Source organism: Pinus tabuliformis, chromosome 1_2 (assembly GCF_031772625.1).
Source record: "Pinus tabuliformis cultivar Carrire ecotype Pingquan chromosome 1_2, CPIR1, whole genome shotgun sequence".
In the NCBI taxonomy this organism is placed as follows: Eukaryota; Viridiplantae; Streptophyta; class Pinopsida; order Pinales; family Pinaceae; genus Pinus; species Pinus tabuliformis.
This window is the reverse complement of record NC_142298.1, coordinates 807664516-807736604: the sequence shown is the minus strand read 5'-3', so window position 1 is coordinate 807736604 and position 72089 is coordinate 807664516. Positions and strand designations below refer to the sequence as shown.

The window sequence follows — 72089 nt, the reverse complement described above, 5'->3', positions numbered from 1 at the left end:
TTTATAATATTTATCTTATCGCTTATATCCCTTGGTTTTATAATCTTTTTCCCTTGGGTTTATAATATCAATCCCTTGGGTTTATTAATCTAAGGGTTCATATTCCTAGGGTCTAGTATTATTCTCTTAGGTTTATAGTCCCTTGGTTTTTTAGTATTAATCCCTATGGTTTATTATTCCTTTGGGTTTATAATATCAAGCATGGTCAAGCATGGTCAACCATTATCAACCATGGTCCAATGTTGCATTATGGCAAGGATTTTCTCAATTTGAAAATCAATCATTGTCTGAACTATGGTCCAACGTCACATTATGACAAAGATTGTCTCAATATGATAATATTGGTCAACCATGCCCAATCATGGCCAATCGTGGTCAATCATGGTCAACCTTGGTTAACCATGGTCCAACATCACATTATGAAAAGTATTGTCTCAATATGAAAATCAATCATTGTCTCAACCATGGTCTAACGTTGTATTATGACAAATATTGTCTCAATATGATAATCATGGTCAACCTTGGTCAACCATGGCCATCCATGGTCAAGCATGGTCGAGCATGTTCGAACATCGCATTGACACAAATATTGTCTTGATACGAAAATCAACCATGGTTAAGCATGGTAAAAACATGGCCCAACGTCATTTTGTAACAAGGATTGTCTCAATATGAAAATAAACCATAGCCAACCATGTTCATATTAGTGTTTATAATATTTATCTTAGGGTTTATATACCTTGGGTTTTATATTATTCAACCTTGGTAAACCATGATCAACCATGTTCAATCATGGTAAACCTTGGTCAATCTTGGTCCAATGTCACATTGTGTAAAGATTATCTCAATATGAAAATCAATCATTGTCTCAACCATGGTCCAACGTTTTATTATGAAAATTTTTGTCTCAATAACACAATCATGTTCAACCATGGTCAATCATGGTCACCTTGGTCAACCATGGTTGTTTTTACCATTTTAGCGGTCACCTTGGTCAACCATGGTTGCTTTTACCATTTTAGCGTGGGAACACGTTTTAAATTTCCACACACTTAAACTTTCCTCGATTGGAGGAACGCAAATTAAACAATATATGTCATATTGGGGATTCTGAATAAGTCAATACTTTCAAACTCATTATTTAAATGGTAAGAATTTATTGGTATGGTAAATTTTTGGTTGTATGGGTAAAACTCAAAACATCGTTTATTTTATAGATTCTATTATAAATTATGTTTATTGAGGAATAGAGCTCTCTGGCATTCATGTGAATTTATCTTTTGTTGGGATTTTCTCGTGTATTATTTTTGAAGTAATTGGTAAAACAAAACAAGTCCTTTTTCACTTTAATTATTCTTTAACTTAAAAAAAATTACAATAGAGAAGAGTTCTTACAAAATAATGACCACACTATTAAAAAATAGACAACACCATTTCCAATTGTTGTGTTGATGAGAGCTGCTAAATTCTCACTTAAAATTAAAATGTGAAGCATTGAAAGAGACCTTACTTTTATGCGTTTCTCCTGAAGACGATGAATTTTAAGCTATGAAATACTATGGCCTGATACTGAAATTAGTAGTGGTTAGGATGTCTTACCTACTGAAAAATAGCATATAATTTATAGTATGACCATCAGCAATTTAACACTATTGTGAGATAAAATAATAAAATTTATTAAAAAAAGAAAAACCATAATTTATTAAAATTTACATATTTCAATTTTTTTCAATAAAGCATTAAAATTTTTGAACTACTTAGCACATCCAAAGGTGTAGTAAGTGTCATTGGTAGTTTCAGAAGAGAACTCTCCATTGTTGAAAATATAAAAGTGTTCATATTCCATTTACTAGCAATTTTAATTAATAAATATCTTTTTCATTGGAATTTAACAATATAATTTTTGTGAAATTGTAATTTTTAATTATTTAAAATGTGTTTCCAAATGTATAAATAAATTTACCAGCCTAAAATTTCTTTAAAACACTTAAATTTTGAAATTTCCATAACTTAAATTAGAGAACTCTCCATTGTTGAAGATATAGAAGTGTTCATATTCCATTTACTAGCAATTTTAATTAATAAATATCCTTTTCATTGGAATTTAACAGTATAATTTTTGTGAAATTGTAATTTTTGATTATTTAAAATGTGTTTTCAAATGTATAAATAAATTTACCAGCTTAAAATTTCTTTAAAACACTTAAATTTTGAAATTTCGACAACCTAAATTTACAATTTTAAAAAATATCTGAACAAACTTTAACCAAATCCAAAAAAACCAAATTTCTTTAAAACATTTAAATTTTGAAATTTCCACAACTTAAATTTACAATTTAAAAAAATATCTGAACAAACTTTAACCAAATTCAACAAAACCAAACACTACTTAGAATATGACATTTTACTCAGATTTTCATTGTAAATCTCCCGATCCAATAATGTTTTAAGCATAAAAGTTGTGGCCATAAGGTGTCTTTACGCATTATTACTATTATTTCTGAAAAAATTATTACTATTATTTGTGAAAAATTGTCGCTTTGTTTTAGTGAGTCTTTGCATTTAATTCACATAGAGCACATATTTGAGTAACACATTTGTCGCACATATTTGAGTGACACATTTGTATTTTATGATTGTTCTTAAAAATTTTCCTCTATTTCCCTGACACATTTGTCTTTTATGATTATTGATGCAAATTTTCCTCTATTTCCCTTGCTTTCTTGAATGTTTTAAACATAAAAGTTGTGGCCATAAGTTGTCTTTACACATTATTACAATTATTTGTGAAAAAATTGTCGTTTTGTTTTAGTGAGTCTTTGCATTTAATTCGCATAGAGCACATATTTGAGTAATACATTTGTCTCACATATTTGAGTGACACATTTGTCTTTTATGATTATTGATGCAAATTTTCCTCTATTTCCCTCAAATTAGTGACACATTTGTCTTTTATGATTATTGATGCAAATTTTCCTCTATTTCCCTCACTTTCATGAGTGGGGTCATGCATTTGGGTGATATGAAGTACATATTTTAATGAAAAAAATGTCCATATCCTTCAAGACCTTTCGTGAATGGTGATATGAAGCACATATTTTAATGAAAAATTTGTCCATATTCTTGAAGATTACCTATGCTTCATGATCACTTTCTTTGATGAATGGGGCCTCGCATTTTAAGTGATATAACATTTGGTTGACATAGAGCAAATACTTTAATGAATTTTTTTTTTTTTTTTTTTTTTAAGTTTGAGGAGTATCTTTTAATAATTTGAGATTTGTCTTTTTAAATTTAGAAAAAATTATAATTAGAAGTATATGTATGCTAAGATATCTTTACTATTTGTAAGATTACATTTGGATTCTGTGAGATATTTGTTGGAAATAATATTGGTGGGGTGGGGGGGTGGGGGGGGCGTTGGGGGGGTTGTTGAATTAGTATTAGCAAGTCAATAATTTTTCATTTCCATACTCAGATTCATATATGCTACTTCAGATAATGGAACTCGCGTGTATACGCAACTGTGTTTAAGGCAACTAGCGTATGTCTTGCAGACTTATGATTCAATTAATTTATCATATGTTAATCTTTAATCAGTGCATCAAAACCATATAAACAGTAACCAGTATCAGTAAAAACAGAATAGACAATCACACACAAGAACACAAGATATAAGGTGGAAACCCAAAGTGGGTGAAAACCACCTACTGCAATTGTCTCTATCTTCTTTTATATTAGAAACCTTTTTTTACAATTTTTGTATTGGATCAGACTTATACCAGTATGCAGGCTTCTCCCTGAAGAAGGCTACAACCTTCTCTCATTCTCCAGCTTCTTCTAGAAGGGAGCTACAACCCCCTAGCCCTTGTACTAGCTGATATGTGTCCTAGTACATAGGTGTCGGACTATAAAAGGCTACAACCTTCTCTTTTCTTCCAGGGACCATACTTCATAAATTTTCAAACTGGATCCATCAATAACATCAATTAAACATCAAATATATCTACATCAACCAATCTCCTTTGCACCACCCAAAACTGAATCAATCAATCACTACTCAGAATGTTGTAACTAGAATACAGTAACAGTAACTAGAACCCAAGCTAGAACCCAAAACACTGCAACAGTAACCAGAAGTAGCTAAAACATATTTCAAAAGATATACGCTACTTCGCAATGTTGAACCTACATGTATACGTTGTTATCCCAAGGCGAACCTGCATATACGTTGTTTTGATATGCAGCACTAGCATGTATACACACCTTTGCTAAAGTGAACCTGCATACAGATCTATAAATGATGATTTAAACAATTGCAGACATCAGTTATACCCAGATTATCATATTTATAGATTACAACATGTGCCATTTATTTAGATAAAAGATCACACAAAGATACTTCTCTTCAATCCATAAGATCTTGACCCATCAATAGTACATATCCTTCATCAAGCGCTCAGGTTCATCCTTGATTTAGATTTAGTTGTGCATCATACCCCATTGACCTGTATTCTAGATCTTATTCTTCATTAGATAATCAATACTTAAGTGCCTTTGCCTAATGATCTTCTTCTTTTTTTATAGACTTAGTCCTTACTCAATACCATGGTCCAAAACCACTTAGAATCAATACCTTGGACCAAATACCTGGGGTCAACACTTCGGACCAAATACCATGGGCCAAAATACCATGGACCAAAATACCATGGACCAATACCACGGACCAAAACTTAGTTCTCCAACATGTAAGCGCTTTCTCTTCTGTGAAAGTGCGTGTGTACGTATACGCGACTTTGTATATAGAGTACCTGCAGGTATATGCGACTTGGTATATCATGAACCTACGTATATCTCTATTTCTTCATTCTATGAAGCCTGAACTATGATCTGTCATCCGTGTGAGTTGCCATCAAGGACAATACCTGTGTCATAGTGCCAAATCTATATCATAATGCCAACAATCTCCCCCTTTGGACTTGATGGCAACCCCAAGTCACTCTCCCCATTTTTCATCAAGGGCAAAGGGTTATGCTCCCCCTGAATGCATGCTAAATTCTCTGATATGCTAAAGTGTGTTGTCCATGCTCCCCCTGAATATAAGCAAGGTCTGCAAAAATATGATTCTATACACACACCATAAATGACCTTCCTACCATTAATAACTCATACATACATCCATCTCCCAACCAAGTGGGGATACACCAAGTTTGACTCACCCACCCAACCAAATGGGTATATACCAAATGCTTATACAAGTCAGAACTAGAACATCACATCATCCATCCCATGCATAGTGGGGAAAAATAGGTCGTTACATGACCTTGTCAATAAAAGATATACATGACATAGAGACCAAAAGTCTAAGACAAGATAATGATAGATATCAGCAACTATCGTCAGTAGCATCTACCATCCAGACCAGTGATGAGCCCCAAAAATGTACAATTATTTGGGCTCATTCAACCTCCGAATTTGACTTAATCCACCATTCTCATTGGTTTATTGCATGTTTTTTATTATTTTTATGTTAATAGAGTGAATTTGGTTAGTCATTATGCCAACAAGTCTAATGGGTGCTTTGTGTAGCCTTTTTGGTCAATTTGGAGACAAAATTGAAGGTCTTAATGAGCACTTGGTAGCCAAATTCGTGGGAGAACAAGCTAGAGGATTTGTAGGAAGGTGTCCCCTTCATTTATGGGCCCTTACCTCGAATTCTCCACCATCAGCTCGGAGTTCAAGGGCCACCGAATCAATCAGCACAAGGGCAGCCAAGCAAGTAAAGTAGGACTGTTGTTAACTCCAAGTTTTGGGCAGCCGAGTCCCTAAATTTTAGGAGGACTGTTGGGTCCTCAAATTGTATAAATAAGAAGGCTTAGGGCCTCATTTTGGTTAGCCAGTGTAGCCAGTGGATGTTAGCTAGTTAGCCAGTAGATAGTAGCTAGTAGTCAGTCATTTCATAGCCTTGTTGTAGTCATTTTGTAATTCGATTTGTATGCAATAGATTAGCTTTGCTCTCAGCTCATTCTCAAGCTCTCCTTGTGGACAGTTTTGATGTAACTCTTCATTCTTGATTAATAAAGATGAATTCAGCTTTGCACCAGCTCTAAATCTCTCTTGGGAGGCTGTAGCTCTTGGGGTTGGGCCCATCTCAAGCACCTAGTACCTCCCCTGTTTATCTTTATGTGTGTTTGCTGCGTTCTTAAAATAAAATCTGCTCTTTAGATCTTGCTTTGTTATTTTGGTTGTTTTAATTGGTTAAAGTAGCTTTTTATGTTTGGGAATTGATTGGTAGGAGTTTGTCATGCATTTAGATCTTTCAGAATGTTCTTACTCACGTGATGTACATGGTTCTCTTTCCAAACGAGGCTGTTGTTTATTCATTTCATTGACAATTAGATTAAGTTAGCTAGGACTTAGTTTGTTTACAAGAATTCATTGATTCGGTTGAATGTGCATTGTGCAGGGCATATCCATCACTCACTCACATGGTCAAGCTTCATCAGAGCCATCTGATTCATCCCATATCTAGGCTTCTCGCTTCACACCCATCCTCTTGCCCACGTAACCCTACCTTCTTCTCCATTGTTGTCTCAACTACCTTAAAGCCAATCAGCCTTCCACATATCATCTCACCACTCCATCCATCAGTTCCTGGGTCACTTCAGACCCCCATCCTACCTCCATAACCATCCATGCATCTTCCATCAATCACCCATCCTCAAAAATCCCATTTCAAAACATCCTGTAGAAGAACTTCAGAACTTCCTGTAGAAACCCCTGCAGACTTCCTGTAGAAGTTCATAAACACGGTTGCATGGCATCCTGACTTTGTGAAACTCTCAGAAAGAATGTTAGGGATCCCTTAGACCCTCTCTGTACCATCCCAACCTTTCCCAAAGCATTTCATCCCTTGATCCATCCCTGCACAATGGAAAACTAGTTAAAAGCACATGCATGATAATTCTAATAACTTAATCAAAAATACAAAAAGATGTTTTCTTCAGATAGTGAGAACTTAGACACATGCATTTTACCTTCCTAGAAGTAATGGCATCTCTTCTTGTGGTTTGCATTCTCATTTTTGCATCAGTAGGACTAGCTGGTAGAATTAGGGTTTGCTAGGGTTTGCGTTTCTTTTTGGCTTTCAGTTTCTCTTTGCAATAGATTAGCTTCCTTCGAGTTAGCTTTCATCCATCAATTAAAAAGCTTCTTCTAAGAGCTCATAGAAGTTGGCTTAAGCTCCTAGTGGACTTGTGCCAGTTGACCAAGTGACAGCTGCGGCAAGAGCTAGTACTTGTGCATACAGCACCGTCGCTTCCAAGTTTGTTACGAACTACCGGGTTGATAAAATTAAAGAAGGGAGTTCCAGGAGTTGTAGCATTATTGCTACAATACTGGGGCCCACCATCTTTTTGGCGCCATTGCCGGGGAAGCGTCAGAGTATTAGTGATTGTTTCTTTTCTTCTATTTTCCACTACAATCTTCTTCTAAGTAGTTTATTTCGTTTCCATTATGCAATTTCGTTTATGCAAAAGTAGATTAGCATTTCCCGCTTTCATAGATTAACATTTCAATTCCGCAAGCGTAGATTAGCATTTCAATTCCGCAATTTCAATTCTGCAAGCGTAGATTAGCATTTCAATTTTGCAAGCGTAGACTAGCATTTTCATTCCTGCAATTTCATTTGAGCAAAATAGATTAGTCCTTTCCTGCTTTCATTTCAATTCCGCATGTTCATTTTAGCAAGATAGTTAGTTGCAGTTCAATTTATTTCAGTTTTGCAAGTAGAAGTAGAAAAAAGCAAAAATCAACCAAAAATATTTCATTTCATGTCTTGTAGGAGTAGAGATAAGTTAGAAAAATGATTGCACAACCCCCCACTCCTTCACACAGCCAACGTTATCTCTTCTTCGATGGCTGTGATCAAAGAACCCCTGGGTGGACATCAAGTCATATTCAAAGAACCTCTAGGGGAGAAGAAGAAAAAACCATTCCTCTGGAGCAAATGGCTACAAGCAGAAATGTTGGGAGCAGTCCCTTGTCTAGAAACGAATTTGAAGATCAGATAGAAGATTTCAAGAGTGATGTGAGGCAGTTTCTTGCCATGCAATTGGATACCCTGTGGATCCAAAAGAAGCAAGAGGAAGCCAAGAGGGCTTTGGTCATCTTTTGTCCCAGGTGCACTAGAAAGCATCCTAGGAACGAATGTCCAATGCACTCCCTAGAAGTGTGTTTCATCTGTGAAGAATACCATCCTACAGATCAGTGCCCTTCCTTACCCAGAATCAAAGCTGCATATCAGAGAGCCAAAGGAGCCACTGAACCACTCCATTATATGAACCAAAGGAGGCCGCATGAACCTAGATCTTATCAGCAGGAACTGCAAGGGACACCCGAGACCTATTATGACCCCTATCAAGCCACTTTCATGCCTTCTTGGGGTCCCCCTGCTCATCCTTCATGGTTCACACCTCCACCTTGTTCCTTCACAGATCCATATTATGCCCAACCAGTTGCTCATTCATTTCACTCTTATGCTCGGCCACAACCTCAATGGAATGCATCTCATCAGGGGTGGAGGCCCCAATACAACTCTCATCCCGCTCATTTTCCTCCATCACCTGCTCATCCACAACCATCGCCTCCTCCTCCACCAAGGCAACCCCAAATGCCTACCCAACCACAATGCCATCCATCTCCATCTCAATTTCACACCTCCACTCAACTACCCGTACCATTTCCAAAGCCATACAATGGAGTAGATCAACCCAATTGCAAAGCTGAGGCACAACATGTGCAAATGACTCCTTTTGAGCTCAATGATGTTCACCAAAGCTCAGGAAGAGTGTTGCAAAAGAAAGAATCTATTGACAACATTGAAGGACGAAAAGCAAAAGAAGATTCCAAAGAGGAGATCAAAGAACCATGGGCTGCACTTGATGAAGAGAAGAGATCAGAATCAGAGATCGAGAGAGTTCCCTCATGGTTACCATCCAATCTTCCATGTATTCAAGAGAAAGATCAACAAAAGAGGAAGATCAGAAGGTCATGATAGAAGGTGACATGAAGAATGATCCAGATCAGCAAAAGAACCAAGGATATCAAAGCTATATTGAGATATGGTTTCAGAAGGTCACTAAGTTGCAGCAGTACTTTCTTCCTCAGCTTTGTTTGATCCCTTCAACGCCAGATCATTTGGTCTCTCAGATCTGGATACTTGTCCAAGCATGCATTTCGAGCCTTCACATCATTTTTTCTCTAATCTCGATGTGCACATGGCTCCATTGGAAGTATTCTTATACTTGAAAATGATTTTGTTTTTCAAGTAGGGTAGGGTAGAAAAAAAAAAAAAAGAAAAAAAAGAGGAAAAAAATGAAAATAAGAGAAAAATAAAAATCTAAGGTGAAAACCTCCTTGGAGGCGCCTTAGATTGGCTCATTGATTGAAAACCTCCATGAGGCGGTCAATGGGTTGGAAAAAAAGAGAAACTAAAAATGGAATAAGATCCCTGGGTGAAAACCTTCCTTGGAGGCACCCAGGGCAGGCAATTAGGGTGAAAACCTCCATGAGGCGCCCTAGTTGTTTTTCAAAAAAAAAAAGAGAAAAAGAAAAGAAAAATAAAACTAATCTCCATTGGCTAATTGCAGGTTGCAAGAAGGACATTTCATGATAGGAGGAGCACTCAAATCAAGGTCAAAGGAATTTTCTTGTGCCTTCTACAGGAAGCTCTGTATTTCTACAGGAAACATCCTGTAGAACCTTTGGACGAACCAAATTCAAGTTTAAAATGGAATCTGATGGTGGGAATCTGTTGATTAGGCCTACAAGCACTTGTGTGTCCATCCCTTGCCTTTCTCCATCATTTTTTCCACCTCATTGTGCTTCTACAGGAACTTCCTGTAGAAATTGTGGGAAACTAGACATGGATTCCAAAAAGTGGTTTGGCGAACATGGTAGCTTCCTCAAGGGTTCAGAAGTCCTCATGCAATCTTCCAACTCCTCCTCCATCATCTCCATACCTGCATCACAACCCAAGCTCAGTTTTTCGTTCCATGCGAAAACTTGCAAAAAGCCTTGAAGCAAAAAGACATAGAACAAAATTTGTTTTTTCCATAACTTGAGAACCATGCATCCATTTGACAAACCGTTTTAAGGGGAATTGTAAAAGGTTGATGGCAACATGCCTGAGCAGTTCCATGCAATTCCGGTGCACGGTTTCCAAGAAATCAACCTCCACCACCATCAGCCATTTTTGCATTTTCTCCATATCCGTGCATCCGTTTCAAAACCTGTTTCATGGGGATATGCATGTGAGTGATGGTAACCTACCCAAGGAGTTTCAGCCGATTCCGATGCACGGTTTCCGAGAAATCGAGATCTGAAATCTTCCGCCATTTTCCATTTTTCTCGAAATCCGTGCATCCATTGATCACGATTTTGCTATGGGAGATGCATCATGATGATAGAAACATGCTCAGCAAGTTTCAGATCAATCCGCTTTACCGTTTGGGAGAAATGGCGAAAACAAGTTCTGGTTCTGTGACATTGCAGCAGCAGCAGCTTGAAGGTGCAGATCTGAACGTGGAAACAATTGCATGCAGCTCAGATCCGGCCAGAGGACACCTGCACAAGGAAAAGCAATCAAAAATCATCAATCAAGCCACCATGCAAGTACATCAACACATGCATGCAGCAAAGCAACCACGCATGACTTGCAGGTACGTGACTAAACTTGTTCCTCTGTTTGCATAGATTTAATCTAAAGCATTGCATGAATGAATGAGATGGTGAGATTCAGTTAGAAAGGTAGCAAGTCTGATTGCACTCATCCAGGGATCATCAACGCATGTGTGTAGTCAGTCACGGGGAATTAAAAAATTTAAAAAAAATAAAATAAAAAAAGAGCCAATGGTAACTCCAGTGCAACTGATTAATGGAAAGAGGCCATGCAGCTCATCACAGCACTGCCGTCTACATGTGGCCACGTACACTTGGCCACTTCACTCTCTCACGTAAATCACGCTGCAGTTAAACGACGCTCAGCTGAAACTCTCACCATTCAACTGCAGTCAACTGAAGCGCATGTCCACCATTTCCAGATCAGTTAACCGATGGTGCTCTACAAGATTTCTGCCTTTTTTTTCTCGAGATCTCTACAGTTCCTTAAAAAATTCCCGCCTGTCGCACTCTACAGGCGCTTCTACAGGAAGTCGTCTACAGGAAACGCAGAAAACAGCCCTGCAGAAAGAAAACTCGGGAGTTTTGGAAAATTTCAAGCTCAAAACGAGGGGAAGGACAGATATCCCTATCCCATTGGATATCAAGCTCTGTGCAATTATGCTGGACACATATATGAAATGGAGATTCAGGAAGGTGCCAAAGGGCCTGTGTTTGTGACAAAGGGATTTCGTGCCACGGGGAAACTCCTACCATTGCCTGAAAAAATCCAGAAGAAAGATAACATGCGAATTCAAAAGTTTCATAGAGATCAGTTCTCGATAATTGACGGTGTTGAGCTTTTTGGATTTACAAATCCATTGGTTCAACGCTTATTCCGTGAACTTGTTGCAAATGAAAATGGGACAGCAAATCAGAACATTGAAGACATTCATCTGAATGGAGACACTCTGCAGTCAGAAACTGCCGACTACAACAATAGAAGGATCAATAAGAAGGAAATGCTTCGGGCTTGATAAACAGAAGGCTGTTTGTGTAGCATGTCTAAACTCTCCTAAACTTAACATGGATTGTGGTATTCCTACAATGGTAATTGAGAATGACAATAACAAAAATCAACCTTCTGAAAGCTTTGATATTGTCGGGAAAACTGGATTGTTTGTGCCAGATTCCCTTGACAAGGATGCAAATACTTGTCCTGGTATTCTGACAAATAACAAAGGCACTGCTAGCAGGCTATTCATTTTAGATCAACCTTCTCATCTAAAGAGAATGGAAATTTCACATTTTGGGCATGGCAGGACTGTAGCTGAAATCATAAATGCAGGACCACGCATGGAAGACCATTCAGCAATAGCTAATGTTGGCAAGGGCATACTTTCAGGTTCTCAAGTAGAGTCATATTGCCCACAGCAATGCACACTACTGGATAAATTACAGGATGGTTCCATGCTTGAGTCCTCTATTGGAGATTGTGAAGAAGTATTCCAAGACAGAAAGGATGATGAGGGACAGCTGAAAGTTGAGAAATATAATCGGTTTATTCCTCAAGCTAGTGCTATTCCTTTGCAGTCTGTCCCTGAGATATCTGGGAAAGGTCAGATACTTTCTAATGAGTGTAGTTTGAGTTCCTCAGAACAGAATAGACAATGTGATACCACCCAATCACTGGATGGAAATTTAGGCAAGGTAGATTCAGATTCCATGGGACAGGAATTTACAAAGTCGATGATAATGGTGTTGCTCCCACAGGTATTGCCCTTCCTCAAACAAGCTGCCAGAAAGAAAAGAAAGAATACACCAGAGGGGAATTTGCATGCTTCTTCCATTGCTGAATATGATCCTAATAATGAATCTTTTGGTCAACACCATGCAGTTAGAAAGAAAATTGGGAAGTCTTCAGGGACTTGATAGCAGAAAGTGACATAAAAGCCCTCACCTATGATATCAGTCCTTCTAACAGTGAGGAAGAAGAGCAGAAAGGGGGAGAAGATGAAGGCTACCACAGCCAAGCTGAAAGGAAAAGCACCCTCAGCCAAGCAGGCTAAGACAGTGCCGACTGTTTCTACAGGAAGACAGAGAACTGTTAGCAGACTGTTTCTACAGGAAGTTAGCAGACTGTTTCTACAGGAAGACAGAGAACTGTTTCTACAGGAAGTTTGAAAAGAGGGAAGCCAAAGGAGAAATCAGCCGAGATGTTAGCCAAAGAAGCCACCAGGGCCATCAAAGACGAGGAGAGAGATTGGTTGCTTAGAGGATGAGCAACACTTTCAGTAGGGGGGTGATGATGAGCCCCAAAAATGTACAATTATTTGGGCTCATTCAACCTCCTAATTTGACTTAATCCACCATTCTCATTGGTTTATTGCATGTTTTTGATTATTTTTATGTTAATAGAGTGAATTTGGTTAGTCATTATGCCAACAAGTCTAATGGGTGCTTTGTGTAGCCTTTTTGGTCAATTTGGAGACAAAATTGAAGGTCTTAATGAGCACTTGGCAGCCAAATTAGTGGGAGAACAAGCTAGAGGATTTGTAGGAAGGTGTCCCCTTCATTTATGGGCCCTTACCTCGAATTCTCCACCATCAGCTCGGAGTTCAAGGGCCACCGAATCAATCAGCACAAGGGTAGCCAAGCAAGTCAAGTAGGGCTGCTGTTAACTCCAAGTTTTGGGCAGCCAAGTCCCTAAATTTTAGGAGGACTGTTGGGTCCTCAAATTGTATAAATAAGAAGGCTTAGGGCCTCATTTTGGTTAGCCAGTGTAGCCAGTGGATGTTAGCTAGTTAGCCAGTAGATAGTAGCTAGTAGTCAGTCATTTCATAGCCTTGTTGTAGTCATTTTGTAATTCGATTTGTATGCAATAGATTAGCTTTGCTCTCAGCTCATTCTCAAGCTCTCCTTGTGGACAGTTTTGATGTAACTCTTCATTCTTGATTAATAAAGATGAATTCAGCTTTGCACCAGCTCTAAATCTCTCTTGGGAGGCTGTAGCTCTTGGGGTTGGGCCCATCTCAAGCGCCCAGTACCTCCCATGTTTATCTTTATGTGTGTTTGCTGCGTTCTTAAAATAAAATCTGCTCTTTAGATCTTGCTTTGTTATTTTGGTTGTTTTTGTTGGTTAAAGTAGCTTTTTATGTTTGGGAATCGATTGGTAGGAGTTTTTCATGCATTTAGATCTTTCGAAATGTTCTTACTCACGTGATGTACATGGTTCTATTTCCAAACGAGGCTGCTGTTTATTCATTTCATTGACAATTAGATTAAGTTAGCTAGGACTTAGTTTGTTTGCAAGAATTCATTGATTTGGTTGAATGTGAATTGTGCAAGGCATCTCCATCACTCACTCACATGGTCAAGCTTCATCAGAGCCATCTGATTCATCCCATATCTAGGCTTCTCGCTTCACACCCATCCTCTTGCCCACGTAACCCTACCTTCTTCTCCATTGTTGTCTCAACTACCTTAAAGCCAATCAGCCTTCCACATATCATCTCACCACTCCATCCATCAGTTCCTGGGTCACTTCAGACCCCCATCCTACCTCCATAACCATCCATGCATCTTCCATCAATCACCCATCCTCAAAAATCCCATTTCGAAACATCCTGTAGAAGAACTTCAGAACTTCCTGTAGAAACCCCTGCAGACTTCCTGTAGAAGTTCATAAACACGGTTGCATGGCATCCTGACTTTGTGAAACTCTCAGAAAGAATGTTAGGGATCCCTTAGACCCTCTTTGTACCATCCCAACCTTTCCCAAAGCATTTCATCCCTTGATCCATCCCTGCACAGTGGAAAACTAGTTAAAAGCACATGCATGATAATTCTAATAACTTAATCAAAAATACAAAAAGATGTTTTCTTCAGATAGTGAGAACTTAGACACATGCATTTTACCTTCCTAGAAGTAATGGCATCTCTTCTCGTGGTTTGCATTCTCATTTTTGCATCAGTAGGACTAGCTGGTAGAATTAGGGTTTGCTAGGGTTTGCGTTTCTTTTTGGCTTTCAGTTTCTCTTTGCAATTAGATTAGCTTCCTTCGAGTTAGCTTTCATCCATCAATTAAAAAGCTTCTTCTAAGAGCTCATAGAAGTTGGCTTAAGCTCCTAGTGGACTTGTGCCAGCTGACCAAGTGACAGCTACGGCAAGAGCTAGTACTCGTGCATACAGCACCGTCACTTCCAAGTTTGTTACGAACTACCGGGTTGATAAAATTAAAGAAGGGAGTTCCAGGAGTTGTAGCATTATTGCTACAATACTGGGGCCCACCAACCAGCAACCATGATCTCCCCCTGAACCTGTTCCTCCTGAATCAGAAACAACTATGAATTTGTATCAAGACCTTCTTAAGATAATGCCAACAATGCATTACTATAAGTATATGCTCCCCCTGAATCTGTGCCAGGTGATCACTATTAGACCCATATCAAACTTTTGTACTGCTGCTTTTCTTCAAATCAACATATACGCGACTGTATCAACAGAAACCAGCATATGTACGTGACTTCGCCATATGAAACTCGCGTATACCAACCTTTCTCTGAAACAGATAGGATTTAACAACAGGATGATGCATCAACTACTCCCAGCTTCTGTCTGAGATATTCAAATGTCTCTTTGCGTAGTGGTTTGGTGAATATATCAGCAACCTATTCTTTGGAGGTAACATACTCCAATTTGACCTTTTGTTCAAGCACTTGTTCACGTAGAAAATGATATTTTATGGGTATGTGCTTGGTCTTGGAATGCATGACTAGATTCTCTGAAATACTTATGGCACTTGTATTATCACATAGAATGGAGATAGGTGGAGTACAATGGATCTGAATGTCTTGCAATGTTTGCATCATCCAAAGGAGTTGTGTGTAGCAAGATGCAGCAGCCACATATTCTGCTTCAGCTGTAGATAATGCAATAGAGCTTTGTTTCTTGCTGAACCATGACACCAGTCTAGAACCCATATAGAATGCACCACCATTGGTGCTTTTTCTGTCATCAATGCTTCCTGCCCAATCTGCATCTGTATATGCATGAAGTGTAAGATCTGTATCCCTAGGATACCATAAACCAAACTTCTGAGTTCCTTGAAGATATTTGAAGATCCTTTTGACTACCTGAAGGTGTGATTCCTTTGGATTTGCTTAGAATCTTCCAACTATTCCTACTGCATGCATGACATCTGGTCGGGTACCTGTTAGATAAAGCAAACTACCAATCATGGATTTGTAGGTTGGTTGATGTACCATTGTTGATTCATCATTGGAGTTGAGACTGCATCCTGTTACCATGGGGGTACATATTGGTTTGGAATCTTCCATGCCGTATTTTTTCAAGATCTGCTTGATATACTTGTTTTGTGATAGAAAAATACCATCTTTATTTTTTTGAACTTGTAGGCCGAGAAAATATGTGAGCTCACCAAGCAGGTACATTTCAAATTCTTGTTACATTACCAAAGCAAAGTTTTGACTCATGGCTTCTTCATTGCTACCAAAAATGATATCATCAACATACACAACAAGTATTAGCAATTTATGATTATCAATCTTTGTATATAGATTGCTATCAACAGATCCCTTTGAGAAACCTTGTTGATGAACGCATTTTTCAAGATGGTAATACCAGGCCCTTGGAGCTTGTTTTAGACCATAGAGAACCTTTCTGAGTCGGCATACAAGTTTTGGATCATTTCCAAGGATGAATCCGTCTCGTTGCTCAATATATACGTCTTCTTCTAAGTCTCCATTAAGAAAGGTAGGTTTTACATCCATTTGGTATACTTTGAATTTCTGAAAGCTAGAAAGAGCAAGGAACATTCTTATGGCTTCAAGTCTAGCAACAAGTGCAAAAGTTTCTTCGAAATCTATACCTTCTTGTTGAGCATATCCTTTACAAACAAGTCTGGCCTTGTTTCATATGACTTCTCCTTTTTCATTCACCTTGTTTTTGAATATCCATTTAGTTCCTATGATATTCTTATCATGAGGTCTAGGAACTAATTCCCAAGTATTTGTATTTTCAATTTGCTCAAGTTCTTCATTCATGGCCTTGACCCAACATTCATCTTTGCATGCTTCATTTACATTTTGAGGTTCAGTGGAGGATAACAATGCTAGATAGCTTGAAGCTTCTGCAATAGTTCTTCTTGTCTGAACACCTGCCTCCTTTTGTCCCAAAATTTGAGTCTCTGGATGGTTTTTCTGAACATACCTGGATGGAGTCTTTTCCTCTTCTGGTGCTTCATTTGTTTCTTCTTCAGAATCAGTGTGATTTGATGTGGAAGGATAATCCTCATCTTCTTCATAATCTTCAGTTTTTACTTGTTTTGGATTTTTGCATGTTTCATCAACCACAACATCAATACTTTCAACAATTTTCCCAATTCTTTTATTATAACATTTATATCCTTTACATCGGGAAGAGTAACCATGAAGAATACCTTCATCTGCTATGGGTTCAAATTTGCCAAGATTTTCATCAGTCCTTTTGATGTAGCATTTTCTTCCAAAAACTTTGAAGTATTTTACAGTATGAGTCTTCCCATACCAAAGTTCATGTGGAGTTTGAGTGTTGTTTACCCGAACATTTGTTTTGTTGAGAATAGTGATGGTAGTGAATGCAGCTTCACCCAGAAGGTTACAGGAGTTCTAGACTCATCTAGCATAGCACAAGCCATTTTTTGAACAGTTCTGTTCATCCTTTCTACCACTCCATTTTGCTGAGGAGTCCTTGCGGTTGAGAATTCCCTTTTTATTTCATGCTCTTCACAAAAGTCAAAGAATTCATCCGAGGTAAATTCCCCTCCTTGATCAAATCTGAGGCATTTGATTTTACGATCTGATTCATTTTCAACCAAGGCTTTGAAGGCTTTGAACTTTTCAAATGCTTCATATTTGTGCTTTAGAAGTCCTATCCAACACATTCTGGAAAAATCATCAATGAACAATATAAAATATTCTTCTCCATGAGGAGACTTTTTCCTTGATGGTCCACATAAATCAGTATGAACAAGTTCAAGAGGCTTACTAGTTGATCCTTCCTTCTCCGGGAAATGTGCTTTGGTTTGCTTACCAAATTGACATGATTTGCATATTGTATTTTCTGGAATGCTGATATTAGGAAGATCATGAACAGCCTGGAATTTGCATGCTTTCCTTATTTGAGGGAAGCTCAGATGCCCCAATCTTCTGTGCCATAGCCAGTGTTCATCATTTTTTCTCAGATAGCACTGTTATTGTCGTCCCTTGAGTATGTATAAATTACTTGGAGTTATTATGCCTTTGATCATCGTTTCTCCGGTATCAAGCTCACGAACAACACATCCATTTGATCGAACTACTGCTTCGGTTCCTTGATCACACATTTGACTGACACTCAATAGGTTATGCTTTAGACCATCAACATACATAACATTCCCAGCTTTAACTTTTCCTTTTAAGAAAATAGAACCTTTACCTTTTATGATAGTAGGAGTGTCATTTCCAAATGAGAACTTCTTTTCCTTTTCTAAGGCATTGTATGATTGAAGTTTGTCTTTATCCCCTGTCATGTGTTTCAAGCATCCACTGTCGATGTACCACTGATTTTCTTGTCCTTCTTCATATAAGGCTTTACCACATCTTTCTGTTTGCAGTTCTTTCTTTTTCCATATTTTGGGACTCAATGAAGTTTTCTCCTTCTGAGATGATTGCCAAAATTTACTCTTGCATTCAGAATCTTCATGACCGAAGTTGTTACAGATAAAGCATTCTTTTTCATTTTCAAGAGGAGAAAAGTTATTGTAAGATCTTTTCATGATCCCCGTCTCATTCCTTTGATTTCGAGCTTCTTTAGTCATAATGGTCTTGTAAGCGACACATTGAGAAGCTTTGTGTCCAAAGTTATGACATGAAAAACATTGACCATTAAAGAAGTTCCTGTGATTATCGAATCTACTAACCTGGTGATTGTAGTTTCTATTGGTATTCATTCTTGGAGCAGACTGAGTATGATTTACTTGAGGTTGGTTGTAGCTTCTGTTCATCCTTGAATTAAATTGAGCCTGTTTACCTGGTGATCTGCTTAATTCCTTTGCTGACGATTGTCGAACTGTTCACAGCTTTTTGCTGCATCAAGATAGCTTTTAGTGGAGGTTGACGGCTTCTGTGCTTGAGATGCTTCTTCAGTATATCCAAGACTTGTATTTATCAGAGGAGAACGCTGCACTTTGATAATTTCATTTAATGTTTCTGATCCTTTAGCAAATCTAAGATTGAGAACTTTTGTTTTCTCAATATCCTTTCTTAGACCCACAATTTCACATTCTAGATTTTCATTGTGTTTTTCTCTTTTAGCAAGTTGGAATGTCAAAGTATCTATAATCATATTCTTTTCTTCTAAACAGATTTTGAGTTTAGATATTTCTTCATAAAGATCATATTCATCTAAATCATCCAAGAAATTATCATCTTCAAAATCCATCAGAAGTCTATAGTCATTGTTATTTTCATCTTCATCACTAATTGATAAACCATCGCTATCTTCATGAGTATAGTAGCTTTTCTTACTTACACTTTGTTTTCTATTCCATTTCGCAGATTCCTTACCTTTATCAACTTTATCTTTATGAGGACATTTGGTACCATAATGACCGACTCTTCAACAAGTAAAACATTTGAATGGTAGTTTACCTCTGAATCTTCTGGAACCCCATTGAAGGTTCTTGACAAAGTTTGGTTCTTCTTCTCCTTCTGAAATATGTCCTGATTCAATGAGTTCTTCTTTACTTTTTGCTGAAGCTGTAAATGTGGCTTCTCTCATATCTGAAGGACCTCCTTTTCTTATCTTGAAGGCAGTTAAGATTCCGTGCAGCTGTGTCATAGTAATAGTCTGTAGATCCTGCTTTTCCTCTATGGTAGATACTTTTGATTCAAACTTAGCAGACAATGATCTTAAAACTTTTTCAACTAAAACAACTTCCTTTATCTCTTCACCCAAGTTCTTCATGCAATTTACAATCTCATCTATATGTAAGAAGTAACTAGCTATACTTTCATCATTGTGCATTTTGAGATTTTCATATTGAATTTTGAGAGTTTGCAGTTTTGCACGTTTTACCTGATTGTCTCCTTCATAGCTTAGAATGATCTTGTCCCATATTTCTTTGGCAGTTTTGAGCTGCATAACTTTGACAAATTCTGATTGTGATAGACTCCCCAATAATACATTGACAACCTTGGCATTGGTTTCATATTTCTCTTTACCTACCGTATCTGTAGGAATTACTGATGGAAATGCATATCCTCCTTCCATGATTTCCCAGATATCTGTTCCAAGAGATTGAAGATAGGCTGTGGTTCTTACCTTCCAATAAACGAAGTTTCTCCCATCAAAGATTGGTGGTCTAATTGATCCCTCTCTTTCGTAGTTACTCATGATGATAGACCTTCCTTCAAGCGATCAAGCTTCTTTTGAAGGACCTGCTTTGATACCAATTGTTGGAAATAATACTGAGAGGGGGGCGGGGGTGAATTAGCATTAGCAAGTCAATAATTTTTCATTTCCATACTGAGATTCATATACGCTACTTCGGATAATGGAACTCGCGTGTATACACAACTGTGTATAAGGAAACTAGCGTATATCTTGCAGACTTATGATTCAGTTAATTTATCATATGTTAATCTTTAATCAGTGCATTAGAATCATATAAACAGTAACCAGCAGTAGTAAAAACAAAATGGACAATCACACACAAGAACACAAGATATAAGGTGGAAATCCAATGTGGGTGAAAACCACCTATTGCAATTGTCTCTATCTTCTTTTATTTTAGAAACCTCCTTTTACAATTTTTGTATTGAAGCAGACTTATACCAGTACGCAGGCTTCTACCTATAGAATGCTACAACCTTCTCTCATTCTCCAGCTTCTTCTGGAAGGGAGCTACAACCCCCTATCTCTTGTACTCGCTGATATGTGTACTAGTACGTAGGTGCTGGCCTACAGAAGGCTACAACCTTCTCTTTTCTTCCAAGGACCATGTTTCATAAATTTTCAAACTGGATCCATCAATAACATCAATAAACATCAAATATCTCTGCATCAACCAATCTCCTTTGCACCACCCAAAATTGAATCAATCAATCACTACTCAGAATGTTGTAACCAAAATACAGCAACAGTAACCAAAACCCAAGCAAGAACCCAGAACACTACAATAGCAACTAGAAGTAGCTAAAACAAATTTCAAAAGATATATGCTACTTCACAGTGTCGAACCTACGCGTATACGTTGTTATCCCAAGGAAAACCTGCATATGCACTGTTTTGATATGCAGAACCAGCGTGTATACACACCTTTGCTAAAGTGAACTTGCATATAGATCTATAAATGATGATTTAAACAATTGCATACATCAGTTATACCCAGATCATCATATTTATAGATTACAACATGCGCCAGTTATTCAGATAATAGATCACACAAAGATACTTCTCTTCAAGCCCTAAGATCTTGACCCATCAATAGTACTTATCCTTCATCAAGCGCTCAGGTTCATCCTTGATTTAGATCCAACTATGCATCATACCCCAATGACCTATATTCTAGATCTTATTCTTCATTAGATAATCAATACTTAAGTGCCTTTGCCTAATGATCTTCTCCTTCTTTTATAGACTTAGGCCTTACTCAGTACCATGGTCCAAAACCACTTACAATCAATACCTTGGACCAAATACCTGGGGTCAACACTTCGGACCAAATACCATGGGCCAAAATACCATGGACCAAAACACCATGGACCAATACCACAGACCAAAACTTAGTTCTCCAACATGTACACACTTTATCTTCTGTGAAAGTGCGTGTGTACGTATACACGACTTTGTATATAGAGTACCTGCATGTATACACGACTTGTTCTATCATGAACTTGCGTATATCTCTCTTTCTTCATTCTGTGAAGCCTAAATTATGATCTGTCATTTGTGTGAGTTGCCATCAAGGACAACACCTGTGTCATAGTGCCAAATCTGTATCATAATGCCAACAATATTTATAGGTAGAAAATTTTTAGGGGGTAATACTTGTAAATAGACTCATTTCCCATGTTTTTTCCGCAAAAAAAAAATGTAAATTCCATTTTCTAAAAAGAAGCACTCAAATTTCTTAATATAAAATCATTTTTACTTAAAAATTATCAAAATCTTATACAACTATATAACATTATTATAAACATTTATAGAGATATAGTTAAATATTTTTATTTTCAACATTTATAAAAATATAGTTAAATATTTTACAGCTTGGATATTAGGACTTAGTAAGATTTACTATTGTTTCTAAACTTCAAAATAAATTATCATCCTTCAAATTTTATCTAATTAACAATTGTGTAAGTCTCAAATCCTAACATTTACTAAAGTTTCTAAACTTCAAAATAAATTATCATCCTTAAAATTTTAGCTAATTAACAATTGTGTAAGTGTCTCAAATCCAACATGATAGAAAACAAATTGTTTCAATATTTAACTATCCAAAACTTCAAACCTTTTGTTTTTGCAACCAAATTTAATTGTTTTTGTAAATAAATTCTTTATTAACTTACAAAGTTCTAATTAAAAAATTAATGTGTTTTCAAGTATATTGTACAAGAACAAAGTGTCATTAGCTAAGATTGGATCTAAAATTTATTTTAATTTGATTTTATATGTGTAATCAAACTAAAAGAAATTTGAAATTTTATGTATAATCAAGTTAAATTTAATGTGTAGTTAAAGTAAAATAATTTTTGGGAAACAAATTTTCATATTTTGTGAAAATAATTATGACAAATATTGTCTCAATATGTAAATGAATCATAATCAATCATGATCAACGATGGTGTCATGATCAACCATGGCGAATAATGGAAATTTGAAATTTTATGTATAATAAAGGTAAATTTAATGTGTAGTTAAAGTAAAATAAATTTTGTGAAACTAACTTTCATATTTTGTAAAAATAATTGTGATAAATATTATCTCAATATGTGAATCAATCATGATCAACCATGGTGAATAATGATCAAACGTCGAGAAATATTGTCTCAATGTGTAAATCAACCATGGTCAACCATCTCTATTTTAGCGTTTATAATAGTTATCATAGGGTTTATATAACATTATCTCAATATGTAAATCAACCATGGTCAACGATCTCTATTTTAGTGTTGATAATATTTATCATAGGGTTTATATAACTTACAATATTTATTTCACAATTTATCATAGGGTTTTCTCAATATGGATGTAAATCAACCATGGTAAACCATCTCAATTTTAGTGTTTATAGTATTTATCATAGGGTTTATATAACTTGGTTTACAATATTTATTTCAAGATTTATCACAGGATTTCCTCAATATGGAAATAAATCATGTCCAACCATGGTCCAACATTGCATTGTGACAAATATTATCTCAATATGACAAAAAACCATGGTCAAACATGGTCCAGCATTGCATTTTCACAAATATTGTCTTGATATGAAAATCAATCATTGTCAACCATGGTCCAGACAAAGATTGTCTCAATAAGAAAATCAATCATGGTCAACCATGTTTATTTTAGTGTTTGTAATATTCATCATATGGTTTATATAGCTTCAATTTATAATATTAATCCATTGGGTTTAATATTGATCCCTTGGATTTGTAATCCCTTGGGTTTATTAGTATAAGGATTCATTTTCCTAACAAATATTGTCTCAGTAAGAAAATCAACCATGGTCAACCAAGTTTATTTTAGCGTTTATAATATTCATCTTAGGGTTTATATACCTTCAGTTTATAATATTAATCCATTGGGTTTAATATTGATCCCTTGGATTTATAATCCCTTGGGTTTATAATCATGGTCAACCATGATCCAACGTCACATTATGACAAAGATTGTCTCAATATGAAAATCAACCATGGTCAGCCATTCCCAACCATCGTCAAACATGGTCAATCATGGTCAACTATGGTCCAATGTGACAATGTGACCAAGATTGTCTCAATATGAAATCAACCATGGTCAACCATGGTGCAATGTCCATCATCAAACATGGTCAACTATGGTCTAATGTGACAATGTGACAAAGATTGTCTCAATATGAAATCAACCATGGTCAACCATGGTCCAATGTCCATTGTAAAACATGGTCAATCATGGTCAACTATGGTCCAATGTGACAATGTAACACATATTGTTTCAATATGAAATCAACCATGGTCCAATGTTGCATTGTGACAAATATTGTCTCAATATGAAAAATAACCATGGTAAACCATGCTCAACCATGTTTATTTTATGGTTTATAATATTAATCTCTTTCGTTCAATATTAAACAATGTTTATTTTAGGGTTTATAATATTTATCTTAGGGTTTATACGTTGGGTTTATAATATTAATCACTTTGGTTTAATATTATTCCCTTGGGTTTTTAGTATCAATCCCTTGGGTTTTTAGTATTACTCTGTTGGGTTTTTAGTAATAATCCCTTGGGTTTAAAATATCAATCCCTTGGGTTTATTAATCCAAGAGTTCATATTCCTAGGGTATAATATTATTCATAGGGTTTATAATATAAATCATTAGATTTATAATCATGGTCAACCATGGTTCAACATCACATTATAACAAATATTTTCTCAATATGAAAATCAACCATGGTCCAACGTTACATTGTGACAAAGATTGTCTCGATGAAAATCAATCATGTTCGATCATGGTCAACCATGGTCCAACATCACATTATGAGAAGAATTGTCTCAATATGGAAATCAACGATGGTCAACCATGCTTATTTTAGGGTTTATAATATTGTCTTATTGTTTATATACCTTGGGTTTATAATTCTTTTCCCTTGGGTTTATAATATCAATCCCTTGAGTTTATTAATTTAAGGGTTCATATTCCTAGGGTCTAGTATTATTCACTTAGGCTTATAATCCCTCAATTTTTTAGCATTAATCCCTACGGTTTATTATTCCGTTGGGTTTATAATATCAAGAATGATTAAGCATGGTCAAGCATTATCGACCATGGTCTAATGTTGCATTATGAAAAAGATTTTGTCAATTTGAAAATCAATCATTGTCTGAACTATGGTCCAATGTCACATTATGACAAAGATTGTCTCAATATGATAATTCTGGTCAACCATGGTCAATCATGATCAACCTTGGTCAACTATGGTCGAATGTCGCATAGTGATAAAGATTGTCTCAATATGGTAATACTGGTCAACCATGGTCAATCATAGTCAACCTTGGTCGACCATGGTCCAATGTTGCATTGTGACAAAGATTGTCTCAATATGAAGGTCAATCATTGTATCAACTATGGTCCAACATCCCATTATGACAAATATTGTCTCGATATGATAATCATGGTCAACCATGGTCAATGATGGTCAACCTTAGTCAATCATGGTCAACCTTGGTAAACCATGGTCTAACATCACATTGTGACAAATAGTGTCTTAATATGAAAATCAATCATTGTCTCAACCATGGCCTAACGTTGTATTATGACAAATATTGTCTCAATATGATAATCATGGTCAACCTTGGTCAACCATGACCATCCATGGTTAAGCATGGTCGAGCATGATCGAACATCGCATTGTGAAAAATATTGTCTTGATATGAAAATCAACCATGGTTAAGCATGGTCAAACATGGCCCAATGTCATTTTGTAACAAGGATTGTTTTAGTATGAAAATCAACCATAGTCAACCATGTTTATATTAGTGTTCATAATATTTATCTTAGGGTTTATATACCTTGGGTTTATAATATTAGTTTGTTGGGTTTTATATTATTGAACCTTGGGCAACCATGTTTTATAAAATAAATCATGATATACCATGGTTAATCATGGTCAACCATGGTCTAATGCTGCATTGTGACAAAGATTGTCCTAATATGAAAATCAACCATTATCTCAGCTATGGTCCAACGTCGCATTGTGACAAATATTATCTCAATATCATGATCATGGTCAACCATGATCAACCATGTTCAATCATGGTCAACCTTGGTCAATCTTGGTCCAATGTCGCATTATGACAAAGATTATCTCAATATGAAAATCAATCATTGTTTCAACCATGGTCCAATGTTGTATTATGACAAATATTGTCTCAATAACACAATTATGGTCAACCATGGTCAATCCACAGGGGTTTCACTAGGGGAGAAATATAATACCATGTGGGTTCATATTGGGGGATATATTTTGAGGAAAAAATGACAAAATATATTGAGCATATAACAAGGGGTAAATGGTTTTATTATTGGCAAGTATTAGAAATGTAGCTCAAAGTTAACGAAAAAATATAAAGGGGTATAAAAAATTCTAATGAAAAAATGGAAACCTACACTATCTAGTGAAAGTAGGTGTTTTTTAAATTGTGAAGGTGTATTGGATTTGTATTGGTAGGGGGTTAAATAATGTGACTTTTTGAGGTATTTTCTATTATGTAGTCAAATTAAAGGCATTGTTTAATATGCCATGAATGCACATGCTATGTTAGAGGTTCATTGAGTGAAGCTCCTATGGGTCAATCATGGTCACCTTGGTCAACCATGGCCACCTATCTTCAATCATGGTCAACCGTGGTTGAACATCACATTGTGAGAAAGATTGTCTTGATATGAATATCAAACATGGTTAAGCATGGTCAACGATGTTCCAACGTCAGATTGTAACAAGTATTGTCTCAATATTATAATATTGTGTTTTATATTATGGTTTATAACATTAAGTTTAAAATATAACATATATTAACTTAACACCTACGACATATATCAACCACATTTATTAATGTGGTTGTGCTAATTATGTTTATTGGAGTTGGGAATGATATATTAGTTACATACACATTAATTTATATATAAAAAAATATATTATAAAAATATTTAAAAAATTGTAGAAAATTGTAGAAAATTTTTAAAATCACAAGTTTGAGTTGAAAGTTATTCATATTCTCATTGTCCCCGGGAATTTTTCGGGTGTTGTTAGGGTGTTGAATCCACATATCCAGTCAAAAATTCATTTTAAACAAAAAAAAATCCAAAAGTAATATGTTTAAACAACGTTGTTTCCATAGAATTATAAGAGTCCTGAATTTATTTAAAAAAAAAACAAAAAATCAAAATCTTATTATACCTATCGAAGGTAGAGTATATTGTAATGGGTTTTTCAAATTTATCTTTGACTTTCAATTATTTTTTACAATAGTTGTGAAATATTTAAATATTAAACTAAATATTTGTTAATTATAAAAATAATTTTCATTTTTTCATAAAAATTATATTCCTATTTTATGATTGGTTAAGGACATTGATATGAATAATTGTGCCGAAGGCATTCTCTCTATGGCATTTGATGTGCAGACAATTTTCATTTCAACGAATCAATGAGCTTACATTTCATCCTCCTTCATCCTATTAAAATATGACATGTGGACCAATGTCTTTCCCTCATGTGACTGACATCGCTCGGCTTGTACACGCTGTTAATCCAACATGGACAACAACCTCTTCGTTGGTCGATTCACCAACAGTTATCTTTCTCATTACGCCTTGTGAGAATATGCCTTTCTTTATGTGAGTGGACATGCTCCATCTAACCGAGAGAATAGAACAAAAAAATGTAAATGATAACAACCACTTAGTTTTCCCTATGAAGTTACAAAATGTGTGAATTGAGTTACTAACTCAAAGGCTCTGATATTTCTCCCTGCGTTTCAAAGTTGTGACACGATTTGGTTCACTACTTGACATGAAAGCCCGCTTCAAAAGGATATTTTAGTTTGATCCATGATTCAGTTCTCTACTCTCCGCTAAACACCCCTACTATTTCAAAGAATCCATATGTCTTCCCCACCACAATGATTAGGAGCCATGCTAGAATTTTTCTCTCATATTTTATGCAATGGGGGACTTCACCATGGAAGGATGGTTGTACATGATACATTCCAAGTGCTTGAGATTGCATTCTTCTAGCAAGAAGTATTTTATGCTGCATGAGAGTACTCTCATCTGCTTCAAGTCCCCACCCACAGAAAACAAAAATGAACTTGTAGAAACACTGCAGACAACGATGCAAATATAATTTAATTTGAGTTGAAATAGTGAAATTAAGTTGAAATAAATATATAAATGGTTACAAAAACATCGAAATCAATCGTTAGGGAGAAAAGAAGAGAAGTGAACACAAGGAAGCAACTCGATTCCATCCATCCTCAGCATTCAGTGAGCCACTAGATAGGGCAAACCAAATTTTACTATCAGAGTTCGGCCTAATGGAAGTAATGGGAAAATAGTTTGGACCCATTCGCCAGAATTTGGAAACTATCGTTCTGCAACGTCAAAGGTCCAGATTTATTTTATTCAAAATAATTTTTAAAAGCAGTGTTTAGCAGTGTATGAGGATGATAACGAAGATTTTAATCTTCCAAAATATTATAGGTTATTATTTGCTTGGTATCGAAGATTCCTCTGTGGTTCGCATATTGATACCTCTGCGGTAAACATACCTCTATGGTTCGCATATAAAATTATTGGTTTGCAGATTGATCGGTTCAGAGATTGCTCAGTTCGCAGATTACTCAATTCGCATATATATTATACATGTGGTTCACATCTATAAACCAATACTCTATGGTAAACATATTTATACCTCTGCGGTTCACATATTGATACCTCTGTGGTTCGCATATATAAATTATTGGTTCGCAGATTGATTGGTTCAGAGATTGCTCGGTTCACAGATTACTCAGTTCAAAGACCGAAACCATAGTCATTGATCTCACTCTCTAAAAAAGATCGCGCTATACCCATTTATAAACAATTGGTTCGCATATATATTATACATGTGGTTCACTTCTATAAACCAATGCTCCGCAGTCCAGGGATATAAACACATTTATGCGGTAGCACCCTCTGAAGCTATCACATATTACCACTCTTGGTTCACATTCTACAATATCTATGTGGCATTGCAGATCTCAAACACATTGACGCAGTGCAAGTGGGGGTTTGTTCGTGGAACAGGGGTGTTAGGGCAGGTGCTATTTACAATTATTTGCAACATTACCCATAGCTCAGTGGTGGAGCCATTTCATTAGATACATCCAGCATAACATTGCAACTGATCTTTGATGGTTGGAGCTGCTTCGATCTGGATATAAAAATGTAAGTTTGGCTGGAGCTGCTTTGATCTAGATTTGAAAATCCATTCATCTTTCCAGATCCAATCTGGTCTACAAGCTACGGTTCGATCCAATTCGGGGCATGTGCGGTCTGCAATCGGGTTTGTTTATATCAGGTACACACATTCCTTATATTTTTCTAATACATATCTTCTCATATATTCTCAAGTATGAATAATTTGCCACAACTACCAAAGATTACTAAATGTAGACTTAGCACAGTTACTCTATAAAGCCTTTATGAGTATATAGAGTCTTTAGAGAAACGTAGAGAAGAAAGAGAAGTCAAGTTACAAATAGAGTTAGAAGCCATGTTAGAAAATAAATTCACATCTCTTGAAGATAAGATCCAAAAACAAATAGAAAATAAAATAGAATTATTGGAGACTAACATGGAGGCAATGGAGACTAGGTTGCAAGTTATAGAAAAACAAAACCAAGATATGAACCAAAAATTGTAGCAAGGAGACGTCAATACTTTAGAGAGTCTTAAAATGAAGGACATTATTAAAGAACTAGAAAAAGTTAATAGCCACCTCACCCTAAATATTGTGGCAGGTAAATTAGATATCAAACCAATTAAAGATGAGATGAAAAAATGGATAGAATTAGACCATGAGTGTAACAAAAGGGACTTGAACCTTATAATCTTCGGTTTGAAAGAGGAGATAGACAGAATTACATAATAGATTACAAATTGAAACAACGTGTCTCATAGAAGCAACAAGGTTGGGGAAATTAAATGAGAATAAAGGAAGGCTAATCTGAATAAATGTGAGCTCTACTGACCATAAGTATGACATACTTAGTAAAACCTCAAGTCTAAAAGTAACGAGAATATTTATAAATGAAGATCTCATTCCAGAAGATCAAGCGGAATTCAGAAAGGAGGTTCAAAATGTAAAAGAAGCTAGGAAGGAAGGAAAATGGGGAATAATCAGAAATAGAAAAGTCGTTATTCAAGATAGAAACCAAAAAGATAGTAATAAATAACAATTCAACATGCTCTAGATTCTTTCTTGGAACTGCTGGGGCTTTCCATGGAACAAAGGCCCCAAGCTAAATTGGATCTCAAATGATGTTGATATTATATTGCTTGTTGAAACTTGGGAGCACAAAGAATCTACGGTCCCTAACATAGATGGCTTTGCACTATGGTCTACCTGGAACAAGTGATCCTTCCGTAGACGTATTGGGGGCATAGCATGTTACATTAAGAAGAACATCTCCCCCCATGCTAAGATTTATAAAAAAGACCCTTACAACCAATATAGTTGGATAGATATTACTGACAGCAATGATTAAAAGACCTACATAGAAATCTGTTATTTTTCCCCCATCAATTCTAAATTCTATAAGAAACAAAATCTAGATAAAAATAGTCCTTACAATGTTTTATAGAATGATATTTCTAGCCTAAGGAATGAAGGTAATATCCTTTTAATGGGTGACTTTAATGCTTGAACTTCAAGCAACCAAGCTATTCTTCTAAGCAATCATTCCAACCCTAATCCTCTTTGGTTAGAAAAAGACCTTACTCTGGCTAGCCAGTACAAAAGGAGCTCTGAAGACCTTGGGGAGAATTTGTTTGGGTCGAAGCTAGTCAAGCTTTGTAGTGCTCAGGATCTCATAATTTGCAACAGTCTAAAGAAGTGGCCCAATTCTAGCCAGATGACCTACATCCATGAGCTTGGTAACAACATGGTAGACTATGCTATTTTTTATCTCCCTTAGACAACGAAATAATAAATTTTGACATCTTAAACGACCACAAGCCTAACTTTGATCACAGGCCTTTACTTATAACTCTCAATTTTTTCATGCATAGAGATCCCATAGAAGATAATGCTTATAGCCAAGAGAACTTAATCTTTGATAGAAATAAAAATGATCTCTTTCGAAATGAATTAAAAACTAATTTGCTTCATTTATCTAGTATAGACAACATAGAATACCTCTATCATAATTTTACTACAACCCTCTCATATTCTATTAACAAGTTCTCAATTGAAGTTTCAAGTAATAAAGGAAATAACAAAACCAACCCATGGTATGACAAAGATTGTAAAAGTGCGAGGAGAGCAATTAAGGAAGTTGTTGATGAATCTCTTAAAAATGGCAAGATAAAAATATATAAATCCCTAACTAAAAGGAAAAAAAGGCAGTATATTCGTAAAAGACAAGAGAATCTCTTACACCTCTCTAAGGTAGCTGCTAAGAAATTCTGGAGGGAGATTCTAACTAGGAAAACTAAAGATAATAATAAAATTTCTTTATACGGCTGGAATTCCTATCTTGAAAAGCTTTATGAATCTCCAAATGACATGGATAACTTTGAAACCCTGCTCATAACAAAAGAAGTTTTCTCATTAGAAGACATTGATTTTGGGGTTAAACGCCTGGAAAATGGGAAAGCTAAGGACATTCAAGGTTAACAGGCGAAAATCTTAAAAATTGGAGGTCTCGTACTCATCCCCCACATCCACAAGCTTTTCAATTAAGCAATCAAGCAAGGGTTCCCTAAACCATGGACTCAAAGCCTCATTATCCCTATTTTTAAAAGTGGGGATACAAATAACCCCTCTAATTATCAGAATATTATGATCAACCCTCTCTTAACCAACTTATATGGTATTATTTTGGAAAAGAAGTTGAGCATATGGCTTGAAAGTGAAGGTAAGCGGGCTAAAGGCCAAGTGGGTTTTAGAAGGCAACACTCAACAACGAACAACCTCATTACACTTAGGGTCATTGTGGAGGAATGTCGCAATGATAAATCCAATCTGTTTTGTTGCTTTGTGGACTTTAGAAAGGCTTTCAATACGGTTCCTAGAAACAACCTATGGAATAGATTAGAAGAGATAAAGATTCCTTTTGAGTTGAGAGCTGCTACTATAAGTTTATACGATAATGTAATTGCGAAGTTAAAGAGCAATGAGGGGTGGTTGAACGATATTAAGTGTAATATCAGTGTTAAACAAGGTTGCTCCCTCTCCCCTACCCTATTTGACATTTACATCAACAAGTTAGAAGGTTGTTTAGAGGAAGCAGATTGTGCTGACACGATCTTAGCTGAGATAGTCATCATCCTTCTTCTCTATGTTGACGATATTGTTCTTCTCACAAGATGCCCATCTGATCTCGATAAGAAACTTAGATTCCTTAAGGATTTCTTCTCTACCATGGGTATGACTATTAACACTGACAAAACAGAAGTTATGATTATCAAATCCAAGAAGGACACTTACGCTAATTTTATGTATGACAATAGTAACTTGGAGGAAGTGTCTTCTTACAAGTACCTAGGAATTGATATTCATCACAAACTCAACTGGAACTATAGCATTGAGAAAAGGATTAATGGGGGGTGGAAAGCTTATTTTGGTCTTCAAAATAATTGTAAAATGACAAACCTCGTAATGTGGGATAGAAAGAAGTTCCTCTTTGAAACTTTGGTCACTCATGTTATCTTATATGGATGTGAGGTTTGGGGTTGCAGCATCTCTAGAGAATCCTGGAGAAAGACTAAGCAAATCCAGAAGCGTTTTATAGTGTATAACCTCAAGATTAAAAGCAATACACCCTATCCTATTCTCCTTATAGAAGTGGGTCTTTCCCCTATCGAGAGCCTAGCTATGACTAGGCTTCTGGTGTACAAACACAAACTCAATAACATAGGAGACCATAGACTACCTAAGCTAGCTTTAAATTCTAGCGAAAACCACCTAAGGCTCAAACGAGGTTGGTATAAAGACACTAGGGCCTGGTTAAACCATTGGGAGATCGACAAGAATGTTGCATTGCAGAACATTAATAACATTTAAAATATTGTTACTTCTAAGTTCAAAGAAAAAATGTCGTGTGAGAAAGATTTAGCAGCTAAAAGAAAATTAAGATGTTATAAGGAGGTCATCAACCCCACCCTAGAAGATCAAAAGTATCCCTCTATTTTAACTAGCTCAAAGAATAAAATTAATATAGCTAAGATTATATCAAACTCTCATGAGCTCCATAGTGAAACGGGTCATTGGGTAGTTCCTAAAACACCATGGATGGAAAGGATTTGCCATCTTTGTGAGAATATGAACATCGAGGATGAAAATCACTTCCTCTTAGAGTGCCCCACATACAACCATATTAGATCTCAATTTCATAATCTTTGTTGCAATACTGACCTTCCTAGCCTTTTACGGTGTGAAAATTATAGTGAGCTCGGAAGACTTCTGTCCAAGCTTTTTGAGCACAGGAATAAAATCTTAAATCAAACTAAATAATTCATTTCCTTAAGTCCGATAGACCAAAGTTGGGTCTCAGTGGACGTTAACCATCATCATCATCATCATCATAAAAGTGAAGGAGTATACATAATTATTATTTTTTTAACCATTTTTATTTATTTGTATGAACTTTTTATTTATTTCAATCCAATAAAAAAATAATATAAATAATCAATTATTTTTCATTACTTTTGTTTATTTATACAATTTTTTTTTTAAATGAGTATAAATAATAAATTATTTTTGGTTACTTTTATTCATTTTTACAAAAAATAAATAAATTTTTTCACTCATATTTCGATGTGAAAATGAAATAGAAAAAAAAAAAAAACAAAAAAAATTAATTATTTTTATTCAGTTGTATAGTGTTTTCTTTTTCCATTCATACCTTATTAAAATAATCTAATAATCTAATAAGTAGTAAATATAAATAACTAATTATTTTAATTTTTTTTTAAATTTATACAAGTTTTTCACTTTCCTACTAATATTCTCATATTAAAAATAAGTAATTAATCAATTATTTTTATCATTTTTATTAATCTATATATTTCTTTTTTCCCTCTTGTATTTCCATCTTGAAATATAATGAAAGTAAATGTAAATAATCAATTTTATTTTTAATGTTTTATTATTTTTTTCTCATTTTTCTGAGTTGAATATTAAAATGTAATGAAAAATAAATATAATTATTTTCTATATTAAATATAATAAAAAGTAATTAAATAACTAACTATTTTTATGAATGAATGACTATTAACAAATAATTATTATTATTATTTAATATTTAATATTATTATTATTTCATATTTTAATATTAAATGTTGAAATGCAATAGAAACTAAGTATAAAAGATTACTATTATTTTTATTTCTCTTGACAGATTTTTAAATATAATTTTTTTAATTGACATAGTTCTGTCTGATATGATTTTCTAAAATCCTATTGATGTTTAATCACAATAAAGAAAGTGAAAATGACCTCCGTTGTATGTGTACCATCCCATTGATATTTGGAAAACCCACTAATTTTGGCAATCATCACGCCCTTGTCCTCAATTAATCCAATCTATCCCTTGCCCCTTCCTCAATTAATCCAATCCATCCATGCTCACTCTCATGCTACCGTTACGTCTTTCCCATCTTCACTTTCTCCGGGCGGGACTCGCAGCTTCACCACAACGACAATTCATGATTATATATCTACTCTCCACTTTGACAGTAAATAAATAAGGCGACTGCGAAATATCGCAAAGTTCTTTTGAGTTCTCTCACATAGTTACATGTCTCAAATGATGGATAACCACTTAATAAATGTTTTCAAAGTATCAAATCATGAGACTTCGAACCATAACCACTTAATGGATATTTTCAAAGTTTCAAGATTGCGAAGCATAACTACTTAATAAATATTTTCAAAGTTTCAAGATTGCGAAGGATAACCACTAAATAAATATTTTCAAATCACGAGACTGCGAAGACTAACCACTGAACAAATATTTAATAAATATTTTCAAAGATTGTGAAAGATAACCACTAAATAAATATTTTCAAATGACGAGACTGCGAAAAATAACTACTGAACAAATATCTAATAAATATTTTCAAAGTTTCAAGATTGCAAAGATAACCACTAAATAAATTTTTAAAGTTTCAAGATTGCAAAGATAACCACTAAATAAATATTTTCAAATCACGAGGCTGCGAAGAATAACCACTGAACAAATATTGTCAAAGTATTAAATAATGAGGACTGCGAAGGATAACCACGGGATAAGTATTTTCAAAGTATCAAGTATCAATATTTTCAAACTTTCAAGATTGCGAAGGATAACCACTAAATAAATCGTTTCAAATCACGAGACTGCGAAGAATACCCTGTTAAGGGATTAATGAATCCACGTGTGTACGCCACTTCCTATCTTCACTCCATCCACACCTCTCACGACCATTTCCTGTCCACTGAAATTCTGTGTCTCTCCTGAAGCCCTTAAGGGACCTCCCCTTGCCCTTTATAAATACTCGTTGCCACAATCCCCATACCCACTGCAACGGAAGCCCTTCATTTCCATCGCCATGCCGTCTCCCTCTTTCGCTTTGCCTGCGCTCTTTCTCCTCTTCCTTTTCCCTTTCTCCTCTGCGCATTCATTTCATGATGATGCACAGTCCCTGTTGGCATTTAAAAAGCTCATTACTAGCGATCCCAATAATTCCTTGGCCAATTGGAGCCCCACAGTCCCCCTTTGCAACTGGACTGCTATTACTTGCGGCGGCCGTCATCCAGACAGAGTGGTCGGGATCGATCTCTATGACATGGATCTACGCGGCACCATCTCCCCTTCGCTTGGTAATTTGTCGTTCCTACGCTTACTCAATCTTTCAAACAATAATCTCCACGGTCACATCCCACCTCAATTGGGACGCCTCTTTCGTTTGAGGTGGCTCCGGCTTTACAGCAATCAATTGGAAGGAAATATACCACATCAACTCAGCAGCTGCAGAAATTTGGTTACGTTGGCCCTCTCCTACAACAATCTGAGCGGAAATATCCCCCGGGAGTTGTCTTCCCTGTCACATTTGCAAGAGCTTTACTTGGGAGCAAACAGTCTAACAGGTACCATTCCCTCATCTTTAGGAAACCTTTCTATGTTGATACTTTTAGAAATGTATGAAAACAGTTTGGTTGGTCCGATTCCTTCACAACTGGGCCTTCTCACCCATCTGCAAATTCTTTACCTTTATATAAATGAATTGTCTGGCAGCATTCCCCCTTCATTGTCCAATATCTCCACTTTGACTGACTTGGAAATTCATGCCAACAACCTCATTGGCAGCATTCCACAAGAACTGGGCCTTCTCACCCATCTGCAAATTCTTTACCTTCATGAAAATGAATTGTATGGCAGCATTCCCCCTTCATTGTCCAATATCTCCACTTTCACTGAATTGGCAATTGCCACTAACCACCTCACTGGCAGCATTCCACGAGAACTGGGCCTTCTCACCCATCTGCAAACTCTTTACCTTTTTGAAAATGAATTGTCTGGCCCCATTCCCACTTTTTTGTCCAATATCTCCACTTTGACAACATTGGTAATTGCGGAAAACAAATTTACAGGGCACATTCCATTAGAATTATGTGCCAAGCTCAACAACTTGAATTACCTCTCTTTATGGGGAAATCAACTTAGTGGGAACATACCAAATACCATTGGAAATTGTTCCAAACTTGAACTACTTTATCTACACTACAATAAGTTGAGTGGGAGTGTTCCAATAGAGTTGGGTAACCTTTTCCTCCTTGAACAATTATACTTGCATAATAATGAGCTTGACAGTGGTAGCACCACAAAGATGCTCTTTCTTGTATCTCTTACAAATTGTTCTTACCTACAAGAACTACACTTGAGTGACAATAAACTAAGTGGTGTCTTGCCCCTTGCCACAGGGAGACTTTCCGCCAATTTGTCTTACTTTTCATTAGCAAACAACAAAATAGAAGGAAACATTCCTCCACATATTGGCAATCTTAGTAGCCTAATCTTTCTAAATTTAAGTGGAAACTTTTTAAATGGTACCATTCCACCATTTGGAAACCTTACAAAATTAGAAAGATTGGACTTGGGAAACAATGAATTAGAAGGTAACATCTCCAATCAATTTGAACAATTACAAGGACTTGGTCTCTTGGACATTAGTAGAAACAAACTCACTGGAAAGATTCCCAATTCCCTTCCACCGTCTAAACAACTAAGAAGAATCCTACTTAATCACAACCAGTTATCAGGGAGAATACCTATCATCTTAGGAAACTATATAAATATGGAATTGCTCGACCTATCTCACAATATGCTCACTGGAAGCATTCCACGAGAAATTGCTAAACTTTCTAATCTACAATTCTATTTGAACTTGTCATGGAATTTATTAGATGGCTCGTTGCCCATGGAGATTAGTAAAATTGCAATGGCTCAAGCTATAGACATTTCCTCCAATCACTTGACTGGGTTCATTCCACCTACACTTGGAAGTTGTCGTGAACTACAAACATTGAATTTATCTAGAAATGCCTTCCAAGGCTCTATTCCAGATTCACTTGAAACTTTACTAAGTCTTGTGAACCTAGATCTCTCTTTCAACTCCTTATCAGGTCCAATACCAGTGACTCTCCAAAAATTGAAAATGCTTCAGTGTTTGAATTTGTCTTTCAACAATCTCACAGGGGAAATCCCAAAAGCGGGATTTTTTGCAAATCAAACAATTATCATGTCCTTCATTGGGAATCCAGGCCTTTGTGGACCAAAAGTATTCATGTTACCTGCATGTCCAACATCAAGAAGTCATTTTGCACTTGTGAAGAAAATACTATTTCCAGTGAGTGGAGGTATTGTTTTTATACTATGTTGCTTACTTTTGGGGTTCCTTTGGAGACGGAATATACATGTGCAAAACTTTGATTCCTTAGAATCCATTTTTCAAAAGTTAGAGCACAAAAGGATCTCATTTCAAGAGCTTCACATAGCAACCAATGGATTCACCAGGAGCAACTTGTTGGGATCAAGTAGTTTTGGATCAGTTTATAAAGGAATTTTGAGTGATGGCACAATTGTTGCTGTGAAAGTTTTCCAATTGCAAAATGACCAGGGTGAGAAGAGTTTCAAAGCAGAGTGTAGTGTCTTGCAAAAGATTCGACATCGAAATTTGGTGAGAATCATAACCTCCTGCTCCAACCTCCATTTCAAAGGTTTAGTGTTCCAATTTATGCCTAACGGAAGCCTAGAGAAGCATTTGTATCATGACAGAGATGACAACAATGATGAGGATGTGTGTCGGCTGGGATTGAAAACACTACTAAACATTGCCATGGATGTGGCCCATGCCATGGAATATCTACATCATTATTCTCATGTGCAAGTAGTGCATTGTGATATAAAACCCAGCAATGTGTTGTTGGATGAAGACATGATAGGCCATGTGACAGATTTTGGTCTTGCAAGATTGATTGGTGCAGACTTTGGTGATTCACTTACTTCAACACTTACTTTGAAAGGGTCTATGGGTTACATTGCTCCAGGTATGGATTCTTTTAAAATTAGTTTTAATTGTCATTTTTCGTCAACAATTTTGTATACACTAGTGAGATAAATATTTATTGAGGTTTCCTTTAATGCAGAGTATGGATTGGGTGAGAGAGTTTCTACCAAAGGAGATGTTTACAGCTATGGCATTATGTTATTGGAAATGCTTAACAGAAAACGACCAACCAACAACATGTTTATTAGAGACCTAAACTTGCACAAGTGGGTGAGCCTAGCATTTCCAAACAAAGTGAAGGAGGTGATTGACAACAATCTGTTTAGTGCACAGGATGGAGTTGGATTTGAAGAAAATAATATACACAATTGTGTACTTTCTTTGCTACGAGTTGGTTTACTTTGTTCAAAAGATTCACCTGATGAACGACCAACTATGAGAGATGTGGTAATAGTGCTGGAAAATCTCAAAGAAGATTTGGTGGCAAAAACAATTGCTACAAGGAGAAGTATATCCAATTTACTTGGCCATACAAATGCACCAAATATAAATTCCATGACATCAAATGACCAAAGTTCTTCTACATTTTAGTATGTGAAAATTGTAAGTACAAAATATTTCAATCTTATCATTATTCTTTCAATCACATATTTATTTTTTATTTTAAAAATTTCAAACAAATTTCTGTTACCATATGTTATCTATTTATAATTACCACGAATATAAAATTTAGATGCTTTTTCAACAGTTGATTAAATAGACTGTAAATTTACATTTGGTTAAATTTATTCTCCTTTCATGGTATTTATAAATTAAACTAGCTTCACAGAAATGGAAAAGAAATTAATTGCATTCTGTTAGAATTACCATTAAGATTCGGCGATGATTTGGAAAAAAATGATTTGATTTTATTAACATGTTGGAGTTTTAGCTAATTTGTTTCTATTGTATTGAATTGAATTTCCATTTTATATATGATATTTTAAATTTTATGGCACCTTTCAAATATACCATTTTGGTTTTTAGTTTACAGTGGGAAGTGTGAAGATTATATCATGAAGTTGCTACTTATTATACAATTTTTTTGACCTCTTAAGATTAAATATATTCCCAGTATGTACTAATCAATTTTCGATACTCTACAGATTTTTGCAGGTTTAAAAATGGAGCTTTAATCCCAAGACAGTCCCAGGAGCTTCGAACAATTAGTCTTTTCTCAAAGGCATGTTAAAAGTTCTTATTGTTTCAAAATTTGAAGTCACCATGAATCGTTATCCATTTTTCAGTATTCTCAATGCTCGGTTCATCTCCCAGGTTAATGAAATCGTTATCCATTTTTCAGAAATTTCAATGCCCTGTTAATGTCAAATTTGGGGTTCTTGATTATGGATGCTCTTCTCAATGGACGTTTTTCATTGCTCTCTGAAATGGAAAGTTGTGGGTTCATCATCAATGCCCTGTTAATGTCCCAAGTTCATGTCAAATTTGGGGTTCTTGATTATGGATGCTTTCTGAAATGGAAAGTTGTGGGTTCATCATCAATGACTTCTATATCCCAAGAGCTTTAATCCCAAGCCAGTCCCAGGAGCTTTAATCCCAATGCTCGGTTTCATCTCCCAGGTTAATGAAGTCGTTAATGTTCTTCTCAATGGACGTTTTTCAATGCTCTGAAATGGAAAGTTGTGGGTTCATGATTGATGGATTGTTTTCCAGGATCGATTATGATTGATTGTTTTGGGTACAGGAAAACTATGTAATGACATTTTGTTTTACCTTCTGAATGATACTATCACTATTATGGTTACTTCTCAATCCAAAATTTAATTATTTGAGAGGTTTCTTTATAAAATATTAAACGTTATACATTTTATTATTTGATTCATATAATTCATTGGTTGATTCTAACTATCCTATAGCTGGAATTCTTGGTACTCCCCATCTAAAGAATTTATGAGATTTGTTGAGCATGGAATTCCTCATATTTCAGAAATAGAGTTTATAATATTTGGTTACTCTGAAAGATTAGATTTTTGGAATAATGGGCATTTTATTTATTAATTTTAATCAATATAGGGTGGTTTTTTTTTCATATCTTATATAATTATGAATATTTTTTAAATATAAAGTATTATTTGAGTGGATTTCTTCATTAAAAAAAATCTCTTTCTTGTAAGATATAGATTTGAATTTGAAACCATAGAATATATACTCATTGGTAATATAAATAATGAAATTGTTATGTAGAAGCAATCTTTTGTTTACAAACAAGAGGGTCTCATACAATAACTTGATGTTTGGCTATACTAAAATATCAAAATTAGATTATTGTTGTTATTATTATTATTTTAAACCATTGTGAATGGGTAACTTGTTGGAGTAATTTGGGCTATAAACCACAATGAAATTAATTTAAATAATTTTTTTTCAAAACTTTTAAAATAAACTAAGTTTATTTTGTAATGATTTTATAGAGAAAATGAAATACAATATCAAGGACATGCAATGCTTCATATGTTTTTATGATTATACCATTATTTAAATGCAATTTATGTGAGGAAAGTATGGAAGAAGGGGTCCTCATGAAGATGCCATTACTCCTATACAAAGTTGGAACTGTGTCAAGCAAAAGTCTAGCAATAAATATTTAAGGAATGGAAAGCACAAGGAAGAAGGATAATGCTTTTCACCACATAGTCTCAAGCATAATATTCTACTTTCATTTGGTGTCTAGTTGCCTTTAGTTTTCCACTTTTCTAATTTGTATGTCTACTTGTCCCTCAAATATGTACATATTTTATTCTCTAACCCATTTCTAAAAGATGTGGAATAAGAATTGATCTTTGGAGTCATCATCAACTTCATTAAGTAAAGCATCTGAGCGATCTTGCTCAACATCTTTTCTCGTTATATAACTGGAGTCATTCTGATATGCAATGTGCATGTTTTCACTAATTGGGGTTAGATTTCAAAAAGGTATTGGGTATAATAGTAGAGTTTGGATAACATAATGATGTCTTAAATTACATCCCTTGACCTAATGGGGGGTCAACACTAAAAAAGTTGTGCACTATGAATGTTGGTTGATCAAGTCATTTGGTATCCAACTAAAACCCATTTTCCTTTGAAGTTCTACAACACAAACTACCCTAACAAAGTGATGCCTACAACAAGGAAAACACATGTACTTGCTAGATGAAGTACAGGTCCACTTACAAGTAGTTGACATTTTCATCTAGTTAGCATCATTGTTGAAGTTTCATTGACTTATGACTAATGTGCCTCCAAGTACAATGTACACGTGGAATCATTGTATTGGTGTACAAGGTAGGTTGATCATGTTAGTTTACTTGAAATATAGATCTTAGGGTATTAGGATAGATGTAGCTAAATGTATATCCTTTACATAGATCAACATTGGTTGACATAATGATTGGGCCAAAACTATATGAAATTGCATTATGAAGTGCCATCAAATTATCTTTGCAATTAAAGTAACATAGTCAATATGTTACTCACACTCACCCATCAATATAACCCAAATAGACTTATATTTGATGCAACTTCAACCAATTTAAGTTCTAATATATATTTAGATCCAAGCTAAGAAGCATTGTAAAAAATATATTGTAGATTAAACTATTGTTAACCACCTTTATGAGGGTCAATAAACATTCATAAGAAGTGACTTGCGACCAACCACTTCCTTAACTATATGCAAGTTTCCAAAAAATGTTTTAGAGGGGTACCCCAAATGGGTTATCAAATGACACCAACTATTAGGGGATACACTCGTGTTGGTTAGATATCACCCTATAGCTAGCTATTTTAGGGCATACAATGGTTAGGATTCTAATTAAACATAATTTTGAAATGATTAAACCTCATCTCTAAGAAACCAAACTCTAATACCATGAAAATGAAATAAGGAATGACTTATCTATTGAATACCCTAGGTACCTACCTTAAGTATACAAAAGTTGCATCTAAATATAGTTTCAGTGCAACCATTCATGTAACAACTGAGTGGGTAGAACATTCATCATAGTGATTTTCAATATGATGTCATAATTCAACTAGTCCCTTAAAACATGACAATAGCTCATGTGATGATTCTTGGGAAACCACACAAAGTCCAAACTCCTTTCAAATATCAAATTAGTTCATGAGATAGCTATGGAATGTTAATGCATAACTTTTGTTTTATCCACTCATTGGTTCACCCCCTTTACATATTTCTTGACATATAGTTTCTTAAAATCAAACCCATAACAATAAATCCCACCTAATACATTGAGCTCCCTACATAAGATCCAATATATATGTTCATTTCCTTCATCATATTCATGTTTTGCATATTGTGTGAATATTAGAAGAAGAATGTGCTTCTTCCCCATTAAAGATTAAATCCTCACACTCCATGTAGTCTAAGGATGCAATTCCTAATTCTCTCTCCATTTCTTCATTGAGATCTCTTCCTCATCAAATCCATACCAAGAAAACTTCACCAGAGGACGAGGTTCATCATGTGGAATTATTTATCATCTTCAAATGTGGAGAAAGGTTTAAGAAATAGTAATCTCATATCATCGCAATAGGAAATGCAATTAATGGGTAAATAATTGTACCCAACAATTACAACCCCTTGCAAAGTCAATATGAATAAAGGAATTAAATAATTCTCATTAGACATAGTATACACCTAGAGAAATTAACAAGTCGAACATGCTATCCAATTGATTCAAACTCAGTTCTTGTGAACATGGGAAATTGTAGCCATGGACTAGAAGGAACATAGCTTCAATTATTTAGGTTGACAAAAGGATCCAAACAAAGTATACAAGCATTTGCACCAAAAGGGTGCAAATACATGCCAATAGAAGTGTAGATGAATGTAGAGTGATGCAGAGGTAGCGTTTTAGGAAACAAGGATGTGAAAAGCATGAGGAATTAGGAGGCTAGGGGTGGGGTGGAATGGGAAGGAATTGGTAAAGTAGAGGGTTGCAAGTAGGACATGGGTGGGTTATCTAAATCTAGTGAGTTTGTCCCGATAATCAGATGCCTTCATAGAAGCACCGAGGATATAGAGATAACCACAAGCTAATAGGGAAGACAATGAATCAAGCAAGTAAACACTTAGAAATTAAATTTGTTGAAACAATGAGACTAAAGCGGAAGAAGACATATATGGAAATGTTGACATGCACCATATTGCATTGGTTTTCTATAATTATGCTTTGCTCAATCCATGAGCTCATCACTAAGAGGTGTTTTAGGGTTTCTTTTACCATCTAAATATATATACAATAACATTTGAAATATAATGGTTTCTAATGTCTAATTGGAGGTCAGGGATTGACTGGTCAAAGGCGTTCACAGGTTGGGTATCTCTTCAAAGTCTAGTGTGCCAAGGGGCCTGGCTATGTGGGATGTCATTTTATAAAAAAAGTTCATATATATATAATTAAAATATTTTAAATTTAATTTTTTAATAATATTGAAAAAATATTTTGTTTTGAAAAATAAACATTATAAATTTCATTGGTCAATGTTAAACTAATAGTGGTCGATGGACAATGTTAAAGAGCCCTTTTATAACCTTAATTTCATATTCTTACAGTTAGTTGGCTACCATATCATGCTACCATCAGGAATGTCCTCAAACCATCCTGTCACCCTATTTGAAGTAGAACAAATTTAATACTAACACACAAGAGTCTAAATTATTAAAAAATACAAAGAGAAATTACAAATACACCAAATATAAGTAAGGAAAAACCATTCTCAAATATAATAGTAATGATTAGAGATTACATTTGAGAATCCTTAAAAAAGACATATAATAATATAAAAATTATATTTTAATTTTTAATACACATATACATTTTTCTTTTTATCTTATAAAACAAAATACATCCTTTATTTATTGCAATACATTTTTTATTTTTTAAAAATACTTGCTCCATACAATACTCTAAATTAGAAATGAGTTAAATTGACATCACAAAATTTTGGAAAAGCTAAATTATATTTTGTTTTGATAGAACAACAAAATTAGCTCAAAAAGTTCAATCTTAACTTAAATACAAAACCAACCAAACAAAAGGATCAGAGACCCACTAAATCCAACATTAAATGTAAAACCAACTAAACAAGAGGATTAGTGAAGCACTAGCACAATGTGATCAATAATTTTCCTTTGACCCAACAAATGCTCCCTGATTTTCTAAGATGAGTTTTGGGAGAATAGGCTTCAATCTTTGCGCTAAAATTTTGGAGATTATTTTGTATAAGAAGTTGCACAAAGAAATTGGCCAAAATCTAGCAAAAGAGGACAGACTGGCCTCCTTGAGCATTAAGGCTAAGAAGGAGCCCTATGCAATTTTTTTGAACACACAATCTACTTTCCTTATTAAATTGAACTTGATCACCTCCCAAAACAATGGATAGAAATGAGTCGGGAAATCATCTAGGCCAAGTGCTTTGTTCCGACATAGGGAAAACATGTTTTGACTTCCTCTTTTGTTACTTCCTTCAACAAGTCTGTGTTTTCCTCTGTGGAGTATTTTCCTCTATTATATACGCAACAACAATCGAATTCAGAACTTGTGGGTCATAATAGAGTGTTTTGTAATGGATATCTGTGGCATAATTCCCTCTATTATATATGCAATGACAACTGCATTCGAAACATGTGGCTCAAAATAGAGCGTTTTGTAATGGGAGACCACTTCTTTCTTGATTTTTCCAAATTCATTAAGCTAGGTGACATCTACCAAAATGGTTTCAATGTTATTCTTCCATGGGAAATATCTTACTTGATTATGAAAAATTTGTGTGTTAATATCCCAAGCTTGAAGCTGAAGGTTGTAGCATTCAAGATGCTACACCTCTTCCTCTTCTTTAAGGGTTTTATGATATTATTAAAAATCCTTCCATTCTTGGAGAAGAAGTTCTTTTGACACAATGTCTTGCTCTATTCTATTTTAAGTTCCTTTCAAGGAGGTTTTATGTTGGATAATTTTGGATGCATTATCCTCTTTCCTCTCGTTGACCAATTTCTTGATGGTTGTCTTTAAATATTTATTTTTATACTCCCAAATTGTTATTGGGGACCTATTGTAGCGGCTACAACCACCCTCCAAAATTTTTCGTTAGCTTTGTTTTGGAGCCTCCCTACCAAACAATGTAAACTTTGAAACGGGAACCCATACTGTTATCCGTTTTGTATAGATAGCAAAAAAGTGACCCGATTTCGAAAAGGGGTTATGCAGAACACACGTGTTTTTTAAAGCTTAGTTTTTGGCACTATAAATTTTTTTATGTACATTGCGTTTTATAATGATAGTGTTTTTTACGTTGATTTAAAAACGTGATAATTCTGCACCAGACCCTTTTTTTAAAAGGTTTTTTTTTTAACTTTTTTAATTTTCTAATGTATGAAATGTAAATAATTATTTTGTAAACTTAATAATTTTTGAAGTGGTGTTTTCTTCATATTTTCTTGTTTTTATTTTAATTTATTTTTTTTGTAGTGAGGTTTTTATTGTTTCGCATATTTAAAGAAGAAGGTTGATATTTTGAATTTTCGATATTCTACATATTTATACATTGTTAATTAATTTTTCAATCCACAAGAAATAATTGTTTCTAAAAAACAATATTTTCTAACAATTGACATAAAAATAGCCATTTTTAACATAAATATAATTAAAAAACTACACGTTTTGATAATTTTTTGCTACAATTGACATGCGAAAATCACAATTTTTATACGAAAATTTTAACTAAAAATAGTTAAATAATAGTTTTTTTTATGAATTTCATGTCAAAAAAATAATAATAATCACTTTTTTTTTTCAAAAAATAATGGTTAACTTAAAAATTAATGCGAAAATCACATATTACAAATATTGAATGCATAACAACCTTAATTGAGTGTATATTCTTCTCATAAAATGTCAAAGTCAAAACATTGCAAGTATAACTACTTAATAGTTACAAAAAATGAGCTTGATTTCCAAGCATAACTTAAATTTAATCAACAATGTCATGTATTCCAAACTCTTCATCCTCTAGAGTTTCATCATTGTTTTCTTCCTCAATATTTTCTGCTTCCTTTTGTTCATTTTCTTCTTCTAACGGATCTTTCATGTCTGCCAATCTCCCAATGTATTTCTTTCCAAACATCCCAAGTAATGGTGGTTGAAGTTCCTTTGCCTTTTTTGCCACACGTGATTCACTAAAGTCCCCTTTCTTCAACCCAATTTCTTGCATTGCATCTGGAAGAAATTGAAGAGCATTAATTCTTTGCTTAAAGAAATTGCATTGTAATGGATCTTTTTCAATTGCAATGCAATTTCTTCCTTTTTGAAGGCAGCATGCTAGTGTTGTACCTAGTTATCAAGCACAAAAGAAATAATGAAGTAAATTAGTACAATGACATATTAATTAAAAAAATAACATATTGAAATTCAATTCTATATAATAAAACTTACCTGAGGCAGAAAATAAATCCAGAACCCAATCTCATTCATTTGAACATATGTCTATAAGATAGTTAATTAATAATTGTGGTTTCTGATAAATGTTAACTATCTCTCATTTTGCTTCTTTGTCTTCATATGTTAGTTTTCTCACAACAACATCATAACTCAGTATTTGGCTATGAATCTTTCCGTCCACCCGCTTAAAAATCATAAACGTATAGCTATTATCTTTTGCCCAACTATCAATATGAATGAACTCACAATCATTTATAAATACTTGATCGTCACTGTTAAGAAGATTTGACTTTTGCCTGTAACATGAAATAGTAAAAGTTCAATCAACTTGTACATAAATGAATTTTTCAACATTAATCAAATATACATTTTAAACGTCTTACCATGTAAGATGCATCCTTGAATTTGTTTTCCCTTTGAAGCTTGACAATATCATTTCCAATTGTGTGTCGGAATGAAATGTCACAAATCTCCATAATGGTGATGACGTGACTTCTACAAATCCCGCAACCAGTTTACTAAAAGCTTAATAAGTATAAGGGTCACTATCATAGTCAATATTTGGAATATTGAAACCATTGGGAATATCTGCAATAACTAGGGTATACTCCCTTTTAGGTATGAGTTTAGCAATGTCTTCACAGTCGCCTTGTATTACTTGATATTGAACAGCGTCTAGCCCATTTCAAATGAAATGAGTAAGAGTTGGATCAAGTTCAACATTCTTAACACGTTGCTTCCTCAGTCTTTCGGTCTTTATTTTTTCAATAAAGGTTTTGAAGCTAATTGGCGCTCCATTATCATCCTTCTTCATCTTTTATAAAATAAACAAATATATGTGTAAGTTATAAATTAAAAATAGTACACAGATGAATAAAAACGAATGTGTAAATCAAGATACCTTTTCAAATGCAAGATAAAAAGCTTTTAATGTTGATGTAGAACTTGAATCTGGATAGTTGCGTACGACATCATCCCAACTATTTTCATTCAAAAATCCAACCATTTGTTCTTGAATTTTCATGTAAACTTTGTGACTACATAGATAAAGTAACAAAAAGTCAATATAATGATATGTATAACAAATACTACCAAGAACAACATGTTTTATTTAAAAGAAAATTATAATATAGAAATAAATAATAATTCATCAAACTTACTTTTGAAATTCCTCGGACATTTCCTCCAATGATAATTCCCCTGACTTCACACGAGATAATATTGTTTTGACAATTTTTTCATCTTTCACTCCTTGCATTGCTCTCCAAGGTGTGATAGTCATATCTTTTGGAAGCTGCTTCAAGTGAGGACCTAATTTACTGCCGCCACATATCAATGGCTTAGACTTTTTAACCTTCTGGTTTTTAATGCCAATGGTTTCCCACATGCTAAAAATCTCATCAATCAAGTTCCAAACATCTCCAGTTCTAAATGCCAATTGGAAAATGTTATCAACACCTCTGAATATATCACTAGGAAGGTTGTGTTTTCCACCTTTTGAATTAGGTTTCTCTTCAATTTGATAGCCTATTTCCATAAAACATTCCCTTTGGAAATCTACAGTAACATTTATCCTATCCCCACCACAATTTTCTTGAAATTCACTATGAATAAATCTAACCCTTTGGATGAAAGTCATAGACATCCTATATTCATTATCTGAATTATGATCCCATGCCACTAACTTTGCTTCTGTATCCGATAAACCAGCATAAATGATACATTTCATTGTTTCAAAACGTGGGTTATTGGGATATTCCTCCATCAATTGTCTTTGAGCTTCTACATAATGGTTCCCCCCAAGCACATAATAATTGTATTCAAAACATTTTGACTTATCAAATGCTTCTTTGTTGGGAACTTGAACTGGATCAACAAGAAGCACATAATTAACCACATGAGCATATGGATTATACCTCATCAATGTCTTCAAGTTGTGAACATGCATATGGTGTGGCTTTCTGACTTGATATTGACATTGTCCTTCACTTGCCTTATAGGTTTGTCTGACATTAAGCTGAAATGTATGAACACCATCAATTAAGTTTTTCTTTGTCAAATTCTATCGAATGGCATTTTGTTTTGTTTTGATAATGCCATCCTCTAAATCAGCTCCTGGTGTAATGATTTCTCTGCTTTCTTTTGAAGTTTCACTAGGTTCTTGACTGCTGGTAATGACTACTTCAAAATCTTCAACTTTACTTTTCTTCGTCATAACATTCTCAACAGATTTATTTTTGGGCGTTGTTACTTTTGGTCTTTTACGGCTCTTCTCAGTTCCAATGTCATCTTCAGTAACGGAAACATATGCTTCACTGTCAGTTTCAACTTCATTGCCCTCAAAAGTAACTTGTTTACCCTTGCTAGATTTATCCACTAGAGGCCTTTTTTTCTGATCCTTTGGATGTAGTTTTGTAGCATCATCAATTACTACATTTTGCTTGTTTTCCATATCTTCTTCTGACACTGAGTAAAAACTGCTGACAACTTTCATGATATCATGCTCTATGAAATGAATGCCTCCCAACCTAATTGAACAACTTTCAACAAAATTCTGCCAAACAAAATATCATATGTCAATAAAAACAAAATTAAAAAAATATAGCGAGACACTTTCAAGAAAACAAAATACAAATATAAATAACAATACTTACGATGTTTTGTTTCATCTCATTTACGATTTGTTTACACAACTTTGTAGATACCTCTCGTGTCATACAATGAATATGTTAGTTGATATTTAATCCTTTCATGTGACTTGGGAGCATTTGTAAATATGTAAACAACTTCAGTGTCTGGCACCGAACACATATCTATGACTCTTCCCATCAGCTCAAAAATTCCATTTTCATTCGGTATATCAATATATAGATATATGTTCACATTTTGGCTTTCTCTTTCTTTCACATACCAAATTCTTGATGGGAATTTCACCTCTTTTGAATTCTTCCAATTTGAAATCATCTTCTTATCATTTGAGGCACTTGAAAGATTTGTAGCCATGAGCTCAGGTGGAGTTCGTTCACCAATGTTTTTTGAAGATGCACCTTTAAGTGTCTTTGGTCCAGACATATTCACAGAAATCTTCTTTGATGCCATTTTCCTGAAAAATAGAAACACATAAATTAGTAAACAACGAAAACATATTAACTTAAATCCACAATGAAAATATATCCTAAATTTTTAATTTGTATAATCAGATAATTGAAATTAAAAAAATATTAACACTAAGAAATGGCAGAAGCCCACTGACACCACCCCGTCCATCCACGGAGTGGTGGGCGATTTCCCCACCCCTTACCCTACACACCCCCTTACCCCTCTTCCCCCTCAACCGACCCACGCCACCCCACCCCGCAATCGGACGACCATCCAACCGCACCCTTACCCCCCTTCCACACCTCCCCCCTACCCCCACACCACCCCACCCCCCAACCACTTCCCCTCCACGCCCCCCTCCACCCCCTAGCCCCCCTACCGGCCCACAACCCCCATGCCACTTCACCCCCTTCCCCCTCTCCCCAACCCCCAACAGCCTACCCCCTTCCCCCTCCATCGAGCCACCCCACCCCGCAATTGGACGGCCACCATAGCCCACCCTTACCCACCTATTCCCCCTACCCCCCTCGCCCCCAACTGAACCACCCCTCCCCGCAATTGGATGGCCACCCCAACCCATCCTTACTCCCCCTTCCCTCTACCCCTTAACCCCCCCTCTCCCCTACCCCCTACCTCATCCCCCCTACCCGGCCCCCCTCCCTCACCCCCACCGGACCCACCCGTCATCCCCCCCCTCCTCCCTTCCTCTCACCTCACCCGTCATCCCCCCCCTCTTCCTACCCCTCCTCCTCACTCCCCTTTCCCCCCCACTACCCATGCCCATCCCCACCCCTTGTTCCCCCTCACTCTATCGCCCCTCACCCCTCATCCCTCCCCCTCACTCCCCTTTTCCCCCCCTCTACCTAGCCCCCCCCTCACCCCTCATCCACCCCCCCCTCACCTCACCCCTCACTCCCCTTCCCCCCCTACCCAGTCCCCCTCCTCACCCCTCGTTCCCCCTCACTCTATCCCCCCCACCTCACCCTTCATCCCCCCTCTACCCGGCCCCCCTTTCCCCCTCATTCCCCCTCACCCCTCCCAACCTTCCCCCTCACTCCCCTTTCCCCCCCCCTCTACCTGACCCCCCCTCTCACCCCTCATTCCCCCTCACTCTACCCCCCCCTCACCTCACCTTTCATCCCTCCCCCTCACTCCCCTTTCCCCCCCTCTACCTAGCGCTCCCCCCTCACCCCTCGTTCCCCCTCACTCATCCCCCCTCCTCACCTCACCCCTCATCCCCCTCACTCCCCTTTCCCCCCCTCTACCCGGCCCTCCCCCCCTCACCCCTCGTTTCCCCTCACTCTACCTCCTCCTACCCCTCATCCCTCCCCCTCACCTCACCCCTCATCCCCCCCCTACCCGGTCCCCCCTACCCGGCCCCCCTCCACCCCTCGTTCCCCCTCATCCACCCCCCTCACCACACCCCTCATTCCCGCCCCCTACCCGGTCGCCCCCCTCACCCCTCGTTCCCCTTCACTCTACTCCCCCCTCAACCCCCACGCCCTACCCGCGCCCCTCTCCGCCCCTCACCTCACCGTTCCCTCACCCCTCCCCCCCTCTCCCTACCCCTCCCCCTCACTCCCATTCCCCCCCTCCACCCGTCCCCACCCCTCGTTCCCCCTCACTCTACCCCCCCCCCCTGGCTCCCCTCATCCCCCCTTCCTCCCCTTCCCTTCCCCAACCGTCCCTATCCCCCCCGCCCTTCCACCCTCCCCCCCTGCCACCCTGCCCCCCCCCCCCCCGCCCACCCCACCCCTCGGCCCCCCTACCCCCCTACCCCCTCGCCCCCGCACTCCTACCCCCTCACCCCTCAGCCCCCCCCTACCCCCTCACCCCTCACCCTACCCCGTCCCCCTCACCCCTCGGCCCCCCCCACCTCCTCACCCCTCACCCTCCCCCCCCATCCTCACCCCTCGGCCTCCCCCCTAACCCCTCACCCTACCCCTCCCCCCTACCCCCTCACCCCTCACCCTACCCCCTCCCCTCACCCCTCGGCCCCCCTGTCCTTTACCCCCCCCCTCACCCTACACTCCCCCGTCCCCCCCCTCACCCCTCGGCCCCCTCCCTTCCTCGCCCCTCCGCCTTCCTCCCTCGCCCCTCCGCCTCCCGCTCCCTCCCTCCCCCGCCTCCCCCTCCTCCCACCTCCCCCGCCTCCCGACCTCCGCCCCCTCGGACGACCACCTGGGCGTGCCGGCGAGCTGCCAGGGTGGCGCGGGGTGGGCAGCCGCGCCCCACCCCGCGCAACCCCGGCGGCCTGTCGTCCCGCCCGGGGTGGCCGTTCGATTCACCGCGCCCCTCCCCGCGCCACCCCGGCAGCCTGTCGGCTCACCTGGGGTGGCCGTCCAATTCCCGGAATCGGACGGCCACCCCGGGCGGGCCGCTGGGGTGGCGCGGGGTGGGGCGCGGCCGGCCACCCCGTGCCACCCCGGCGACCTGCCCGGGGTGGCCGGCAGGCCGCCGGTGTGGCGTGGGGTGGGCGGCCCGCCCGGGTTGGCCGCCGCCCACCCTGCGCCACACCGGCGGCCTGCCAGCCCACCCGGGGTGGCGGCCGCCCACCCCGCGCCACACCGGCGGCCTGTCGGCCCGCCCGGGGTGGGGCGTGGCCGCCCACCCCACGCACCCCGGCGACGCGCCCGGGTGGCCATCCGAGGGGGCGGAGGTCGGGAGGCGGGAGGAGGGGGAGGGAGGGGGAGGCGGGGGAGGGAGGGAGCGGGAGGCGGAGGGGCGGGGAAGGGAGGGGGCTGAGGGGTGGGGGGGGGGGCGACGGGGGAGTGTAGGGTGAGGGGGGGGAAGGGCGGGGGGGCCGAGGGGTGAGGGGGGCATAGGAGGAGGGGGGGGTAGGGGTATGGGGGGCCGAGGGGTGAGGGCGGCGGGGGGTTGGGGGGGGGGGGGGGGGGCGAGGGGTGAGGGGCGGAGGGTGGGGGGGTGAGGGGGCCGGGGCAAAGGGGTGAGGGGGGTGGGGGGGTTAGGGGGGCGGGCGATGTGTGGGGTGGGGGTAGGGGGAGGGTGAGGGGGGTCCGGTTGGTGGGGTAGGGGTAGGGTGAGGGGAGGGGGGGGGTTAGGGGGGCGGGCGAGGTGTGGGGTGGGGGTAGGGGGAGGGTGAGGGGGGTGCTGTTGGGGGGGGGGAGGTGGGGGGCCGCCGAGGGGTTTGGGGGGGGACGGGGCCGAGGGGTGAGAGAGGGAGGGCCGAGGGGTGGGGGCGGGTCGCCGAGGGGTGAGGGGTTGGGGGGAGGGTGCAGGAGGGGGGGCTGAGGGGGTAGGGTGAGGGGGTAGGTGGGGCGACCAAGGGGTGAGGAGGGGGGGGGTAGGGGGAGGGGTGAGGGGGTAGGTGGGGCGACCGAGGGGTGAGGAGGGGGGGGTAGGAGGAGGGGTGAGGGTAGGGTGGCCAGTGAGGGGGAGCGAAAGGAGGGGGACGAGGGAGGGTGGGGTGAGGGGGAGGGCAAGGATGAGGGGTAGGGGTGGCACGAGGGGTGAGGGGGAGAGGTAGGGGTAGGGACGGGGAGGAAACGAGGGGTGAGGTGGGGGAGTGGGGAACGGGAGTCGGGGAAACGAGGGTTGAGGTGAGGGGGAGGGGAAGGGGAGTCGGGTAGGGGGGCAAGTGGGTGGGTCCAGGGGAGTGAAGTAAGGGGGCCGGTTAGGGGTGAAGGGGTCGTGTAGGGTAGAGAGGTGGGGCGGAAGGGGGGTTGAGGGGTGAGGGGGAAAGAGGTTGCTGAGTTTGGGGAGGGGCCTGGAAGGGTGTGCAGAGGGAGTGGGTGGCTGGCGGATTGCAGGATGGGGTTGCCTTGGTCCCACCATGCTCACGTCGGAAATATTTGTTAATTTGGTTGACAAAAAATTTTAAGTTTATAAAAAAAATCTGGTGGCCGGTTGATTGCAGGATGGGGTTGCCCTGGGCCCACCATGCTCATGGCGGAAATATTTCTTAATTTGGTTGACAAAAAATTTTAAGCTTAGAAAAAAATCTACTTCGTTAAACTAATTTAATATGAGAAATTTCAAGGAAAAAAAATTATCCGACCTTTCAATTGTGGGAATTCTTTGTTGAATATGTTATTGATCCCAATGTAGCTACTCCACAAATTCTCTCCAAGTCTTTTAACGAACCTCAGAAAACCTTGATGTAACGTGAGTAATAGTGATAATGGAATATATAGGTGAAACTACGGAGATGTTTTACCGTACAGTGAATGCGGGATTAATTAGTTTTAATAAATTTTAACATGTTAATTTTTTTATGGCGATGAATGAAAATATGATAAAGCGAATAGTATGGAATTGTTTTATAGCGGGGTGAATGTGGGATTAACTTGTTTCAGAATGTATTATAAAAATTTAAAAAAACATTCAATTGTTTAGTAAATATTATATACTTTGACTATTGAAATAATGTAGGTAGAAGTTGTAGTTTACAATTTTAACTTTAATGATTTATTTCATAAAAAAAATTAAGTTTACATTTTTCATTAAATTGCATAATAAAATAATGAAGTGAAATAAATCTCACAAACTTTTAGGAGGGAAATATTTTCGCGAAATTTTTTGGGTGGAAAATTTTTGGAGGGAAATATTTTCGCAAAATTTTTTGGGAGGGAAATTTTTAGAGGGAAAATTTCATTCTCTAAGCTATATAATATCTTTAGGAGACTCTCCATTTGTATCATTCAACATCTTCTATTTGAAAGGGATGGATTGTCCTGATAGTGAAGTTTCGATTTATACAACATCAACATCTTCATCGCGTAACAACTCTATTCATATGGATGAATATAGCAGGAATTTTTCCACTATGAATAGAAAGTCAATTCTTCCACTTAGTCATGATCCTAAGGACTATGAGAGCAACACTGATGAAAGAGGGGATGGAGAATTTCAAATAAATAAAGAGTCACAGATTCCACTTAGTCTGAATTCAAAGGACTATGAAAGCAGTAGTGATGATGAGCTTGATGACAAATTTCAAAAGAATGGAGTCTCACGGTGTCCACTTAGTCCTAATTCTATGGACTATGAAAGCAGTAGTGATGAAGAGCAAGATGGTGAAGTTCAAAAGAACGGAGTGTCACGGTGTCCACTCAGTCCTAATTCTAAGGACTATGAGAGTAGAAGTGATGAAGAGCGTTGTTATCTCAAAATCAAGCACTGGAAGGCTGCAGACCAGGCTAACTTCAAGTAACTATTTCAAACCAGACTTTGGCTAAAGCTTAGCCTCTTTAGCCTGAGAGGGCTCTCTCAAAAGTTATTAATGTTGACTAATGACAAGATGGCTAACTCTTATGAGACACAATGAATAAGTATGCTGGCTGGACAAAATATCAAATTGATTCCCATTGGGCTTATGGAGTCACTCATACCTCAGTAAACAATAGCACTATCTTTTCATAGAAATCAGGGCACTTAACATCTAATGTTCAAACATAACTTACATGAAACCACAGTTTGCAAAGGCATACATGAAGTCAAAGCATGATCAATGAGTTCTGAGTGATTATGCATTTGTAAAACTGTAAAAGAACATTAAAGAAAATATACCATCACACATTTGAACAAGAAGATCCATTGTGAATCCTGAGAAGAAAAGCAGTCATTTGTATTACTGAACTCTGTTTATACATAAGCCAAAACAGTCCTCTGTTTTTATAAAAATATCCAACCCTCATTACATAGATGTTTCAGCTATATATAGAAACATTATTCTAACTACTTCGAGCTTTCTCCTCCAGCATGAGGGGAGCCCGATGACTGCCACTAATGACACCTATTTGCTATTGAACTGACTCATTAAATACAATAAGTGCTAAACTGGAGTTTAAAGAGTCCTAATTTAACTATAACTCTAACTCTATCTTCCTCGTAGAATGATTCCTTCTTGTTCTTTGACACCTGTCTCCTTTTAGTTTGGCTGAGATGGCTGAGATGAGTATTCAATGTTCCATGCTGGCTTTGGATGCTGAATGCTTTGATGGTTCAGTGATGTTAGGAAAAATCCCCTGTTTTCCGGTTCCAGTCTTCCACCACTTATTCGAATATGCAGCAGCATGTCTTTAGCTCTTTAATAACCCAAAAATATAGAGCACCACCATGTTCCTGATGTGTTGGAGGCTTCATTGATGGACAGGTGTGCAAGCCAAAACTCATCGTATGCAACTCCTTCCAAACCCTAATGACCGGTATAAAGTGGCTTTATAGCAAAAACCTTGAACTTGAGTCAAAACATTTCACTTTTTTAAAGGTACACCTGTCATCATCTGAATGGCTGTGATAGCTTCATTTGGTCTCTTATATGTCCCTTAGGTGTTTCCTTTGAAAATTTCCGATCATCTTATCAAACTGTTTGTCTGCGTTAAAAAACAACACCTACAGCAGTTTCGTAGCGCGCTACGAAACTGCTGAATTTTTTAAACAGCTTGTCTTTTCCCTGAGATATTTATTGCCTAGGCATCTAATTGCAAAAATTCCTTTTGACCTTGGATATATATATAGCAGGGATCTACATGTCTTCAAAACAAATAAACTAAGCAAAATTTAACAAAACTTTGGAACAAAACCTTCCTTTGAACAACAACCTCATTTAGCAGCTAATTGGCCTAGCTGTGCTTTCAAGTCTTCAACTTCCTTTCTCATAGCTTTGTTCTCAGCTCTTAGATGCATGTTTATCTTTCTGAGGAGTTTGGCCTCTTTAATAGCAGGTACTGTCCATGTGTAGACATCAGCTACTGAATCCACCTGGTTTATTAGGTTTTCACTTCCTTTCAAAATAGCTTTTCGATAATTTGCATACCTGACAGCAGACTCCCTAGTGGCATTCCTTACCTTAGCAATCTCATGTTTAGTTACTTCTAGCTGATTCTTTATAGCTATAATATTACTCCCTTGAGATATAATGACTGTTCTGTTGGTGTCTTTTTGCTTAATTTTCTCTGCCTCCTCTGTTCTAGGCAATTTCTCGGCTTCCTCTGTCCTGGGCTGAGTTTCCTTTACTTGCCTCCTTGTAATAGGTCTTCTAGGTTTGAATATGAATTCCTCACCTGGTTCATCAAACTTCAGTCTTTTTGATGCCTTTGACCTCTTGGTACTTTCTGGTGATGACTGTGTCAAATCAATGTGCATTGGTTCAATTTGCTCAAACTCAATGGCCTCTAATAAATCATTCAGGCTTGCCTTAGATGCTGGGCTTTCTTCAACAGCTATGGCCTTACCCTTTTCTTTACTTATTTGGCTTCTTGTCCTCACTCTGGAAACTGCTTCAGCTCTGCTTGTTTCAGCTACATTCTTCTTATCCTGAGTCTTTTCTTTTGTTGCTTGCTGAGGTTGTTCCTTGATAATCAATGGCTTCACTGGTCTTTTAAGCTGTGATTTGGTTTGCTTTTTAGCCCTAGTGTCCTTTTGAATCTCAGCTATTGTGAGTTCTTTGACTGGTTGCTCTCTGACTCGTTGTGGAGTAAGACCAGTTTTGCTTTGAAAACCAGCCGTGAAGATGAACGAATTCCAGTCCCTACCAATCTTCCGAAGGCCATCTAAAACTAACAACTTAATCAAACCATGGTGAAATAAAGAAGTTTCGCAATCTTCTTTTCTCAACTGCACTTTGTCACACATTTTACTTAGACTGCGAAATAAGTAAAAAGGAATATCTATGGAAGCCTTCCCAGTGAAATGTAACAGCAACTTGAAATGATAAGAGTAGACCTTATTGTATCTACCTTCACATGTTAAGTATTTCTGAATGCAGGTGAGAAGAAGGGCATAATTCTCCTTAACATAGTTTCTGGGCACAGCTTTTGTTAGGTCTTCATTCACATATGCCTCTTTTAAGAACTCTTTACATGGACTCATATCAAATTTAAAGTTCTTAAACCATTCTTGCTGCCCTCTCGGGATCTCGGTTACAGCAGCTATTGCCTCCGGAGACACTTGAACTTCCAACATAGCTATTTTTGAATTTAAACCGGTGAAATTCAAAGCAAACTCTTTGGTTACCTGCGCATGTCCACCTTGCAGTTTTTTACAGAAGTTCCAGCAGCCGGCATCTTTGAATGCTTTCTTCACGCCTTCATCCCTCAATGCTACGTCTAAACCTTCAGGTTCGGTCCTCTGGCATTTTCCAGATCTGTGTTCCTTCCTCTCCATTTGCTTCTTGAAATCTTTACACTCACAATGACCAACAGCTTCAGTTGAAATGGCGGTTCAGTTCTTTCTAACTCGGGCTCGCTTGTAATCAGGCTCGCTTGAAAACAGTCCTCGCTTGAAAACTCAAATACATCATCCGATAAGCTTGTCACTTATGTAACACTCACGATCATCATCAAGATCCATGCACGGTACAATCCATCGGAATGATATTTCCATACATTTCATCACATCTATTGGTGGAGTGATAACTAATGAGCGCTTAGACATGCTACGGGAGGTACACAAAAACTGACATGAGAGGACAGAATTGGTGACTCATTAATAGACTTGACACTTTGGGAAATATCCGCTGTGAAACGCCCGAATCCGCGATTTCGCAGCGCGGTTAGTTTAAAATCCTAATAATGCGCTGCGAAATGGCTTAATGATACCGCGCTGCGAAAAGACTGAACAATGATTACGCTGCGAAATTGGCCAATAGGAGGTTGCGCTGCTAAATCACGGAAAGACTCGGTGAACAGGATAAGACAAGACATGGCTTATAACACAATGATGATGGAGGAAACCCAATAGGTTTAGAGTATAATTTAAAACAAACACCTTTAAAACTCCAAATCCTAAGTATGAAACATAAAATGAAAACCACTTGACACGGACCTTTGACATTGAACTAGGACAAAGGAGTATATACATAAAATTTTTATTCTAAGTGATAACAAGCATGATAATGAATTTGAAAGGAATGGAGTGTCAAAGTGTCCACTTAGTCCTAATTCTAAGGACTATGAGAGCAGCAGCGATGAAGTGCATGATGATGAATTTCAAAAGTATGGAGTGTCACGGTGTCCAGTTAGTCCTAATTCTAAGGACTATGAGAGCAGCTTTGATGAAGAGCGGGATGATGAATTTCAAAAGTATGGAGTGCCACGGTGTCCAGTTAGTCCTAATTCTAAGGACTATGAGAGCAGCTTTGATGAAGAGTGGGATGATGAATTTCAAAAGTATGGAGTGCCATGGTGTCCAGTTAGTCCTAATTCTAAGGACTATGACAACAACAGTGATGAAGAGCGGGATGATGAATTTCAAAATAATGGAGTGTCACGGTGTCCACTTAGTCCTAATTCTAAGGACTATGAGAGCAACAGTGATGAAGAGCGCGATGATGAATTTCAAACAAGAGGGTCACATACAATAACTTGATGTTTGGCTATACTAGAATATCAAAATTAGATTATCGTTATTATTATTATTAATTTAAACCATTGTGAATGGGTAACTTGTTCGAGTAATTTGGGCTATAAACCACAATGAAATTAATTTAAATATATTTTTTTCAAAACTTTTAAAATAAACTAAGTTTATTTTGTAATGATTTTATAGAGAAAATGAAATACAATATCAAGGACATGCAATGCTTCATATGTTTTTATGGCTATATCATTATTTAAATGCAGTTTATGTGAGGAAAGTATGGAAGAAGGGGGCCTCATGAAGATGCCATTACTCCTATACAAAGTTGGAACTATGTCAAGCAAAAGTCTAGCAATAAATATTTAAGGAATGAAAAGCACAAGGAAGAAGGATAATGCTTTTCACCACATAGTCTCATGCATAATATTCTACTTTCATTTGGTGTCTAGTTGTCTTTAGTTTTCCACTTTTCTAATTTGTACATATACTTGTCCCTCAAATCTGTACATATTTTATTCTCTAACCCATTTCTAAAAGATGTGGAATAAGAATTGATCTTTGGAGGAGTCATCATCAACTTCATTAATTAAAGCATCTGAGCGATCTTGCTCAACATCTTTTCTCGTTATATAACTGGAGTCATTCTGATATGCAATGTTAATGTTTTCACTAATTGGGGTTAGATCTCAAAAAGGTATTGGGTATAATAGTAGAGTTTGGATAACATAATGATGTCTTAATTTACATCCCTTGACCTAATGGGGGGTCAACACTAAACAAATTGTGCACTATGAATGTTGGTTGATCAAGTCATTTGGTATCCAACTAAAACCCATTTTCCTTTGAAGTTCTACAACACAAACTACCCTAACAAAGTGATGCCTACAACAAGGAAAACACATGTACTTGCTAGATGAAGTACAGGTCCACTTGCAAGTAGTTGACATTTTCATCTAGTTAGCATCATTGTTGAAGTTTCATTGACTTACGTCTAATATGCCTCCAAGTACAATGTAAACGTGGAATCATTGTATTAGTGTACAAGGTAGGTTGATCATGTTAGTTTACTTAAAATATAGATCTTAGGGTATTAGGATAGATGTAGCTAAACGTATATCCTTTACATAGATCAACATTGGTTGACATATTGATTGGGCCAACACTTTATGAAATCGCATTATGAAGCACCACCAAATTGTCATGGCAATTAAAGTAACATAGTCAATATATTATTCACACTCACCCATCAATATAACCCAAGGTTTTTTATTGATCCCAAATAGACTTATATTTGATGCAACTTCAACCAATTTAAGTTCTAATATATATTTAGATCCAAGCTAAGAAGCATTGTAAAAAATATATTGTAGATTAGACTATTGTTAACCACCTTTATGAGGGTCAATAAAAATTCATAAGAAGTGACTTGCAACCAACCACTTCCTTAACTATATGCAAGTTTCCAAAAAATGTTTTAGAGGGGTACCCCAAATGGGTTATCAAATGACACCAGCTATTAGGGGATATACTCGTGTGGGTTAGATATCACCCTATAGCTAGCTATTTTAGGGCATACAATGGTTAGGATTCTAATTAAACATAATTTTGAAATGAATAAAACTCATCCCTAAGAAACCAAACTCTAATACCATGAAATGAAACAAGGAACGACCTATCTATTGAATACCCTAGGTACCTACCTTAAGTATACAAAAGTTGCGTCTAAATATAGTTTCAGTGCAACCATTCATGTAACAGTTGAGTGGATAGAACCTTCATCATAGTGCTTTTCAATATGATGTCATAATTCAACTAGTCCCTTAAAACATGACAATAACTCATGTGATGATTCTTAGGAAACCACACAAAGTCCAAACTCCTTTCAAATATCAAATTAGTTCATGTGATAGCTATGGAATGTTGATCCATAACTTTTGTCTTATCCACTCATTGGTTCACCCCCTTTACATATTTCTTGACATATAGTTTCTTAAAATCAAACCCATAACAATAAATCCCACGTAATACATTGAGCTCCCTACATAAGATCCAATATATTTGTTGATTTCCTTCATCATCTTCATGTTTTTGCATATTGTGTGAATATTAGAAGAAGAATGTGCTTCTTCCCATTGAAGATTAAATCCTCACACTCCATGTAATCTAAGGATGCAATTCCTAATTCTCTCTCCATTTCTTCATTGAGATCTCTTCCTCATCAAATCCATACCAAGAAAACTTCACTAGAGGAATAGGCTCATCATGTGGAACTATTTATCAGCTTCAAATGTGGAGAAAGGTTTAAGAAATAGTAATCTCATATCATCGCAATAGGAAATGCAATTAATGGGTAAAGAATTGTACCAAACAATTACAACCCCTTGCAAAGTCAACATGAATAAAGGAATTAAATAATTCTAATTAGACATAGTATACATCTAGAGAAATTAACGAGTTGAACATGATATCCAATTGATTAAAACTCAGTTCTTGTGAAAATGGGAAATTGTAGCCATGGACTAGAAGGAACATAGCTTCAATTATTTAGGTTGACAAAAGGATCCAAACAAAGTATACTAGAATTTTCACCGAAAAGGGTGCAAATACATGCCAATAGAAGTGTAGATGAATGTAGAGTGATGCAGAGGTAGCAGTTTAGGAAACAAGGATGTGGATGGCATGAGGAATTAGGAGGCTAGGGGTGGGGTGGAATGGGAAGGAATTGGTGAAGTAGAGGGTTGCAAGTAGGACATGGGTGGGTTAGCTAAATCTAGTGAGTTTGTCCCAACAATCAAATGCCTTGATAGAAGTACCGAGGATATAGAGATAACCACAAGCTAATAGGGAAGACAATGAATCAAGCAAGTAAAGGCTTAGAAATTAAATTTTCTTAAACAATGAGACTAAAGCGGAAGAAGACATATATGGAAATGTTGGCATGTACCATATTGCATTGGTTTATGTAATTATGCTTTGCTCAATCCATGAGCTCATCACTAAGAGGTGTTTTATGGTTTCTTTTACCATCTAAATATATATACAATAACATTTGAAATATAATGGTTTCTAATGTCTAATTGGAGGTCACGGATTGACTGGTCAAAGGCGTTCATAGGTTGGGTATCTCTTAAAAGTCTAGTGTCCCAAGGGGCTTGACTGTGTGGGACATTATTTTATAAAAAAAGTTCATATATATATATATATATATAATTAAAATATTGTAATTAAAATATTTTAAATTTAAATTTTTAATAATATTGAAAAAATATTTTGTTTTGAAAAATAAACATTATAAATTTCATTGGTCAATGTTAAACTAATAATGGTCGATGGGCAATGTTAAAGAGCCCATTTTATAACCTTAATTTACTATTCTTACGGTTAGTTGGCTACCAGATCATGCTACATGTGCTACCATTGGGAATGTCCTCAAACTATCTTGTCACCATATTTGAAGTAGAACACATTTAATACTAACACATAAGAGTCTAAATTATTAAAAAATATAAAGAGAAATTACAAATACACCAAATATAAGTAAGGAAAACCCATTCTCAAATATAATAGTAATGATTAGAGATTACATTTGAGAATCCTTAAAAAAGACATAAAATAATATAAAAATTATATTTTATTTTTTAATACACATATACATTTTTCTTTTAATCTTATAAAACAAAATACATCCTTTATTTATTGCAATACATTTTTGATTTATTAAAAATACTTGCTCCATACAATACTCTAAATTAGAAATGAATTAAATTGACTTCACAAAAAATTGGAAAAGCTAAATTATATATTGTTTTGATAGAACAACTAAATCAGCTCAAAAAGTTCAATCTTAACTTAAATACAAAACCAACCAAACAAAAGGATCAGAGACCCAATAGATCCAACATTAAATGTAAAAACAAGAGGATTAGTGAAGCACCAACACAATGTGATCAATAATTTTCCTTTGACCCAACAAATGCTCCTCGATTTTATAAGATGAGTTTTGGGAGAATAGGCTTCAATATTTGCACTAAAATTTTGGAGATAGTAATGTATAAGAGGTTGCACAAAGAAATTGGCCAATATATAGAAAAAGAGGACAAACGTACCTCCTTGGGCGCTAAGGCTAAGAAGGAGCCCTGTGCAATTTTTTTGAACACATAATCTACTATCCTTATTAAATTGAACTTGATCACCTCCCAAAACAAAGGATAGAAATGAGTCGGGAAATCATCTAGGCCAGGTGCTTTGTTCTGACATAGGGAAAACATGCTTTGACTTCCTCTTCTGTTACCTCCTTCGACAAGTCTGTGTTTTCCTCTGTGGAGTATTTTCCTCTATTATATACGCAACAACAATCAAATTCGGAACCTGTGGGTCATAAAGAGTGTTTTGTAATGGATATATGTGGCATAATTCCCTCTATTATATACGCAATGACAACTGCATTCAGAACCTGTGGCACAAAATAGAGCATTTTGTAATGGGAGACCACTTCTTTCTTGATTTTTCCAAATTCATTGAGCTAGGTTCCATCTACCAAAATGGTTTCAATGTTATTCTTCCATGGGAAATATTTTACTTGATTATGAAAAATTTGTGTGTAAATATCCCCAGCTTGAAGACGAAGGTTGTAGAAGTCAAGATGCTACACCTCTTCCTCTTCTTTAAGGGCTTTATGATATTATTCAAACTCCTTCCATTCTTGGAGAAGAATTTCTTTTAACAAAATGTCTTGCTCTATTATCTTTTAAGTTTCTTTCAAGGAGGTTTTATGTTGGATAATTTTGGATGCATTATACTCTTTCCTCTCCTTGACCAATTTCTTCATGGTTGTCTTAAATATTTAATTTTATACTCCCAAATTGTTATTTGGGAACTATTGTAGCAGCTACAACCACCCTCCAAAATTTTTCCTTAGCTTTGTTTTGGAGCCTCCATACCAACCATCCTTAGCAGCATGTCTTGCACTCCCTAGGTACATATGCTTCCAGTTGAGTTTCTTGGCTTATCAACTTGTGTTTGCTAACTTGTTTTCCTTTCAACAACTAGATGACATCTCGTGACTTGGTCTCCAACAGGATCTTGTGCTCACTTGGAGAATTTCACATAACAGGAGGGCAACAAGCCTTACTCTCCAGAATTGCACAGAGCATCAAGACAACCTGCTGCTCTCCATAAATGCACAGAGCAAGTACAGTGCCTTCCATTTGAAAATTGCGCAGAGAAACCTATCATTGGGCTTGCTCTTAGAATTTGCACAATTCTGGCTGGCAGCCTTGGCTTCAGTCCAGAAATTGCGTAGAGTTTGAGGGGCAGCCAGAGCCACTCAACCCATAAATTACGCAGAAGTCATCCAAAGGCTGCAGTCCATTGCATGTGCACTCATGTTAACCTGTTCCCTCTAGGACTAAGAAATCTTGCTTTGCATGCATGGGAAGATTTTTCCCAAAAAAGCAAAAGGCAAAAAAAGAAAAAAGAAATTCTAGATTTTAGGGATCTATTTTTAGTAGCTAGGGGTTACATGGAAAAACCGTTTTAGAAACCTCCCACCAAGTGTCATCTTTTCCTAGATTTGTGGCATGCATGTCATAAGCCTCGATATTGTCAAAACTATTTATTCTACTCTTCAGAGCTCATTCTTCACTTTGATCTTGGATTTTCAGCATTCCCCATTACATCTAGGAACCTTCAGCACACTCAGCTCAACTTTTTCTAGGTAAGTCTACTTTTCATCTCTTTTGCTTCTTTTATGTCGCTTTTTGTGTTTCAGTTTGTGTGAATGTTGTTTTCTTGGTTTTATTGAATGCTTGTTGTTGTTTTAATGCATGTTAGGTTGTAGAAGCATTGTTTCAAGTTTTTAATTGCATCTCCTTGTTGTCGCATGCATGACATTGTTTTTGCACTAACAATCACCATTGCTGCGACTCGCTTCACACACTTCATTGTTTTCCTGTTTTACTGAATCCTGAACTCACTGATTGCATGCATGTTCATTCACTCATGTTTGCACCCAGTTTTGCACATGCATTCAGTCCTTACTGTTTTCAGTCGCCCGTCGGCGGATCTGAGCTGCCTTGGAACAAACTTTCCTTGCTTAGCTTGCAATGTGCATTTCTGGGATGGAAGGCCTCACACTGGCCTCCCAGAGTGTGCTTTGCATAATTCTGAGAGGTAGTTCCTTAGTTGGCCCTCGAAATTGCGTAATGTAGTTTTCCAGGGTTATATTCATGCTAACTGAAACTGTGCATTGCGTAGTTTCAATCCTCAACAGGCCATGTTGGACTATGCTCTGCACAGTTTGAACAGTCAGTTAGCTCACTGATAGTCCAAAGTATGTTCTGTGCAGTTTTGGCAATCAGTCTCCGAGCCTCCCAGTGAAAATTGCGCAAATCTTCTAGTCATTCACCCATGAGTGTTGCATATCAATCCTCAAGTTGCTTTTGGTTTTCAATTGATTTCTCGCAATGAGTGTTGCTCTGTCTGCAGGTATCACAAGTTTTCAACAATCTCTCAGTAGTAGAGGTACAATGGCTTCCAAGAGAGCAGGGTCAAAGGACACCACTGAGAGCGCAACTGGAGATATGGTCAAGCAAGTGTCTATGAGCTTGCTGATCTATGAAGATACTAAGTTGTTCATAGACAAGGAGATAAAGATCAAATGACAGGAAATCAATGACATATTTTCAGCTACCTTTGAGGAGAATCTAGAGGAACACAAAGTCTATGTCAACATACATAAGTATAGCTTGTACCGGGTTGCATGCAGCTATCCTGCGTTTCCATGCGCGGACATGATCCATTGGATTGCCTTGCATATTGATCTAGAGATAATGGTGTTGAGCAGTGCTAGTGGAACAAAACTTTCTATGTTCATGGAAAAGGACTTTCAAGTGATGTATCACTTGCCACAACCGGTGATCACAATGGATGCACCCTTCACTAGGCCAAACAATAGTGAAAACTCAAGAGACATCTTGAAGAGGTAGGTGAAAGAGCCTTCTAAGTTCAGGGCAACACCTAGCCAAGTTTACAAGACAAGGATACTACGGAAGGCTTATCAACTCTTGGCCATCTTTGCATGTCGCTTATACGGCCAAGAGAACATAGAGACCTTCCTGTAGAGTTGGGTGATTGTGTTTGATCAGTTAGTGAAAGAAGGAAGACCTTTCAATTGGTCCAACATGTTGGCTCTCCAGCTGAAGGGACAAGTAACAAATGCCTGACATCTGCCCAAAGGTCAACAAGCAAATCTATTCATGTCCTCTTACATACTTGATGCAATTTGTGCCCATCATCAGTTCCCTGGCTTGGGTTGGGCATAGACACCTTCAAAAACCTTTGTGAACACCTATTGCAGGTTGTTCTTCGAATGCAGCTTCCGTGGATTTATAATACAACTATCAGACCACTTCGTCACCCTGGTGTACAGGATGATCTTTGAATAGGATCTACCTTGCATGTCATAGGTAGCGATGGAGGCATTGGTTAACATAACAGATTGGTATGCCTCACCCCTTGGCACCTTCATCCGGATGTATAGTGCGGAGAAGGCTCCGCATGTTTTACCGAAGTTTTCCATGGATAAGCTGGTCATGCAAGAGGTTTCATACCACATCTCGACAGGGTTGTCAGCAAGACTGCACAGGAAGAAGAAGGCACCTTGGCCCGCTCTTCCTTTGCGGATCAGGTTGTATGAGATCCAAAATCTCAAGCATGTTGAGGCTGAGACAGAGGAATTCAAGAGATTCACCTTTGGCACTAGAAGTTTCAATCCATATGACGTAGATGGCTTAGTGGAAGACCACTTTACGAGAGTGTATCATCCTTGGATCCACGGGGTGTGCCATTGGCCTGAGGAAGACCCATGGAGATACTACTATAACTTCTCAAGGCTCAATGAACCAGTCGGAATGGTTGTAGAATGATTAGTAGTGTAGAAGGTAGGAGCATCTGAGAGAGCAGTAACATCAGTAGTAGGAGAGGGCAACAAACCTACGCTTGCAAGAGGAAGGTTGCCGACATCGCAAAGGTAGAGAAAAGCTGCAAGTTCAAATAAAATCCTCTTGTATTGAGAGCAGCTTTGGAGATTGAAGCGAAGAGGTGAAAACACAACAAAAGTATTGTGAAAAAACATAGGGAGAAGAAAAAGTTGGAGGAGTCATAAAAGGAGTTGAAGTAAAAACTAAGGGAAGAACAAGAGTTGCGTAGAAGAGAGAAGGAAGTGCAGCAGGAACAGGAAAAACAGTAGGTGCAACATGCACACATTGATGAAACTACACCCATATCAGTTATTGATTCATCCGAACAACTAGCAGATAGAAAACAGGGTGAACAGTCATAGGAGTAGGACTTTGCTCAGGGGATCAAACAAATGTTTGAATAGATGGACACGGATGTGGTTCAACCTGAGCTAGATTAGCACATTGACCTCATGCTTAAGGACCAAGAGGTCACCCCATCAACTTCACTAGATTTGGGAGCAGAGCAAGTCCCAAGCGATCAAGGAGACACTGAAATCCTTGAGGACAATTTGGAAGCAGATGTGCACAACATATCCTTCAATGAGTCACAACACAAAGTTGTAAAGTCACACAGAGTTCCCACTCTAGATGTCCATGTATCTCCTACATAGTTTGACGAATGAGTGATCATGTCCGATGTGTGCAAACATCCAGCTACATTGAGCAATGTTACAAAGGCATATGCCAAAGCCACCAGCTCAAGTGTATGCTTCTTGATAGATCAGAACGAGTGCATGGTTAAGGAGCTACAAGCAGTCAAGTAGGGAGAAGAGTAGGATGCAACATCCGCTAGGGCAGAGTTGAAGAAAGCAATACTTGATGAAGTATCGTCTCTCGAGATAGTCATGCGGAAGTTGTACTTCAGGTTCGTCACTGTGCATAAGTTAGTTGTCCATATTAACGGTTGGTAGCAACGTTGTGCTAGGAGAGCATGCATCTTGTCAGACATAAACACTGTTGTCGATCACATGCAGATATGGACAATGAGGTACAAGGGAGCCCCATTGCACTTGCCAAATATGATGAAGCCAAAGGCAGTGGAGTTGAAGGCACACATCCGGAGTCAAATCCAGAATTATGAGGAACTCCCACAACTCATCACCATCTTATAGGCTTCACATGCATGAGCGTTCAGAAGCATGGATGTCATTGTGCACACGCATGTGATCCCATCCATTGGCACACTCACGGAGGTGAAAGCAAAGAACCAAGTCTGACTGGAGTTTGACATGTACTTCGATCAGTTGATGCGCATAGCCACCAGTGTAGACTTGCAGATGAGCGCATACACTATGCACCAGTATGGCACTGGTTTGGCTGCACTCAAGACCATGATGTGCATGCTATTTGACGAGTTGGAAAAAGGTGCCAAATCAGTGTACCTAGATGCAACGGAGGCAAGAGTTCGCTTTTAGAAGGATGTCACCACATAGTACGTGGACACCATAACAGACTACCAAGCTTGGCATCAGTTCACCACCATCGATCATCAAGAGGTTGTCAATGAGTTAGCCTTCCCATAATTGTCTGAGTCTTAGTGATATCTTGCGTGGCTTACTCAAGCTTATGCTTGTCTCACATGGGTACATGTGTAGATTGTATTGTAAACATGTTGTAAAGTGAAAGACCAACTGTCAATAGTAGAATGTAAACAGTCATGTGTAAGTTGAAGAGTCACGAGGGTAGTTGAAGAGTCACAAAGGGCAATTTCAAGGGTCACCCCACCCTTTTCTATATATAGAACCTCATAACTCACTGTACAGGATTTTAGGAGCCAAGCTTCTGATAGGTATAACTTAGAGAAAGCTTAGAGTGTATTGTAACAAGCCTTGGCTTCTCCACAGTGCAAAGCTAGTACATTCCCTTGGAGGAGCAGGCGACAGTGATTGTAATGTTCCGCTATTGGGGCTAGTGGTTTTCATGGTTGTATGCATGATTGGATCTTTCACTCCTTTAATATAACAAAGGAAACACGTTTCATGCATATATTTTTATTGTAGTTCAACTATCCTGGTTACTCTAATGATGTATGTAGATGTAATTTACGCATGTATGTATGGACTATTCTGTATGTCTTTGTCTGAATCTTATCGAAGCGTGTGGTTGGTATAATCCATCAATTTTGATCGTCGGCTATCCTACTTTCTATCTCGTGATGTCTTTCATCTCATGTGTTCCATTTCAAGCTGCATGCTATCACATGCTTCTAAGGGGCACACTCTTCTCCCCTTCAGTGTGTTAGAGCCTTTCATACACCTTCCTTGACTTGCTACAAGGTCACACCCTTGATTCCAACAAGGACATCTTACTTACCTCTGCGCATAACCACAGTCAAGGCGATACTGTACTACCCACTGCTAGGACTCCTACTCCAAACGGTCTAAGGTCTACTTGGGACTTCATACCAGGGAGATCCCCTGACATGTTGGCAGGTCCAACACCATCAACATTTCGAGTGCCAGAAGGAGGGCCAGATGACAAGTTGAGTCCTCACATCCTATTTTGAATCTTCACACATCTATCATGGATATTGTTATAGTTAATGTTGGGTAGCGGAGGTCCCGCGTAACAGTTTTGGGTCTAATAGCCTAGAAATTAGGGTAAAAATATTGTAAACCTCCGAAATATGTGGAGCACGAAATGTAAAAGGTCGAGTCAAAGGGTTGTCCGCCCAAGAAATAATATAGGATAATAGGAAGTTAGTCAGTCCGCGGACCATACGAAGGTATAAATAGAGGAAGGATATGAAATGTAATGGGTTTGTGAGGAGAAAAAGTCTGAAAGCATCTGTAAGTCCAAGTCGAGGGTTTGGGTAGTGGATAGAGGCTCTGTAGCTGTGTGTGCAGAGGCCTGGAAGAGTTCGCAGCTGTGTGCGCGGACCCCTGTAGCTGACTGCGTAGGGCGGATCTGAATGTATTGGTGACAAAGTGGAAATAAAGATAAGTTTCTTCTGTAATTTCTGTGTTAAAACTGAATTATCGTGGATCTGACTTTTTGTATGGTTAATGTACTATTGATCTATGCGCATATGCTTATATTATGAATGTATGTGAATCTAAGGTTATTCTAAGTACACAAACCGGTTAAATCTGTTAAATATTTGCTTAAAGACCCTTCTAAGTAGATCCGATTTACAATGCTTCATCAAATAGATTAGATCTACAAATAGCGTGCTAATAATTAGTATAGATTATTCTGGGTTTGGATCTGTGCAAAACAGAGCAGCGCGAAGCTCTAGAACGGTGTGCGAAACCTCCAGACCACATCTAGACATCCCAAGGGTGCAGAAACCTGGTTCTATGATCCGAATTGGATCCATGAAAATTATCAGAGTTCTATGACTTTTTCAAATCATGACAGACTTCAAAACCTTGTAAACAATGAGCTATCAGAAATAACCTCTGTATTATGGTAATTTGCAGCCAACATGGAGCAACGAGGACCTTCGGTCAAAGCACGCTGATCGTTGGCCCATGGGGACTGTGCATGGCGCAAAAATGGCAGTTGGGAAGCTCAAACCTAGAAATGGAGGCTGTTTCTAATGCGCGATTAGCACAATCATGCATCGCTAGGCAAAACCCCTCGAAAAGGAAAAGCCCCGAGTGCTCGGTCACAAGGGAAGCCAAGAAACCGTGGGAAAAGCACTAAAATCGACAGGCGGGTCCCGCACTCCAAAACCGGTGGAATATCAGAGGCATTTTAGGCGGTAGGCAGGTTTGTCAGAGGACCAAGCGATTCCATACACTGAGTGACGCGTGTCTGGCGGGGAGAGAGAAAAACCGCTTACATCGCGGACTAACGGTCGAGCAAGTCAACCGCACGATAAAAGTGAAGACCGTAGGATCTGGGGACTCTAGATCAAACGGCGGAGGTTCAACCCAATGGATGACCAGACCCGAGGGAGAAATAAGCTACGACACATAAATATTTGAAGTCTGATTTGACCGAGGAGCTGGCGGAAGAATCATTTCACAGAATAACCGAAGAAACGAATGTTCGAGGAAGAGCTGGCGCTCAATTCGTGAAGGGACAAGTGGCCACCTCTTTGTGAAACGTTACACAGTGGCGATGACACAGAAGCAGGGAATTCCAAGTGGACAGAGGCAGGAGATCCGAAGGGTCGGAAGAGGAAGCAAACAGTCAAGGGATGGATTGGCTTTAAGCCACGAACAGACAGAGAGCAGAGGAGACAGAGGAGACAGAATAGAGAGTGAAGTAAGAAGTAGAGAACAGAGAAGTCGAGCTGACCTGCAAAGCTAAGGTAGCATCGAGCAGATAGAACCGAGAAGGCTTGAGAGGTTCAAGCAATCCCTGTGAGGATATCTGTTGGGAACTGAGTACCAAATTGGACTCATCCCATTAAGACCAGTTGAGAGACTTGGTAAGGGGGAGTCTGTGTACTTTAGTGGCTTAGGGAATCGAAGTACCACCCTACTAAGCATCATCTGTACAAGAGACTCAAAATTGAGCTCCTCATTGTAAAAACTCTACTTAAAGACACAATAAGGAAAGGCCACCACTGAAAGCTGGACCAGGAGATGTAGCCTAGGAGGATTGGGTGAAATCCTTATTAAATTATTGTGTTTTGCATTTGCTTACCGTGTTTCTCTTACTGTTTTCCAGTGTCTATTTATTTTGCAATCTTATCGATCCGTTGCCTAAGATAATATAGACACACACACCAGCACATGAGTCTGTAATACCTTCATTAATTTCCTGAGTTCACCTAGGGGTGATTCAGATCAAGTGGTATCAGAGCTTTAGGTTGTTAAGGTTAGACAATCTTGTGCTGGATTTAGCTGTTGAATGCTAACTAGATCAAAGCTCAAATTAGGAGAAGGGGAGTTCGTCGAAACTAATCCTGAAATTGGGAGAGTCTATCCTCAGAAGACAATGTCAGAGGAAGGTTCTGTGGGTCTAGACCCT

At 37.8% G+C, this 72089-nt stretch overlaps 2 protein-coding genes across 2 annotated transcripts; both read left to right on the top strand.

Annotated features, from left to right (window-relative positions):
* Nucleotides 1–35102: 35102 nt before the first annotated feature.
* On the top strand, nt 35103–39695 carry LOC149208353 (uncharacterized). The gene is made up of 3 exons (XM_089396028.1): nt 35103–35801; nt 39367–39443; nt 39564–39695. Exons 1-3 carry the CDS (start codon nt 35264–35266, stop codon nt 39645–39647), a joined length of 699 nt encoding a protein of 232 aa, XP_089252154.1. The 5' UTR covers nt 35103–35263; the 3' UTR covers nt 39648–39695.
* LOC149208354 (uncharacterized) lies at nt 35809–38824 on the top strand. Its single transcript, XM_089396027.1, has 2 exons — nt 35809–38261; nt 38361–38824. Exons 1-2 carry the CDS (start codon nt 35834–35836, stop codon nt 38810–38812), a joined length of 2880 nt encoding a protein of 959 aa, XP_089252153.1. The 5' UTR covers nt 35809–35833; the 3' UTR covers nt 38813–38824.
* Nucleotides 39696–72089: the final 32394 nt, after the last annotated feature.

Excerpts from the sequence above, each read along its gene's own strand:
- LOC149208353 (XM_089396028.1), top strand. The coding sequence starts at position 35,264 with ATGCCGTCTCCCTCTTTCGCTTTGCCTGCGCTCTTTCTCCTCTTCCTT. Across the intron at positions 35,802-39,366 it reads GGGAGCAAACAGTCTAACAG|ATTTTTGCAGGTTTAAAAAT; the intron begins GTACCATTCCCT and ends GATACTCTACAG. Across the intron at positions 39,444-39,563 it reads CAATTAGTCTTTTCTCAAAG|AAATTTCAATGCCCTGTTAA; the intron begins GCATGTTAAAAG and ends TCCATTTTTCAG.
- LOC149208354 (XM_089396027.1), top strand. The coding sequence starts at position 35,834 with ATGTTGATACTTTTAGAAATGTATGAAAACAGTTTGGTTGGTCCGATT. Across the intron at positions 38,262-38,360 it reads TATGGGTTACATTGCTCCAG|AGTATGGATTGGGTGAGAGA; the intron begins GTATGGATTCTT and ends CCTTTAATGCAG.